At 45.2% G+C, this 72,089-nt stretch overlaps 1 pseudogene; it reads left to right on the plus strand.

The window, feature by feature from the left end:
• Positions 1 to 8,656: 8,656 nt before the first annotated feature.
• LOC117723702 (WW domain-containing adapter protein with coiled-coil-like) lies at positions 8,657 to 56,720 on the plus strand (annotated as a pseudogene).
• The last annotated feature ends 15,369 nt before the right edge of the window (positions 56,721 to 72,089 follow it).

A 72,089-nucleotide genomic window follows, 5' to 3' on the forward strand; every position in this document is an offset into this window, starting at 1 on the left:
ATCACAGCAATGGTAACCCTAAGTAGGACCATCCCAAATTTTCAGCTTAAAGTGTTGCACTGTTTACAAACTCAGGGTCAGCTTGCAGAAATTTATGGATGTCGGCTGAAGGCATGAAACTCCTGGTCAGAAAAGGAGACTTTCCTGTGCAGATAATAATAATTGCCAGAGAATGTGTGTGTGTGTGTGTGTGTGTGTGTGTGTGTGTATATATATATATATATATATATATATATATATATATATATATTTCTTTTTTGCAAACGCAAGTCCCAATTTTCACAAGGCAGTGTGTTCAGATTAGGGAGCCTGAACCCAACATCTCTTGATAATGGGAAGTAGGACAAGCATTCTTTGGTGTGGATGGAGACAATGGTCTCAGGCCTCCAAGGCATCTCATTCTTCCGGGGAGGAAACCCAGAGTTGAGGCACTTTGGTGTGGCTCTGTTTCCTTTGGAGATCTGCCAGTGGATCATATACCCTGGGATCTTCAGAATACTGGGAAAGACAAGATAGCACGGGGGAGGTGGAGAAGCTGGGAGATATATCCAGCTTCTTGAGTCTGTTTCTTGTTCCCAGACCTCATTGAAGTGTTCCTGTGACATGGCCGACATGTCTTCCTCCTTACAAGATGGCTGTGCTCAGTAGCAGGGGTAAGGCAGACACTTAAATGATGCTGTGGAAAGTATTATTGGTCTCTTTGGACAATTGCTACTTTGCAGGTTTGTCTTTGGGAAAGAACAGCTTCCATTGTACTTGCATGGCTGGCAATGTCATCTATTTATATTCTTAGAAAGTAGTGTAAGCATTTGCATGTCCCAGCATTCCTTTAAAGCATTCTCAAGGCCTGATTTTTCCTCATAGAGGAGCTGTGGACACATTTCTACCAGAATTCTGGCTTTGCAGCAATTTCCCGCTCCTGGCACATTCTTCCTTTAACTGGCCTGAGTGTCCCCCCAAACACAAGTGCCATCCAACATACACACTTCTTTTTCCATGTCACATATGAAGAAGGCAGGTGGGCAGCATTCTGCACACAGCCCAGCCATGACCTCCTGCAATTGGCACACACGTGACACAGCCCCACGACCACTACCTCTGACCCCGCTTCACTGCGGCAGTGGAACAGCATCTCCCTTTTGTGTTTTCTTTCCATTCAAAGTCAGCCCCCAGCATCAAGACTGAGGAGCAGCCCCAAATTAGATGCTGCTGTTTCTCTTGTATTTGTGTTAAAAATAGCTGCGTTGCACCCTCCTGCAGTCCCCCAGGGGCTGTTTGCAGCAAATGTTTGTGACACAGAGAGACATCTGCTAATTTGATGCCTGTTGAAGGGTAGATCTCTCTTCTGCTGCAGAGGGACCCAGGGTGGTGGTGGTGTTTCCCTCGCACTTTTGAAGGTTTGAGCTGTTACAGAAAAACATCTATTGGAAAGGGACATACATCAACAGGACTCTTAAAAACGCCAATTAAACAGCCCGTAGCGGGACAGGAGGCATGATACTGCCCACCTGGCGAATGAGATACAAAGGAAACCACTAAGCTTTCCATTCAGGCAGCCTGGACTCCATAGAGTTGAGCCACCTTGCAGATCGGTAGCTGCCCTCCAGAGGCCCTGGGTTTGTTCTCAGTGCTGGTTCCAACCTTTGGTGTGATGCCTAAGCAATGAGTGTCATTTGGATTTAGGGCTTCCCTTCATTCCTGTGCTGTGTTGGTGAAACGGGAGATATTTAGAAATCGGCGCTCTCGGTTTGGCTTGTTCCCGGGCAACCGCCATGTTCCCGTGGCTCACTCTCAGACTGTGGCTCCGGCTACGTAGAAACGCTGGCCCTGGCACCTACGAGATGCCAGCATGGTGGTTGGCTCTGCCAATCCGCCACGCTGCCCCCACAAAGCTCGGCTGAGCCCCTGATAATATCTGCCCTACTCACGGTATCCGGTAGAATGAAGACTCTTAATGCTTAAAGATATCCAATGGATTTATATATCTGGAAATGCTCAGTTAACAAGATGCTCACACAATTGGAATTGTTACCCAGTTATCTAACCTAGATATTATAACTACCTAAGACTGCTAGAGATGTGTACATCCTCGGCCATCTTGTCTCCTCCTCCTCTTTCTCTTCCTTTTCTCCTCCCTCTCCTCTCCTCTCCTCCTAACTCCTCACTCCGCCTACCTCTCATACTGCCCAATCACTGAGCTTTACTGCAGATACAATGTGTGTGTGTGTGTGTGTGTGTACCCTGCTACGTGTTGGTACCACCTATTGGCTGTACCCATGTGTGAAAGCTGTCCCTTCTGAGGGTCCTCTGTCCTCTCTGGTGCTGTCCTGTCTTCTCTTCATTCTCTCTGCTTCTGCATCCCCTAAGTCAAGCTGCTGGAGGAGAGGCCAGGGCTGGTGCTGGTCATAGTGGCTCCACATAGGTTATCACTGTTTTGGTAATAAGGACATAAAACTCTTCTAGGTGAAATACCAGAGTTGGACTATTTAAAGGTCAGCTTTCCAGGAGTGGAGTGTGAAGCCACCTTTCTCTTCCAGGCAGTGTGAATACGGAAATGTAGATGGAGTAGCTTGTATTATAATCTCAAAAAATGGCGTTTGGATCCCAGGGCCAGCTGTGATAGGAGCCAGCTGGCACTGATAGTCAACTTGAACTCAGACTGTGCACAACATCAGAGAGGAGTGGACAGAGCTCGTTTCTTAAAGGCATTGGCAACATATCTTGTCACAGAGGAGTCTCTCAAAATCTCTTTCTCATTCGGTGATGGGATTATCTTTTGGAAGCTGTGTTAGCATTCTCTGGAGAGACATAAATGATAAATTAGATATACATCACAGAGGGGAATTACTAGATTGCTTATATGATACGAGGTGGTGTAGTCCAAAGATGGCTGTCTGCACATTGGAGAGGATGAGATTGGGTGACTCAGGAGGAGGGTTCCTGGAGAGGTGGTACAGGTCTTCAGTGCCTACTGGAAGGCTGAGGAAACTAGGTTCAGTGTCAGTGGAGGATGGCAGCAGCAGAGCTATGACAAGGTAAATGCACTCATCAGCAGCAGGCAAAGGCAAACAGGCAAACTCAACAGTTTTCTCTTGGACCACCTTTATCTGTGCTGTCAGCTTTGGGGAGGTCTTTCCTTCTCAGTGAACCTTTCCAGAAGATACCTTTACAGACCTGCCTACAGAAGTATGTGTCTTAGTTGATTTCAGATTTGACCAAGGTAATAATTAGGATCAGTGAAATGTGTTCCAGGCATGGAGAGCCATAGACACAGCAACATGGACGCCATATTTAAGAATGGGTATGGGCTGGGGATGTGGCTCAGCGGTAGAGCGATTGACTAGCATATGTACGGACACACACACACACACACACACACACACACACACAAGCATGCGAGAGAGACAGAGGCAGAGAGAGACAGAGAGACAGAGAGAGGGAAAGAGAGGGAAGGAGGGAGATACAGAGAGGAAGAGAGAGAGAGAGAGAGAGAGAGAGAGAGAGAGACCAGTCAATTGATCAGAAGCAGCACATTGCTCTTCTCTGAATAGTAGTAGTGGCTGGGTGATGATGCTATGCAGATGTGTTTAGCAGTTTCGGTGAAGGGTCAGGAGACCCCTGCTGGTGGCAATAGTACACGGAGGGAAAAAAGTACTGCACATACTGGACACGTGATCCCGGGAGGGTTCACAAGGACCCTTCATTGTCCTGAAATTCTTACTAATGTTTGTACAAGATGTCCTGTGATTTATTTCACCAGCAATGGTTTGTTGGGTCTTGGTTAAGCAACAGCAAGGGAGAGTAAGGGAAAGCAAAATCAAGCAGAAGTGGAGTGGGAGAGAGAGACTGGATGGTCAGGAAACTGGACAAGATGCTCTTTTGTTTTTTGGTGCAGAGAAAAGGGAAGAACCAGGGAGGAAAGATGCTAGATGTTTCTGCTTCACAGAGGAAACATAAATGTCCTGTTCTGCGACCTCCCAGGTCCTCGTAACAAAAGATGCATTGGATCAAGGCATATATTAGATCCAAGAATTGAATGTGGGGGTAATAGTAACTAATTTTCTATTGCAGTAACAAAATCCCTGAGGCTGAGTAATGTTAAAGAAAGGAGGTTTATTCAGCTCATGGTTTTTATAACAGTTCCTCGGAAGTAACTGGGGTTTTGGGAGAACTGTATCAATCACTGAATAGGGCGCCCCAAAAGCTCAGCAGTTCCATCTGGGGCTGAGCCTTGCCAGATAATCTTCTGTCTACCTCTACAACCAAGCAGGCAGCTCTGCTGCAAATGTTTCCTGGAGTCAACCCTGAGTTTGCTTCCAAGGTCCTTTGTCTTTATTTTCAGTAAAAAGCCATTTAGCAGATCGTCTCCTCCCAACTCTTCGTGCATCTTGATCTTTTCCTTAAGAAAGATTTGTTTTGTAAGTGACAGGGTGACAGCAGGCTCATCCTCCATTACGTTTAATTCGGGACTGTCCCAGTTTTCAGGGCTTCCTGCAAAGTATTCCGATTTCATTTCCCTCTGTGCTCCCTTGGGAGTTTTATAGCTCCCTGATTTACACTAAGGTCAAGACAAGGTTTGCAAGCTGCTGCAGGACATAACTCACAGAACTCCTGACATAATGGTGGGGTCGCAAGAGCGCGGTGGAATACATTAAGAGAGGGGTAGATTAACATGCCGTTAATGCTGATTTATTCCTCACAGGTGCTGCTTGAAGGCTCCCTCTCTTTCTCCTCATCAGACCCGAGGCTGCTGTGGCTTGTCTTCTCCATATTCATCAGAGCTCTGCTGTGTCAGGCACAAGGGGTGGGGGAGTTGGGGAGAAGCTGAGTTGTGAGAAGCAACTCATTGCTGGTGGGAATAATTCAGGAGATAAAATGAGTTGGGAGGCTGTGTGTGTTCTTTTCATCCCAGGGATGCAGTTATCAGCAGCTCAGAGCATGTGTTTTGTTAGCTCTCCTTGGCATACATCCTAGGGCCTGGGGAGATGTCTGGGTCTCCAGAGACTGCATCCTGCTGGGAGAGGAGAGTTGCAAATGTTCTTAAATGCAATCCAGGGCTGATGGCCTCCTAGAGAGAAAAAGGCTCTGTCTGCCAGAGTTTTTTGGTAGATGGGTCTTCAGCAGTCCTTGAGGGAAGAGGCCTCTGAGGGTGGTTGGGAAGGACTGGGGAAAATATAGGAAAGGAAACTGCAGGTACGAAGTGTAGATTGTATGTGCAGCCATTAGGAGAGTGGGCTGAGTACCCTGGAGAAGCGTTCCAGGGAGGCAGTGGGCATGGGTGTATCAGGCAGACTTGCTGAACACTATGGGTTTAGTCAGGACCTCCTTGCTTTAGTTTGCCAAAGGTAATCTCCATGGGGGATCTGGGATCCTCAGTGCTATCTCTGTCCCTCCCTTCTGAGCTGGCGCTACCACACTGAGGCCTTGGGATTCTAGAGTGACATGTGCTAATAATGTCCCTAGTCTCTGACATCATGGGTGAACGTGGTATCATGAGCCCAGCCGCACCTTTGGCTATTACTGCTATCAGTAGCTTTCACCCGGGCTTGTTGGGTCTCAGGTGGTGAGCTGTGCATAGAGATCGAGAGAGGCTTAATGCTTGTAAAGTTGGTGAAGATGCTGGTCCAGAGGGAAAGTGGCATGGCCACCGTGTCAGAATAAATATCAAATAACTACTGGGAAGGAAAGGTGGTTGAGCCAGAGTCCCGGTAAAGCCGGCAGCCAGCAGAAGTCAAGGACCAGTAGGGTTTTTGGTTCTCCTGTTGAGTCCAGGAGTCAAGTTACAGCAGACACAGAAGAATCAAGGCCCAGGGGGATTGCTTCTGTTTTGTTTGAGTCAGAGCCTTGCTATCCAAAAGCCTTGGTTAGGCCAGAGGGATGGATCAGAGTGTAAAATGATTGCCATAAAAACCTGATGACCTGAGGAGAAAACTAGTTCCACAAGGTGTTCTCTGTGGACTAGAAAGATGGACCAGCCATTACAGGCTAGGCTAACAACCCCAAAGAGAAAGTTATCCTCTGACCTGCAAACATGAGCTACAGTGAATTGTTTGTGCTACACACACATACACACACACACACACACACACACACACAAACACACAGACAAACCTACAGAATATACATACAATACACACAACACACACATACACAGACACACACACAGATACACACATACAACACACACGAATACACACAACACAGACAACACATGCACACAGGCACACATATACATACACACACAGACAGACACATTTATAGGCACACACACATGCACACACAATGTGGTGGTTTGAATATGCTTGGCCCAGGGATATTAGGTCTTAGGGTTTTACTGCTGTGAACAAACACCATGACTAAGGCAAAGTCTTATAAATGACAACATTTAATTGGGACTGGCTTACAAGTTCAGAATTCAGTCCATTATCATCAAGATGGGAGCATGGTAGCATCTAGGCAGGCATGGTGCAGGAGGAGCTGAGAGTTCTACATCTTCATCTGAAGGCTGCTAGCAGAATACTGGTTTCCAGGCAGCTAGAGGTAAGGTCTAAAAGCCCACACCCACAGTGACACACCCACTCCAACAAGGCCACACCCACTTCAACAAGGCCATACCTTCAAATTGTGCCACTCCTTGGGCCAAGCATATACAAACCATCACAGGGGCATTATTTGGAGTAGGTGTGGCCTTGTTGGAGTAGGTGTGTCACTGTGAGCGTGGGTTCTAAGACCCTTATCAGACGATGTGTTGGTATGATGTTTTAAAATTTTAATTTAATTTTTATTTATGTGTATGTTTCTGAATGTATGAATACCATGTGGCAGTTCCTGTGGGGGCCAGAAGAGGGTGTATGCTCTAGCCCCTTGCTCTGTGTTATACAGGATGACGTCATGCCTGTGTCTCCCTTTAAGGAGGGAGTCGTACAGTTCACCAGTATGCTCTCGGGTCCTTTTAGACAGGGTGCTTTTAGACAGGGTGCTTTTAGACAGGGTGCTAGCTATGTTCCTCATCGCTGTGGGAAAATACTCACAGGGTGGCATTTTAGAAGGCAGAGTTTTGCTTGACAGGAGGAACTGAGGTACTGGGTAGGGAACAGAGATGAATCTTGGTATTCAGTTAGGACCCCGACCTGTGGGACGGTATCAGCCACATGTAGGATCAGTAGACCCTCAGGAAACATGCTCTCACAGATGCACTCAGAGGAGTGCCTCCTGTGTTATCTTAAGTCCAATCAGACTGACAGCTAAGATTAACGATCACAGACAGCTGTGACAGAGAGGAGGCTGCATTGCTTGAACGATAGATGCTGGTTTCCCACCATCCTGGGACCCGAGAAGTCCAGGCACCAGCAGATCTGGTGTGTGGTAATGCTCCCTTTCTGGGTCGTCAGACTGTCTTCTTGTGTCCACATGGCAGGGCATAGTGAGAGATGAACCCAGCTCTAGCCTGGTGGTGCTAACTTGATTCCTAGTCTCTACTCCTTATACCTAATTATTTATTCACCCAAGACCATCACATGAGGAATGCAGGCTTCAACATCTGAATGAAAGGACACAGATATTAAATTCTTTTGAAATGACCTAAGCGAAAAGTCCCATTGGCATTTTTCCAGACCAAGTGAAAATGAATGGCCCTTTCCTCTCCTTCACCCTGCACTGTCCTGTCCTCCACCCTAGGTCCCACACGTAGACCAGCATTCCTTCCAGAGATGAGTTCTGTGAGCCCCCAGACTCCCCACTTCTGTTTCTTTGTATATGCTCTACAAATATTTTGCCTGGAGTCATCTTTTATAGCAAGCAAGCAATTGGTCCCAATTTTGCTAATCTCTGAGAAAGGAACTTGCAGAAGAAAGCTCAAGTAACTGAAGATGTGTGGTGTTTTACTTAGACCCGAGCTCTGAGACCTTCCATCTATCTCCCAGATCCATCTTAAACAGCAGATATTCAATCTTATACTCAATCTTATTCAGCGCCTCTCCTTCTTTGAGCCAGATCCGTGCACAGCCTAATCACACCGCACCAGCTTAAACAGGCTGAGAAAGCGCCAGCTTTTCCACTTAGTGATCTGTTTTATTGGCTTGGCATGGTGCCAGCTGGGAGGAACTGCTGCTGACGCCAGCACAAACCATCCCAGGGGACACACAAACATCCCATCAGGTCGCCAGCCATAGTGGAGGCTGCACCAGCTCCTGCTAGCTCAAGGCTTCTATCTTTTTGATTTGTGGTCAGCTTTCATACAGGAACTGATAAAACACCCAACTGATAAAGGCTCAAAGAGCCTTGGGCTTGTGGTCACATCTGCAGATGTGCTTAGCAGAGGTGAGCAGAGCCCTTTTACTGCAGTGGGAAGCAGGGAAGCAAAGGGGTATTTCAGTGGACACTGGGCGCAGAGCTGCTGAGTGGAGGAATGGATTGTGAGAGGGGTGTCTGCCTCTTCTTTGGATTTTCTTTGGTCCCACAGAAGCCTGCTGTTATTGGGGTGTTACACAGTGGGCCCTCAGATTCTTCCCTCATCAGCCCACCTCCTCCGAGCATCTGGTTCCAACAATTATTAAACATCATTAATTAGCTGATGTTCATACAGCCAGTGTTGAGCTCTCCGGTTTAACCCAGGTGACCCTCAGTGATTGTGGAGTTTCCGAGCCTGTCATGCATGATGCCCATGAGGCGTCTGCAACATGGAGAGGCAGAAGGCTTTCCTGAGGAGCTACAAAGTGACAACGTCATTCCTGTGCCAGGTGGGTGACTCCAAGCTCCCGGTCACTAGCGAGGTGCCTGGGATGAGCTGTGTAGGCACATTAGCTTCTGTCCCACTTGTGAATAGGTATGAATATGAAGGTCACAGATGGCATTCACACTCCTGCTCCTGGTTAAAGTGACCTTGAAGCCTTTTCCCTTTGGAGTCTGATAGGATAAAGAGAAAAACACACACACACACACACACACACACACACACACACACACACACACGTTCCATATATGTATATATGTTCCATATATATATATATATATATTCCATATATGTATGTTCCCTATCTATCTATCTATCTATCTATCTATCTATCTATCTATCTATCTATCTATCTGCATCCCCTGTTGAGTCTTCATATATTTAGTGTTGCTTAATGCATAGAAAGCCTTTAAGACAAGAAGTAAAGCCCCATAAGCACAAAGCTCACTGTAAACACAGGACTGGCATTGATCGTGGGCAGTGGGCTTTAGAGTCATGAGGCTGATGGCCTCCTCAACCTCCCTGGCTCTCAGTTGTCTCCACCATGGGAAGGGTATGATAGTCTCTACCCACAGGGTGGTTGATCAAGCACACACATAAGTGCAGTGCCCTTGTTGCAGAGTCAGCACCCAGTTAGTGCCACACAGTGCTTGCTGCCTAAATAAGGCTCACTGTGCAGTCCCACCTAGAGTCTTAATTGAGGTTCTCCACAGCTAAATTCCATTTTTGATGGAAATATATTGTTCAAACTACTCTCACCAGGAAGTTGTCCTGAACCTGGACCCTGGATGTGGTGTCTGCAGCAGCTGCTGAGAAGCAACAGGGGTCACCTGATGTAGGGTTACGAGTTCCAAGGACTCACATGACTGTGAGAGACTGAAGAAGGGGTAACTATATAGAAAGCTCATTTGTTGCCTAAATCTCTGAAGGTCTTTGGAGAGAGAAGGCCATGTTGGTATTTGCTGCCAAGAATCACTTCTGGTTTCTTTTCAAGAATTTGTGTCTTGGCCCTTAAATACCTTCATGCAATTTTTTTTAGGTCAAAAAAACTTTTTTTGTTTTTTAAAACTTTATTCATTTTTAAAAGACTTATTTTATTTATATGAGTTCCTGGTGGTCTTCAGGCACACCAGAAGAGGGCATCAGATCCCATTACAGATGGTTGTGAGCCACCATGTGGCTGCTGGGAATTGCAGCCAGGACCTCTGGAAGAGCAGTCAGTGCTCTTAACCATGGAGCCATCTCTCCAGCCCAGGTTAAACAAACAAACAAACAAACACCCCGCCCCCCTCCAAAAAAACCAAAACTTAAGTGTAATCCATTTAAATGTTCTTTCCTTATTCGGCCTAACAACATCAATGAAATAACCTTCCAAAGAAATACAAACAAACAAAAGCACCTACCTTGCTTCTCTCAGTTACTGTATCCTCTGTCAATTTATCTGTCTTATCTATCATCTATCAACCCATCTGTCATCTGTCTATTATCTATCTCTACCATTTATCTCTCAATCATCTACCTATCTATCACATCTATCTTTACTATCTATCTGTCTATCTATCTATCTATCTATCTATCTATCTATCTATCTATCTACCATCTGTCTACCAAACATCGATCATCTGTCTGTCATAGATTTATCAATCATCTGTCTGTCACCTGTCTCTCTGTTACATGTCTATCATTTAACTATGTAATGTGTTGTCCATTGCAGCATCTTCTGTGCTTACATCCGTTACTTATCACCATTTGCTAATTAGGGTGTGGCTACTTGCTGCTTTTCTAGAACCTCAAGATGCATTATTAAATTATTTATTTGAGAACTCTCTAGATGTTAGCACAAGTCCTTCTATCTGTAACTTCTCTTAAAATTGCCTTAGCTGTATTCTAGTCCTAGTAGGTTGTGCTCTCATTTTTATTTTATTTTAGGAATTTAAAAATTTATCTCCTGACTTTTACAGTGACCCACAGTTTATCCAAAATTGTATGATCCAGTTTCCAAGACTTTGTGCAATTCTGGGGTTCCTACTGATGCTGACTTCTAGATCTATTCTACTTCTACGATCTGATGAAACACAGGATTATTTCAGTTCTTCTTGTATTGTTAAATGGCTGCCTTTCGCCCTGCCATGTGACCAGCTTTAGAGAGGGCTCTGTGGGCCGCTGAAGAGAGTTGTGTGCACTGTGTCTGTTGGATGGAGTATTCTGAAGCTATGTTATATCCAATCAATCTATGGTAGAGTACAGTTGTAAAATTTCCTTATTTCTAGTTTAGTAGGCTCATCTGAAGATGGGAATGGGTACAAATGTCCTCACTGTCATTGTGTCAGGAGCCATCCGACCTTCCTTCCAGAGTCTATAAAACAGGGACTCCTACATTTGGCAAATAAGCATTCGCATCTTTATATGCTCTTGGTGACTTCTTCACTTCATGAATATGCAGTGAGTTTCACCATCTCTTCAGACTAGTGTTGGTTTGAATTCTACTTTATCAGATGGAAGACTGGTGGCCCAGCTTGCTTTTGGTGTCCGTTTGTTTGATAGGTTGATTTTATTTTCACCTTTTGACTCCCAGTCTGTGGATGTTTCTGCCAATGAGGCATATTCTTTATAGATGGTGGATTTAGATCCTATTTTTCAAATCTAGTAGTCTTGATCTTTTAAATGGTGTAAGGAGGCTATTTACATTTAGTGTATCTTGAGAGGACTTTACTCCTCATGGCTGTGTTGGTGGTTCTGACTCAATGGACTGTGGCTAGTTCTTTTCTCCTTTATTAGCATTAGGGGATTTCTGGTTTGCTGTGTCAGCCATGAAGAATTAATTCTGAGTCATTGCTTATTAATCAACTTATAAAATTTGTTTTCTGTACTCCCAGTGATACAACTTTCTTCTTCCTTCATTTATATTATTTCCCTAGGTATTTTCCTAATTGCTGGCTTAGGTGTCCTGAGTTGCCTTAATTGTCTTGAAATGTTATTATTTCTCTGTCCATTTAAAGAGATAGCTTTGTTGGGTCAGGACTTGAAATATAACATTGCTTCTTGGCTTTGTGGGATATTGATGAGATCTGATCGTTTTTTGTTTGTTTGTTTGACAATTTTTGCCTTTGTATGTGACTTATAATCTTCTCCTTGAAATTTTCAGTATTCTTTCCCCTCTATATGTTAATACATAAGTACATTGATAGACAATAATTAAATAAAATTATTACAAAATTCATTCTTAGAAAATTTCACATTCGTTCACAATGCATGTTGACTACTCTGACCCGCATTGCCAAACCATCCCAGTTCATGTTCCCTCCTCCCCACAGTTCACTTTCCCTCCTCCGCACACTTCACTTTCCCTCCTCCCCACACTTCACTTTCCCTCCTCTATACAGTTCACTTTTTCTCCTCCATACAGTTCACTTTCCCTCTTCCCCACACTTCACTGTCCCTCTTCCCCATACTTCACTTTCCCTCCTCCCCACACTTCACTTTCCCTCCTCCCCACATTTCCCTTTCCCTCCTCCCCACACTTCACGTTCCCTCCTCCCCACACTTCACTTTCCCTCCTCCCCACACTTCACTTTCCCTCCTCCCCACACTTCACTTTCCCTCCTCCCCACACTTCACTTTTCCTCTTCCCCACACTTCACTTTCCCTCCTTCCCACACTTCACTTTCCCTCCTCCCCACACTTCACTTTCCCTCCTCCCCACACTTCACTTTCCCTCCTCCCCACACTTCACTTTCCCTCCTCCCCACACTTTACTTTCCCTCCTCCCCACAAATCTTTCTCTCATGTTCACATCTATTCATTTTGTTTTGTGACCCACTGAGATTACGCAGGGCTATCTGTGTGGCCATGGTTTTGAAGCAATCTGTGGGAGCCTGTGTGTGGGCTCAGCAATGGGTACAGAGTTGAAGATGTTGACTCCACCTCTCAAAAACTATCAGTGGACAGTACTTCAGAGGTAAAGAGCTGGCTTCCATAAACTTCTCTTTCCTTGACTGACAGTTGATAGGGATGGTCTTGTGCAGGCTCAGTGTGGGAACCTATGGTTGCAATTTCAGGATGTGATGGCCACACTCATCAAGAGGAGGACATTGTGTAACCCTTCACCCTATCTCCAACTCATTCGTAATTTCTGCAGTGTTCCTTGAGAGTTATAGGAGGTGGCATACGTGACTCATTTAGGCCAGGGACCACAATGGTCACTTGTTCTTAGAATCTTGGGTAGCAACTGAGTGTATATATTTACATAGTTTATTGTAGAAGAGGCTTTTCTGGTTAAAGATGAGAGAATCTTTCATGTATGAGTATATGCATAGGAATTTAGAAGGTAGTTTGTTGTGATGGCAGTTTAGCTATAAATATCAGCACTAAGCTCCCTGCCTGGCATACTACCTTGCTAGACCATACTACCTTGCTAGACCTGGGTTCTGAGTCAGTTTACAGTACCAACCCTGAGCATACCTTTCCCTGGTAGTGTTTCTCAAACCTAATCAGAAGACAACAGTCAAGCAGCTATTGCACCAGAACTAGAGGCTTCACTTGGTGATGAGAGATGTCTAGTTGGGGCTTTGTCTCCCCCATTGTTTGGTGATTCCATGTGTTTATGGAATTTCATCTCCCTAGGAAGAGAAAATAGAGTATAGTTATGGATAGACTGAGTGGGTTGGAATGAGACAATCAAACAGAAAAAGGAAGGAAGCTAGAGGGTAAGAGAGGGACTACAGGCAAGAACAGCCACACACACACACATGTTCATATATGTATATATATATATATATATATATATATATATATATATATACATATATGTGTGTACTTATATATATAATGATATATTCAATATATCTTATATACTTATGTGATGCTATATCTAATATATATACCTAATACAGTAGAACACACACACCTATAGTAGACATATACCTAATATATTAGAATAATTATATATTATTGATATATATGGAAGATACATATATAGAATTTATACTATATATAGAACATACACAGAATGATAAATATATGTGTATATATACATACATACATACATACATACATACATACATACACATTGTTTTATTGTATTAGGTTTCCATATGCAATGGTTGGTTTTGTGTGTCAATTTGACACAAACTAGAGTCATCAAAGAGGAAGAGGACTAGAGTCTCAGTTGAGAAAATGCCTCCATAAGACCCAGATGAAAGGCACTTTCTTAATTAGTGATCAACCAGGGAGGGCCCATCCCACTGTGGGGGGTACCATCCCTAGGCTGGCAGTCCTGGGTTCTATAAGAAAGCAAGTCTTAATAGCCTTAGTAGAGACTGAGGGTTTGGGGGAAGAGGGAATTCAGCCTGCAGATGCTGTCAACTGTAGCTGTAGCATCCTTGGGTCCTCTGGGGGAGCTGTATGCCTACTTAGAGATCACATAAATCACCACCCCCACCAAAGCTTCTGTCAGTTATTCCTGGGATATCTGCTCTGGGAATGACCCCTCAGACACCTGTTGCCCTGACAGGAGGATAGGGGACACAGAGAAGCCACAGAAGACTCTGTTCCTGTTGAGGCTGTCCTTCAGGTCATACTTGGAGTAACATCCAAGAAAAAAAAAAAAAAAAGATCTGTGGGTGACTGAGGCCCTGATCTCAAGTTATTCCTGGCCTTTGGATCTTTCTAGCTGAGTCTCCAGATGCCAACGACAAAGTAGGTGGGGGGTGGGGGCAAGGGCCTTGTTCCTCTCCAGTCCACTCAAATGATAGACACATGGAATGCCCAGCAGTTGGGGAATGACTGCTGCTTCTCTGTGCTTGGCCTCAGGGTACAGTCAACTCTCTGATTGTAACTCAATCTTTCCATCCACAAAGAACCATGCAACTGAATCACAAAATCAATCAATCAATCATAGTAACCAAAGATTTCCTAATATTTTAAGTAAGTGTATGCTATTTTATTGGCCCACAATCACAAGAGGCCTTACCTTCTTCCCAAAGTTCATTATTAGGTGACTCCAGTGTTGTTTGTGCAAATCCTAATTTTAAATTATTGAGCCTAAAAGTTGGCTTTCTTGTCAAACTGATAAAATGCAGCCCTAGTTTATGGTGCTCAAAACTGGCGAGAGGAGATTCGTTAATCCACACATAAATGATGTTGGGCCGTGTGACAATCCGGACTTTGTATAATGCATGTTCTCGACAAGCACATATTTCTGAATGAATTGTGTGCTTGTTTTATAAACATTCATTGTCAGGTGATTTGTGATAGGAACAACTTACTAAAGTAGACTCAAGCTGCTAGCCGGAAAGAGGTACGGGTGCTAGGAGCCATAAAAGAACAGGATCCTCACCCTCTTGAGACAGGCTTATCATGAAGACCAGGCTGCAGGAGAACTGCAGATTTCTCCAACTCTTACTTCAGACCATGATACCCCCGAGGGATCCAGTTGTATTTTCTCATTTTCTTGGGTAATCCTCTGAGCCCTTCAACTCTATAAATTCCTACTTGCTTCATAACAAGGGACTGTAGCGGGATATTTTCCTACTACATTTTTATAAAGCTCAGTAATTGGGCTGTATGAGAGGTAGGCAGAGTGAGGAGTTGGGAGGAGAGGAAGAGGAGAAAGAAGAGGAAGAGCTAGGAGGAGGAGGAGAGGTGTAGGAGTCATGGAGAACCACAGGTCTATAACAGCCCTGGGTAACGTTTTATATCATAAAGTTAGATATTGGGAAACACCTCTAATTGTGTGGGCAAATTGATAATTGAACATTACCAAATATATTAAGCTATTGGATAATCTTTAAACATTAGAGTCTCATTTCTACCGGGTACCGCATAGATGGCGGGATGGTCTGGGCTCAGCCAAGCATTGTGGAGACAGTGTGGTAGATTGGCAAAGCCATCTCCCACGCTGGTGTCTCATGGGTGCCAGGGCTGGTGCTTCTGGTTGGCCTGAGCTGTGGCTGTAGCTCGTGGCCTCAGCCCTTGCCTAGTCCAGAACATGGTGGCCCCATAACAACAAACCAGTTTGGGTGCTGCAGATTTTAATATTAACTGTATGTAACAAGGAACCTGCGTCTCCAGCCAAGAAGGGTAGCACATACTTATAGTTCTAACAGTCAGGGAATGGAAGCAGGAAGAGTAGGAGTTTAAGGCTAGTTTAGTTTACATTGTGAATTTGAGGTAGCCTGGGATACATTTGGGGGTAGCCTGAGCTACACGAGACTGTATCTTAAAACACACAAACATATATAAACCAAAATCCCCTATGGTAGTTAGTGGTAACTTGACAGATCTAGAATCACTAGGTTTTCTGGGCATGCCTGGGGATTTTTGTGGTTAGTTGGTGCACAAAGATCCATCTAAGCTATGAGTGGGATTTTGGACTGTATAAAACAGGGAAAATGAATTGAGTACTGTGTTGGGGGCCGACTTTTAGCAGAAAGCGGCTATCAGCTTTGCAGCCATCTTGAGCCATATACCCTGACATGTGACTTGGATTACAATAGCCTACAACAGCTGAGCACACTCCGATAATCTTGGTTTAGATACCTTGAGATTAAAGGTGTGTGAGATTAAAGGTGTGTGACTTAAGAGTATGACTTAGAAGTGTAGAGATCAGAATTAGAGACAAGACCTAAGGGCATGATTAAAGGTGTGACCAAAAGGCGTGGCTTAGAAGTGAGACATATAAAAGGCAGAGGCAGACAGTAGAGAATCAGACAGAACCAGACATTAGGCGAACCAGACATTAGGCGAACCAGACACATCAGACATTAGGTAGAAGACACTTGGCTCTAGAGAGAATCAGACACATCAGACATTAGGGAGACATAGCAGAGAGAAGACAGAGAATCAGACACTTCCGAGAGTACAACTTGGAGTACAACTTGGAGTAGGAATTAGGCATTAAGTAGCAGGCACTTGGGAGAGAACTCGGAAGAACTAGGTAGTAGGCATTAGGCATAAGTGCTAAGGCACTTGGAACTTGGAGGCAGTAGGGACTAGGAACTAGGGACTAAGAAGTAGGGACTAGGAACTCAAGACTTAGGACTTAGACTGAAGAATAAACGGGATTGAATTACACTCTGTCTGGTCTACATTCTTCGAGTCCGTCCTCTCTCTCTTTTGCTGAACCCCGACTGGAGCAGCAGCTTGGGCCGAGATAGAGTGGCCGCCCAAACGTGGGTCGGCCCGGGCCTCAACATTTTGCTTGGCCGAGACATTTTTTTGGCTGCCCCAAAGTGGGGCTAGTGTGGACCCAACATTTTTTGGCGCCCAACGTGGGCAGCCTAGGCCCCAACATTTTTGGCGCCCGAACAGGGACCAGCTCCCTGTTCTCCGGGGCAGCCTGAGGCCCCGGGGCCCCGCCTCACGCAGGCTCCTGAGCACGACTACCCCTAAAGTGGAACGGGAGTGGCCGGATTTGAGTGTGAGTAAAAGCAGCGACCAGAGGGCTTGACAAGTCGCGGGCTAGGAGCCCAGGCCTCGGAGAAAGAGGAGGCAGGAGCAAGCCGAGCTGTCACGACTGGAGGGGGGACTTTAGCCTTTCCAGGCACTTAAGTATTTGTCAAAGAGTCACCCCATAGTGGTGATCACAGACATGAAAAGATGCGAGACACCGCAGATCCTTCACCACCAAACAAATGTTGTGGAGATCTAATAGTCCTGAGAACAAATACAGTGACAGCACAGATCACAATAAGCCAAAAATTGCACACTCAGAGAGCTAGAGAGAGGGAAGTTGGGACAGTTACTCTCCACAAGAAATTCACATAACCACAGTGCTCGTCATAGTTTCAAATTCACATTCTTCTAATCCAAGCAATAATCCAAGCAAAACTTCAGATACACCTTATGATTCTGCAGATGATTGGTCTGAGCACATTAGTTTCATCTGGAAAAAAAAATACTACTACATTGTCGCACAGAAGTTTCACAGTGGGAGAACCAAAAGAGTGGCTTGAAGAGAACAGAGACAAAAAAGAAGCAATCAGTTGGCAGTTAATAGTTTTCCCAAGACAGGGATTACAGAAGAGAGGTGATGCAAGCAGCAGCCACTAGTGGGTTCAGCAGTGGAAAATCTGCTCCAGGAGACAAGTCAGTATCACATTCTTGTACAACTCTTTCCACATCTTCAGCCTCTGGCCTGAACCCTACATCTGCGCCTCCAGCATCTGCTTCAACAGTACTGTTTCTCCCGTTCCACAATCAACAATACCTCCGTTACTTCAGGACCCAAATCTTTTTAGACAGTTGCTTCCTGCTTTGCAAGCACACTACAGCTTAATAATTCTAATGTGGACATATCGAAAATAAATGAAGTTCTTACAGCAGCTGTAACACAAGCTTTCCCTGCAGTCTGTCATCCACAAGTGGAGGGAGGGCAGGAAGGGAAGGTGATGTATTTCTATTTCATTTAAAACATAAAAGAATAGTAGTCTAGCAAGCCTGGAGAAGCATACACCAGGAAGTAGGATTCCTGATTGTCTCGCTCTTTTTCTGACTCCGTGTCCTGTCCTGGCTTCCTCTAGTGGTAAAACTGTGAATTGGAAGTATGAGCGAAAATACTTTCTTCAGTCCTGTTGGGAGTAGATGTCCCAGGGTAGGGTGTACCAAGTGGAGGGGGAAGTGGAAGGGAGAGGGGCAATGGGGGGGATTTGCATGGGTGGGAAGAGAGGAAGGAATGGGGCTGTGATTGGGATGTAAACTGAATAAAAAAAGGTAAATTATTGAAAAAAGGAAAAAAAGCCTTTCTTACACAAGGTGCTTTTGTCATGGCATTTATCAGAGCAAAGCAGGCCGAGAGCTTTGAGAATCCTCTGGAGAAATACCAAGAGGAGGTAGTTTACAATGGCACTGTAAGCATTTGTCACCCACCTACAGTGACACAGGCTCCGAGTCTTCTGTCCCTGTCCCAGCTGTTCGCAGCATCTGCCTCTGGCCTGTGATATATGATCCTGACCTAGGGCCCCTGCTGACTTATCAGAGCCAGACAGCAGCACTAACTAGATTCCCTCCAGAAAGAGTCTGTGATTTTGACTGAGGAGCTCAGGGAATTGGATGCCCTGGGGCTGAGAGCGGAATCAAGATCAGGGCAGGTCACCCGTTGGCTAGTGGGGCTCTCCCAGGCAGCTCTATGAGTTCACAGAAAGCATTTCTTGAATTCAGGTTTAAGGAACGCTAGAGATCTTGTAATGGGTGAGCACAGCCAGAGGGCAAACTCGAGATCTGGGCTTTCATTGAGCTCTGCTCTGCAACAGAGTGAATTAGGCTGCTTCCGGCCTTGACATACCTACGGAGATGTTCTTATTGCCAGAGAACTGTGGAAGCTGGAGCTCAGTGTTGTCTTTTCCCAGCATGCTTTGCAATCTCCTTCACACTGGGCTGAGCATATACAAAGGATCACACACTCTCCTTCCATACTGACACCTTGACTATAGAGGGGTAGGGGCTGCCCCGCCCATCCTCTGGAAGCCATGGGCTGTATCACCTGGGTGAGCAGATTCCTGATTTTATGGATCCTTTCTCAGAGAGTTTGTTTCTCTGTCAGTGTGGGTGGGTCAGTGTGGGTGTGTCACGTGCTGATTGGAGCCTGCAGTGGCACCTCAGGGGAAGGTTTGGCTGCAGGAGGCAATCAAGTGGCAGCGGCTTAATCAGGAATTTTAAAGTTCCCGTGCACCATGCAGCTCAGAGAAAGGAGCGAGAGCGCTCGATCCAGGCTCACAGTACCATGCTCAACTCTGCTCTCTTCTCGCTTTATGTTTGGGAGTGAAGGTCTTCCCCTTGGCCTTGGGATGCTGTTAGAGCCATGATTGAGGTAGAGATGAGGGGAAAAAGTTTTCCTTGTTAAACAGTCATTCAGTGGCACCTGTCTCCTCCACGGAAATGTGAGCAACCTGAAGGCACAGAATGAGTCCAGCCCAAACTTCCGACATCTGTCTCAGAATCACAGGGACATTGTTTGGAAGCTCATCATCTGCTGATTCTTTCTTTCGGGGTCAAGAGGGACTACATAGTCTGGCATTTGAGAAGCACTGCAGCAAATACATGCACATGAGGATAAGCTTCAGACTGAGCCTGTGATTGCGCATGTGCTTGGGTGCATGTGTGAATGTGTATTGCCCAGTCCTACCTGTATGTGGACATGGGTGCCTAGGCATGCATGCATATGAGCGTCTGCACATCTCAGTACATGTGCATGCGTTTGTGCACTTGAAAGCATATGTGCAAGTCTGCACATGGGTGTGTACTTGTGTGTGCTTACGAGTAGGTGACTGAGTGTGCTTAGGTACATGTGATCATGCTGTGTATCAGTGTGCATGTGTGCACATGTCTGAACACGTGTGTTCATGAGTGAGTGAATGTATGTGGTCAGGCTTTGATTCCAAGTGAATGATGAAAGCCACATAAGCCGTATTTTTTTTTTTTGCAACTTACAAGAAGCTCACTCAGGGTCTGGTAGACAATGAGGTGGGCTTTTTTCCCCCTCCAGCTTTATCTTGTGGTGCAGAGTTGGATGCTAGATTGTGCATGCTCTGCAGGAAGCAATGTGAGGCATGGCTTGGCTTTGGGAGGCTGCCTGCTGAGATCTCTCTGTGCCCACCCTTCATCCCAGCAGGTTCTGAGGCCAGCAGATAATCCACATGGCTAGCAGATGTCCCTTGCCCAAATCTGCCAAACATGGCCAGGCAGCTGAACCCATGGGTACGGACCTCTTTGAGGCTGTTCTTTGTCTGCATGGTGGTTGGCAGAGCATTTCTGCATGAGCTGAGATGACCCAGTTTTGACGACTGAACAACCATAGATCTAGGCTGGTTTATCTCATCTCTTGCTTCAGTCACACGGCCTGCTTGCCTCTGCCTTTTGTCTAGCAGCTTAAGAGTGGCTGCCATGGGAGTGCCTTGTTCCTGTAAGCTTAGCAAGATGGCCCCAGTCAAACAGAAGGGCTGTGCATTATTGTTTTATTTCTGCTGTGGTGTGGGGTGTGGCCAGTTCCCCACTTAGACTCCTTGGGCCCATAGTTCAGGGAAGGGGCTGTTTCCCTACAATCATGGTCACATGCCCCAGCCTTACAGTCATGGTCATGTGCCCCAGTCCTACAGTCATGGTCACGTGCCCCAGCCTTACAATCATGGTCACGTGCCCCAGCCCTACAGTCATGGTCACGTGCCCCAGCCCTACAGTCATGGTCACGAGCCCCAGCCCTACAGTCATGGTCACGTGCCCCAGCCCTACAATCATGGTCACGTGCCCCAGCCCTACAATCATGGTCAAGTGCCCCAGCCCTACAATCATGGTCACGTGCCCCAGCCCTACAGTCGTGGTCACATGCCCCAGCCCTGATTGAGGTGCTGCAATGTTGCAGGCTATGGGCTGGCTATGGGTAAGAATCTTTGAGTATTTCAGGAAAGACTGAGAGAAGAACTTTCCAGGGCCCAGTGAGAGATGTGGTGGACTGTGATGGGAGATGACAGATAAGAGCTGGTGTCACCAAGGTCTGGATTAATCAGATGGATCCAGATAAGCAGCTACTCATTTCACCCAGGCCTGGAAGAGGCCTTTGCCCATTGGTTCTTGTAATGCACTGACTTTATTTCTATCTTGCTTTGATCTCAGTCACTGTCAAGTTTGTACCTAATACAAAGGGATTTTTGCCTTGAATTAGACAATGAATTACTTCCTTTTGGCATCTCTCTCTGTTTGCATGTGTTTCATTACATATGAGTAGATGTGCATGTACACACGGAAGGACTTGAGATCGTGGCTCGGCATCACCCTTGATCATTCTTTACATTATTCATCAAGGCAGGTTTTCTCAGCTGGACCCAGGGCTTGCCAATATGACTTGTGTCCTAGCCAGTGCTCCTAGGCTGGAATTACAGGCCAGCCACCTCATGTCACCTGTCACCTGATGTCTATGTGGGTCCTAGGAATCCAAACTTTGGTCTTTATGCTTGCAGAGATATGAAAGCCCTGTCAGCACTGATGTCCCCAGGCCGTGCTATATATGCACATGTGTGTACCTACCCCAGGCCATGCAACACACAGGCACACCAACCCTCAGGCTAAATTAAACACTTGTGTGTACACCTACCCCAGGCTGTGATACACATGCATGTGCACACCTATTCCAAGGCTGCCACACATGCATGCACATATGTATGTGAATGTGTGTGTATGTGCATGTGTTGTGCATGCATTGTGTATGTGCATGTGTATGCATGTATGTTCATGTGTGTATATATATATGCATGTATGTGCATGTGTGTTTATGTATGTGCATGTATGAGTATGTATGTGCATATGTGTGTATGTATGTGTGCATATATGTGTTTGCACTCAGCCAGAGGTCAAGGTCATCGATGTGTTCCTTGGTCACTCATCATCTTATCTTTTGAGACATGATCTTTCAGGTGACCTGACAGTGGTCATCATTCAGATAAGTGTACTACACTGTGAATTTCCCCAGAGCTGCATCCCTTGGTGTTATTAGAATGCCATGCATTGCTCTGTATTTGACATGTGACTTGCCTGCCACATCAGTCTGTTGGGTAACAGAAGCAAGGAGGCCTGTGGGTACTTCGGCTGATGTAGTAATTGTACTGCAGGCCATTTACATCTGATCCAAGATCTCTGATGGTGTGGGAGGGCCAAGCCCCTGCCTCCTTCACAGCCGCTGATGAAACATGAGCTGTAGTGAGGCTAAACTTTGCTGTGATAACTGATTTCCCCATCTCTAATTCTATTCAAAACAAGCCTGAAAGTACTTCTTGTTCCAAACCCCTAGCACAGGGGGCACCGTTTCTGTAGGTGTGAGAAATACGCTAAAAAATGTTATATACATTTAAAGGCAGCCCACGTATACAGTAAACTGATGTGTCTTTATATATATGTTGTATCAACAGCCAAATATTTTCTCTAATTACCCAACACAGAACCCCATGCAGGTGTCAGCTTTCCTGTCGTCCTGACAGAAACAAAGCAGGATTTATCTTGACTTGTTCTCTCAGAGGTTATATCCACGGTCCTTTGCCCATGTTGCTTCTGGGACACAGTGAAGTAGAAGACTGTAGGGAGAAGTGTGCAAAGGTGTCTTCCACACCATCAGGGGTCTCGGATCAGATGCAAATGACCTACTGTGTACAATACTACTTCAACTGAAGCTACTAGAGGCTGATTTCTAGCCCTTACAGTGATTTTAGATCATCCTGTCATCTAGAATGTAGGCTATTAATAGAAAATTTTGAGCATTGGTCAGGCTAATCAGTCAGGAGCCAACTGTCAAGGTGAACACTGAAAAGGTGAAAGGTGAAAAGGTGCCCAGTTTCCCAATGGCAAATGTCTTGGTTAGGGTTTCCATTGCTGTGAAGAGACATCATAAACGTGGCAGCTCTTACAAAGGAAACATTTAATTGGGTCTAGCTTAGAGGCTTAGTCCATTATAGAAATGGTGGGAAGCATGGCAGCATGCAAGCAGACCTGGTGCTGAAGAAGGAGCTAAGAGGATTGGCAGGCAGCAGGAAGGGGGAGGGGGAGGGGAGGGGAGGGGAGGGGGAGGGGGAGGGGGAGGGGGAGGGGGAAGGGGAGTGGAGGGGGAGGGGGAAGGGGAGGGGAGGGGAAGGGGGGAGGGGAGGGGGAGGGGAGGGGGAGGGGGAAGGGGAGTGGAGGGGGAGGGGGAAGGGGAGGGGAGGGGAGGGGGAAGGGAGGGGGAGGGGGAGGGGAGGGGGAGGGGAGTGGGGAGGGGAGGGGGGAGGGGGAGGGGGAGGGGGGGGAGGGTGGAGGGGGGAGGGGGAGGAGAGAGTCTGGGCCTGGCTTGAGCTTCTGAATCCTCAAAGCCCACCCTCAGTGACAAGGCCACACCCTACTCTAACAAGGGCATACCTCTTAATAGTGGCACTCTGTATTGACCTACGGTGGCCATTTTCATTCAGACTACCACAGAGAGGGCAGGCCACATCACACAGGGAGGAGTGTGAGTGTTGATCAGGAGATTAAAAGGAGGAGCGAGCCATGGACAGGAGCATCAATGTGGATTCCATGGACAGGAGTGGAAGTTGAGTGTGAGCCAGACAGCATGGGTGAGCTTGAGCCATTTCTGCAAGTTTTCAGCCATAGGGACATCTGGTACGTGGATGAGTAAGGCAGGTGCTTGGTGGCCTGGAGCGTCAATAAAAGATGTGTTTGAGGTGTCAGATCTGAACTGACTGGTATGCACTTGGAACTCGTGCTCCAGCAAGCATCTTAAGAACTAGTTAGTCCTGCAGGCCAGTCCCTCTGGGACCAGTGCAGTCCCAGATCTGTGACACTGGAAAACAGCACAGAAATGAAATGATAGGATAGTGCAATCCCCTCTGCTTTCAAACTCATCCGCCATTCACGAATCCTTCTCTTACCACGTGCCACAGAAGGTGCTTTGGTGTCCAGAATTCCTCTGACTAGGGTGGACCCACTGCATGATGTCCTGCCAGAGCAACTCAAAGTGAACTGGTCACTGTGACAGTTTGTATATGCTCGGCCCAGAGAGTGGCACTATTAAGAGGTGTGGCCCTGTTGGAGTAGGTGTGGTCTCGGAGTGGGCGTGGCTTTGTTGGAGGAGGTGTGGCCTTGTTGGAATAGGTGTGTCACTATAGGTGCAGGCTTTAATGCCCTCATTCATCCTTGCTGCCTGGAAGCCAGTCTTCTGCTAGCAGCCTGCAGATGAAGATGTAGAACTCTCAGCTCCTCCTGCACCATGTCTGCCTGGATGCTGCCATGTTCCCACCTTGATGATAATGGACTGAACCTCTGAACCAGTAAGCCAGCCCCAATTAAATGTTGTTTTTATAAGATTGCCTTAGTCATGGTGTCTGTTCACAGCAGTAAAACCTTAACCAAGACAGTCACTAATCTTAATTCCACCTGCAATATCCCTCTGGTCACGTGTGCAGTTGCAGAGCAGCTACCGTTCTGGGTTGGAAATCCTGGTGGATGAGCTTAGATTTCTCCCATTTGGGTAGGAGAGTGAAGTCACGTTTGTTCATTCTGACTGAATGGGTACAAAACACAGAAGACCACAGAGGAAAATAAGAATTACTCACAATTTTATCCCTAGTAATATGTTTCACATGTGGTTTTATTATCCGTGCTTTTTTCACAGCTAAAGAATGTGTTCATAGCTGTACATTCTTTTGAATTTCATAAAAATCCCCCATGACATTATCTCTGCAGTAATAATTGCCAGCAGCTGCATGGTGAGCCAGAGCCGATCCTTTAATATTGGCAGTGTAAGAGATTTCAAAGCCCTGCTAAGAATTATGATTGTTTTCTTATGAGATTTTGCTAGGAATGGCTACAAGAATCCAAAATGGTTTTATTATTTGTACCCACAAGAGCAGAAATGTCACCGCTGTCCTCCTTCCCTGATTCTTTCGTTCCTTCCTCCCTGTGTTTCTGTTTTCCTCTTCAGTATCTCAGTTTTAAGTAGTAGAATATGAAGGTGAAACATAGCCTGGCTATTGTTATATTATTATCTTCTTCTCCTCCTCCTCTTCTTCCACCACCTCCTCCTCCTCTTCTTCCACCACCTTCTTCTCCTCCTTTCTCTTCCTCCTCCTCTTCTTCCTCCTCCTCTTCCTCCTCCTCCTCTTCCTCCTTTTCCTCCTCCTCCTGCTTCTCCTTCTCTTCCTGCTCCTCCTCCTCTTCCTCCTTCTCCTCCTGCTCCTCCTCCTCTTCCTCCTCCTTCCCCCTCCTCCTTACTATTATTACTATTCAACTTGACACAGACTGGAGTTATTTGGGAAGAGAAATCTTGAAAAAAAATGCCTCCATAACATTGGCAAGATCGTAGGCAAGATCGTGGGAACATTTTCTTAAGGAATGATGGGTGAGTTGGTCCAGTTCACTGTAAGTGGGATCACTGCTGGGTAGGTGATCCTGGGTGAGCATAGTGAGCAAGCCACAGGGAGCAAGCCAGTAAGCAACACCCTTCCATGGCCTCTGCATTAGCTCCTGCCTCCTAGTTCCTGCTTGACTTCCTGCCCTGACTTTCTTTAAGATGAACTATAAGCTATTATCTGCAATAAACATTTTATTTTCCAAGTTGGTCTTGGTATTTTTATCACAGAAACAGAATCCAAAACCAATGTAGGAAATGTCTCTGCCTTTCCCCTTCTTTTCTTATAAGGAAGGGGACTAACCTTTTCAATATTGTTCAGATTTCATTTCTGTGCTGTGACAAAAAGCAACACAGATGAGGCAAAGGTGTATCTGCTTTCTGATTCCAGGTCGCACCCCATCATTTGGGGATGTTAAGGTAGGAACTCAAGCAGCTAGTCACATTTCATCTGCAGGAAAGAGCAGAGGGAGAATGCATATGTGCTTGTTTGCTGGTGCTACTGTTCTTTGCTCTAATATTCTTCAGGACTCCCTGAATAGGGAATGGTGCCACCCACAGTGGTTGGGTCTTCCATTCTTCGTTACTGTAGTCTTTCACAGACAGAACCACAGATGATGAATCTGATCCAGGCACTTCCTTGTTTCAGTCTTTCTTCCCAGGTTGTTCTAGGCTGTGGTCGGTTGACATTTTAAACGAACCATCATGGCAATCTTTATGAAGCCCAGTTCCAATGTTTCTCACCAGAAACCCATCTTGTTACTTATAAACATTGGGATTTGATGGAAGGAGTACATTGAGTAATGGGTTGCCTCAAAACCCCACTCATCATCCTAACATCCTTCATCTGGATCATAGTGTTCCCTACTAATCTCTGTACACCCTGGATGTGGCAAAGGGATCTCAGCAGCCTGTTCTATAACCGATGTGCCCATATGGGTCCAATCTCTTTTCTCCATTCATTTCCCATCGGCTTCTGTTTTTCCAGATGCTCGTTGGAAGGCTTAGGATTGTCTTATAGGAGTAGGTTACAGGATAAGGGCTGTTTTGTTTGCCCCACCATAGAAGCACTCAGTTATCGGAGTCTTGTCTTCAAGGCAGAGACTTACCTGCCCATGACAGATTCTGATGTTTGCTGTCAGCTCTGTTGGAGACTGGGATGTAATTGGTAGTCATTTCAGTCAGTGGTTGCTAATTGGCAGACAGACTCCTAAGTAGTGAGGCATGTAGTGAACTAGCCCACATGTTCTTTGATCATCCTGAAAACATGAGTCTTATTGCTGCCAGAGTTACAGGGATTTGGTACTTAATTTGGTTTTAATGTTTAGACAGGAAACTTGATATTCATCCATGGCAACTAACAAACGGTAGGCAAAGTTTTATTACTTACTAAAATCTTACTAATCTTTGTGTTTTCTGAAGAATACATAGGGAGATGAGCACTGGGTTCCTATAGAGGATGAAGGTTGAGACCGCAATGCGTAAATTCCTCTCTATGTAGATTAGCCTGAGACACTGTAGAGAAAGATACCAGGAAACATCCCTGCTACACAGAAGGCAAAGCCTGATGTTACACTGAGGCCACACTGTGCATAGATAGAGACAGACTGTGATCCAAGCCTAGGGCTTTAGTGATACAGCTGTTTCATTGTTTGATTCATTAGTTGATGGGTATTTCAGTCATCAGCTGTTTATGTGTCTGTTCCAGGAGCTTCCATGGTTCATCCTCCCAGTCTTCTCAGTGAGAGGCAATGCTCTAAACGCACCAACTTTGTCCGAATGACAGTGATTTTTTTCTTTTATATCTCTAATTGGCATTTGGCCTCATTAATATTTCAGAATCATTGGCAGTTCTCGTTAAGGCCCAAACCATTATTTATGCTAAAACTGATCACAGTTTTAAAACAGAAGGACAGAGTGACTGTGGACTTCATCCTTTCCATTTAAATTATGCTACGGTGATTTAATTTGGCTTGAAGTTTTAGGAAACAGTAATGAAAATCTGTTCATTTTTGCCTAGCTAGGAGTCAGTTGGGACCCAGGCAGCTGGAGACCAGGCTTTTATTATTAGGATGCCTTTGGAGGTGTGATGGTGCAATGCAATTAGATCTAGGGGCTCACATACTCACCTCTATTCTCCTGACATCCACTCTATTCACCTCATCCTGAGAATAAATCTTCCTCTACCCAGAAGCCTCTTCCAGTTGATACAGAATACATACCGAATAGAAGGGTCATGTATTCTGTGAAGGTAAAACATCAAGTCAGGTGAGAGAAGGGGTTTCTCAGGACACAGGCCTGTAATGCTCCAGAATTCACCTGAGAGAAAAGCCACTTCCTCATACTCTGTATGGACAGAGTAGGGGATGGTCAAATCTCAGATGCATTGTGTCAGGATCCTCTCTGTCTGCAAACGCTCCTTCCAGGCCTGACAAGGTCTCTGTGAAGGCCTTGGAGAGCACCCAGCTGGTCACTGATGTGTTTTTGAGAGCAGTTTGGGCAGCTTTTGTTAACACACAAGCTTTCTCTGCCTCGGACTTCATTCATCCAGTCTGTGGCTCCTCTAATCCTCCTTTTCCTCTTGGTCTTTTGGCCTCACAGCTGTATTCCACTCCTTCCCGCCCCCATGGACACTTGGTAGAATATAGCAGGGTTTTCTGCAACAACTCTGTGCTTTAATCTGCTCCCAGGATCAGCAATAGATAGAGCTGAGGAGGCCGCAGGAGAGGCGGCAGGCAGGGGCTGCACTCGTTGACCCTCTTCCTCCCCTCACTGCTCTTCTCTGGCTCTAAGGCCAAAACTGGGTTTGAATCATCACATGAGTTGGACAAGGTGATTCTTGAGTCACGACTGAGAAAATCAACAGAGACCAACAGGTGATGTCATGGGGGGAAGGGAATAGAGGTCCTGAGAAAGCTCAGAAGGAAGCATGACTCTTGGCTGAGTGAAGATGTTGGTTGGTGGGTGTGATGGTTTGTGTATGCTCGGCCCAGGGAGTGACACTGTTAGAGGTGTGGCCCTGTTGGAGGAGGTGTGACCTTGTTGGAGGAGGAGTGGCCTTGTTGGAGGAGGAGTGGCCTTGTTGGAGGAGGTGTGGCCTGTTGGAGGAGGAGTGGCCTTGTTGGAGGAGGTGTGGCCTGTTGGAGTAGGTGTGGCCTTGCTGGAGGAGGTGTGTCATTGTGGGCTTTAAAACCCTCACCCTAGCTGCCTGAAAATCAGTCTTTCCATTAGCAGCCTTCAGATGAAGATGTAGAACTCTCAGCTCTGCTTATACCATGCCTGCCTGAATGCTGCCATGCTCCTACCTTGATGATAAAGGACTGAACCTCTGAACTTGGAAGCCAGCCCCAATTAAATGTTGTCCTCTATAAGAGTTGCCTTGGTCATGGTGTCTGTTCACAGCAGTGAAACCCTAACGAAGACAATGGGGGTAGGGAAAATTGAGGAACTTTCTGGATAGAATAGAGAGGGAAAGCATTTTAGCACCAGAGATATGGAGTAACAAAGTGGGGTGCAAGGATAGTGACAGGTTATGAGGATGGGCAGGCTGACAGGAGAAGGGGTGATTCATGTCCTTCACAATGGACTTGGGACCCTACTTTCCACATCTCTGCCTTTCCCAGTGTTAGTGTGGCCACTGAGTGTGGGACATCCAGAAACTACAGAGAAGAAAGTGAGCATGCTGCATGAGAGCAGCCACGATAAACAGGCCTCTGTTTAAAACTGGGAAAGGTCTTGAGTCTCTGGTTCATTCAGGGTCACAGGCAATTGGCAGGAGCTGCTGTGGAAGGGTGGCTTCCAGACAGCTATCCCAGTTGAGTGACTCAGTCATCCTCCACAATTTATTTCTCCTCATCTTTTAGCATCTTCTGATTTATCCTGCTTCAGATCTCACTACCTGACCCTCGGTGGGCCTTTCTCTCTGCCTGTGTTAGTTCAGTGACTCTGAACTCTGCACTCCCTTTAACCATTTCTTAGCCATTCTGTAATTGTGTGAAGTATAATGTATGACCCGGGAGTCAGATCGGCATAAAGGAAATTGTGATTGCCAGTTGGCCGAGTTATTGGCAAAATCAGAACGAGTTGGCAGATTGCAGCCAGAGAAGCTGCTATAACTTGTAAATTTGTCATTTAACAAATCCCACTGTGGAAACATGGCCATGTGTAGGGCTGTGAAAGGGGTTTGATTGAAGCGCTGGCTGGAAATAGCCTGGAGACCCAACAGGTGTACATTGCCTATGAGGGAAGGGCGTCTATTCCACCGTGCTTCCATAATCCAGGCTCCTAACACGTGGCATGGAACTCCATTGACCTACACTGTTCAGTCACGTTTAGGGCAATGTAGCCCCACCCAAAGAGCACAGGTAGAGGGCGTGACTACAGGCCTCAGGCCCTAGAGAGATTTATATACTAATGAGATACTTGAAGGCCAGAGGGTGGAGTCAATTAAACATTTTTCCTCAGCCCCTCCCCCCTTTCTTCCTCCCTATTTAACTCAGGTCTGCCCTGAGTTTCACGGGCGGGGGAGGAGGTGTGTGTGCGCCCAGACCATCTACATTCACCGTGAACAATAAACTCTTGGAAACCCATGGACGCCCTCATGTCTATTGGGGCCTGTCGTGGAGGACCTCCCTGCGACCCAGCTGCCGGTCCACTGCGACCTTTTCCTACAGCCATGTATATTTCCTTTTAAAAATTATTTTATTATTGTGTGAGTGTGCTTCTGTGTGTATGATGTGTGTATAATGTGTGTGAGGGTGTATACATGCCACAGTTTGTGGAAGGCAGAAGGCAACTTCGTGGAACCAGTCTTCTACCTTTATAGGAGTTTAGAGACATGTAATCAAGTCAGTAGGCTTGTGTGGAAACTGTTTTTACCCACTGGCCATCTTGCTGGCCCTGGACGCTTATATCTTTGACACAAGTTCACCACAAGACCCAGTAGTAGAACAAGAATGTGTCTGGTTTACTTCTGGGGCCTTTCTTAGCTGGTGCCCTGGACACTCGGCCACCTGTCTAGGATTCTCTCACCAGCTCCAGGGAAGCTGATCCCGGAAGCCAAGTGCAGTCAGAACAGGTCCTGTGGATTTATTTAATACAAGCTGAGGGTATGTTGCTAGGCCATCCTCTAGGGAGGGCTTACTTCTGAGGATCTGTGCACATACCATCCACCATGCTGCTTCCAGGCCTTCTACCACAGTGCAGAGACAGCCTGGACAACCTTGAAGGATGATCAGGGTCTCCCATCTTTCCTCCCCTGAGAGATGAGCAGGGAACATCTCAGAACATGCCTCTTGTCTTTCACAATTAACTCCATTCAAACACCAGAAATAATGTGGCATACAGCTGAGAGAAGTTGTATAGATACTTTGGAAGAGATCTGGAGTCAATACTCTGATCTTTTATGACCAGGACGTGAAAGAAGAAACAAATGGAAAAAAAATCTTTTGTCATGCTGAGACACAACTGATAACACCTGGAACCCAACACTTAAGAGGCCAATCACTCTGGGCTACTTAACTCCAGGACAGTCTGTGTGTGATCCCATGAGGTCTCTTACCACACAAAGAGACTGGGAGATGGGTCAGTAGCTATGATGCTTGATGTGCGTGAGGATCAGAGTTTGATCTATGTAGAAAGCAGACACACAGCATGTGCCTGTAAACTCAGTGCTCGGGATATAGAGACAAGGTGGAGATAACGGGGCTATCTGGCCATCCAGGTTAGCCAGCCAGTGAACTCTAGGTTCAGTGAGATATGCTGTGTTACAAAACAAGGTAGCCAGTTGTGGCAGAACCTCCTCAAGGCACTTTTATTATACCTTAGTTTTATATTATTGTAGTATTATAAGGTAACAGATGTGAAACCACACTGTACATTGTATGTGCTGTATTTATATCTATGGCGTACACTACATGAGTATTTGGTTTATTATGTGACTATAAATGATATGTCATGCATAGATATAAATACAGCACATACAATACACAGTGTGGTTTCACATCTGTTACCTTATAATATTATAATAATATCATAACACTAAGATATAATAAAAGTGCCTTTAGGCACTTTTATTTTAGATCATGTCCTGAGGTCATAGTGGATGCAAAGCTTGGATTTCCTTAAGCATGAGGCACCGAGGAGTGGTTCAGAGCATGTCATTGTCAGCATCGGTGGCCTCCACATCCTCTTCTCCACTGAGTGGCTGCATGACCTTGAGAGGTAGCATGACCAGGCCATCGTGTGTGAAGTGTCAGATGTAGCGTTGTCTGTCAGGACTGGTGTGAGGAGCTCATGAGTTAAAACACATGAGTTGTGTTTGTCAAAGTCTGCTCTGCCAATGGCCAGGCATAGGTGACACTGTGTTTTACCTGTCCAGGGCCCCCTGCCTACACTCAGGATAGGGCTTCATGGAGGGTCTGCCTCCTTAAAGCACATCTCTGCTTTACATCCTGGTGGGCTGTGCAATTGCATTTGGATTATGTGATGAGATTTACTGACTTCATAGCCATGAATTGAGAAGGGACAACACACTATGGAGAGCTCTTGTATATTCTTATGTGGGGAGGATGTTCTGGACTTATTAGAAGCTATTGCAATTGGTAATGGAGGCAGGGAGGCTCAAGCCTCTTTATACATTGTGCATCTTTCGGACCTGGTAAGACTGGGCTTGAAGGTTCGAGAATAAAGTATCTGTTTAACTGGCAATAAAATTTGGAGCAATTTAATAGGACCAATTCTTGCTGCTGCTGTTTCTTCTTTTCTTTTCCAAAAATAAAATATTATGTACAGCTGGCTTTGTAGCCATCTGTTCGGGGCCAGTTTGTCTGCAGAAGAGCTAATTAAAGGAAAAAAAAGATTTGTCATCTTAAGGAATGCTGACAACTCTTTACGGCTCTCAGGGGAGCAGAGTCTTGTTAGAAAAATCGCCTTGTTTTGTTGTTTGTATTGCTGTTTATTTGATGTCTAATTTACATTCGTTCTGATGTGCAATCAGCATAGATGACTGTTATCAAATAGTGTGTGCACCTTCCTTAGCGGGTCAGATTTTCAATTATTATGAACGTCCTCTTATTCATATGGCCTAGGATTTATTTCTTAGTATATTTTAATCAATAAATTAATTTGTGTGTGTGTGTGCGTGTGTGTTTGAACATGTGTGTGTAGGTCAGAAGACCATTTTGGGAGTTAGTCTTCTCCTTTGAGCTTGTGGGATGTGCAAATTGAAGTCAGATTGTCAGGTTCTGTTCACTGAGCCATCTTGCTGTCTTGACATTTCTTTCTTTCTTTCTTTCTTTCTTTCTTTCTTTCTTTCTTTCTTTCCTTCTTTCTTATACTGGCAGATATACATCATATATTGATTGCATCTAACATAAAATTTGCCATTATAACCATGCTCAAGCGTGCATGTCACTGGCATTAGAGCCATTCATAATTTTATACAACCATCACTTTTATCTGTTGGCAACACATTTTTATCACGCAGCTACCAAGGACTACTTCTGTTAGGCAAACATCAGGCAGCTGAACACTAGGGTCCTCAGGATGCTGATCTCCTGGAGTGGCAGAACCACTTTTGTTCCTCGAGGGTGGCAGGGACAGGGTAGGAGGGCAGACATTCCTCAGAATTTTCCTCCCATTTGCAAGGGACTTTGGAATGGTCACCAGGGATGGACAAATTTTCTTCAACATAAATGCTATATTTTCTCAGAACATAGTGTGCTCCTCTGCTAATTTTGGGGCGTGAGGATTAGGTAAAAATTTTAATTTATGCACCACTGCACCACTTTCCCATTCACACACACACACACACACACACACACACACACACACACACACACACACACATTTTTTTTTAGCCATCAGGCATCTAAGAATACATAGTTGCTTGTTGGTTTTGGAGAAAGGTAGTGAAAGAGGCAGGCAGGTGGTGAACTCTGCTCCCCTGTATCCTTTGGTTTCTGAAGTCCTCTTCAGGTGGGGGTCTCTTATCAGCAACCCCCTGTGTGTTTTGGGGTGTCATTGAGGCTGACAAGAGGCCTTTAAGACCAATTGCTTCCTTCTGATACAAATGTATCATTGTATTCTCATTGGTTCCCCGAGAAGCTTCTAACACAAGCTGCAGGACTCCGTCTGCTCCATATTTCATCAGCAAAAAGCCCATTAGATGTGCACACCTCTTCCTCCAGCCTACAGACTTGGAAAGGAACCCTGAGTACTTGAAAGTCTCAGTTCCTTAAAAATAGCTAACCTTGTTTGTTCCATTAGATTCATTTAACAAGGCATCAATTAATTATTTGGACATGGTTTATACTCCACTGTGCTAAGTTCATACGATACCTGCAAGAGTGGAACCTTTATCTTACTAGAGGTTTTTTTTGTTGTTCCAGAAATGGTAGCACCCTCCTGTGATGTATCAATATTTACTAAGTGCTGAGAACTTAACACAATATTGAAAATTTTATTAGAATGCATTTTGTAATAGAATAGCTAAGATAATTTTTTTTTGCTCTTGGAGAACATATTTCTGTGGCATATTAATTATGAGGTAATATATATACCAAGACCTTAGGAAGAAACTAATCAAGGTTTGCATAAGTCTACAGAAGGAAATGTTGGAGGGCAGTTGTTGAGTTTTGAATTTGCCCAGTGTATGAAGCTTCATATGGACTTTAGAATGATACACTATGGGGAGAAGAAAGGTACGTGAGAGTCTTAGGAATTCATATTGTCTCTTGCTGGTTAGTCCACCTCATTCATGGCTTTGTGGTCTCAGTTATCCACAGTCAGTAAGAAGCAAGGTGAGTACCAAACATTAAGACATTTGGAGGGATGAAGCAGGGAAAGAGAAAGAATAGCCACACAGTTGCCTTGCCTAATTTAGAAGTTAATTTTTATCACAGATATGAATGTGTAGCAAGAAAACAGAGCATATGAGGGTTGGTACTTTTTACTGTTGTGATGGATTAATGCCATCGAACTATGGCCCCCAACCCTTCATCCTTAAGTTATTATGCTGGGTGTTTTGTTTCAGTGGCAGGCTAAATAACAGGTTAAATACAAAGAAGAACTGGCGGGTGCTTTAACTTCTTTCCCCTCTCACCAGGGAGGATTAACATGGGGTTATGAAAACATACTTTGGGCTCAGGGGTTTAGAGTTCTGAAAACATAAGGAGAAAGACAAGAACAAAGAGGAACAGGGTTCTTAGAGACCTGGCAGACCTGGGTGGGACCAAAAAAGGTCAGGACAGGCTGGCTCTGCCATGCAGATTCCAGTGTGATGTCAGCCTCTAAGATGCCCAGGTTAAGCACGTCCCTCTTCTGTGCCACCTTGTTGGGTTATGCAAGCTTCTTCTCTGTCTGATTCTTATTGCTAAGACTTGTCTAGTGTCAGGCTCAGACGTGGGGTGAATCCAGTTGAGCTTTGCTTTTGGCTCTCGTGGAGCAGACACTGCAAACTATAGCAGAAACATGTGTATTAACTGCTGAAGATGCCAAGCAAGAATGAACTCAGCCTCAGCAGCACAATCCTGTTCGCTACAGTGTCTGGGCATTGCTGTTTCCTTCTACGGTACAGCAGCAGCAGCAGGGGAGAGACAGAGGGAGAGAGAGAGAGAGAGAGAGAGAGAGAGAGAGAGAGAGAGGAGAAGGAGGAGAAGGAGAAAAGGAGGAGAAGAAAAGAAGAAGGAGAAGGAGAAGAAGAAGAAGAAGAAGAAGAAGAAGAAGAAGAAGAAGAAGAAGAAGAAGAAGGAGAAAGAGAGGGAGAGAGCGAGACAGACAGAGGCAGAGAGAGTTGAATCACATATTTGTAACAAAGGAAGAAACATATTTATACTTAGAACTGGGTTTCTTTTGCATACACCCACTTCAACAACATCACACAGAAAACATTGTTACAATGTACGGATCGTCACTAGGAACTAAAAACTAAATCACTGAGATTTTTTTTTTTTTATCTTTGAGGGAGATCAGTGGCGTTTTCTATAACTCATGCCGTGTCTTTTGTTTGTTTGCTTTTCAAGACAGGGTCTCTTCATGTAGTCTTGGCTGTCCTGGAACTCACACAGATCTGTAGCTGTCTTTTGCTCCTTTGTGGGTTCTTCTTTCTCCTTCCTTTCCCTACCCCTTCCTTCCAACCTTTCAGCTCTCTAACACTAGATGAGAAAGAAAAAATGATAGAGAGGAAAGGAGAGAGATCCCTGAATAAAGTCAGGGGTTGGACAGGGGGCGATGTTATTGTTAGACTACTTCCTGCTGGTTGGGGGTGTTGAGTTCCTTGGGGGTGAGTTTGAACTTCTGTCAGGACATCTAATTTCTTCTTGTTGTTTTTTCTTTGCACACAACTACTTAATAAACTGTGACCAACAGCAACCAACCAACCACCCACCTATTGGCGCTACCAAATACCCTCTGAAAAGTTCCCAGAATTCCAAACATCACATAATCACAGAAACTATCCCAAATACCCTCTGAAAAGTTCCCAGAATTCCAAACATCACATAACCACAGAAACTATCTGCAGCTGCAAAATCATGCCTCTACTAGAGCACGAGGCAAATCATAGTCAGCTGGTGTGAAGTGGCTCTATATCCCACACCTGGGATTAAAATGAAAGCACATTCTTACAATATTTCTGTGATATTTAAAGAGACCAAATTTCCCAAATTTTCACCATACAGATCCACCTGCCACCGTGTCTCAAACACTGGGATTAAAGGCGTGCACCACCATTTCCAACTATATTACTTTTATCATGATATATATAATTCGATATAAGTAAAGGTGTTGGTATTTTACAAAGTCATTTAAGTTTGAAAAACATATACCCACAGACATAACACATAACACATTTTATCTAATTAGTATGGTTCATCTCTTTGAAGAAATAGTACGTTTTTACCTTTCTATATTTTGAAATATCTTACATCCCTGAAATATCACTTATTAGCTGAAGTTAATTTCTCTATTTAAAGGGTAATTTGTGTTTATTATAAAATATCATAACAAAAATATTTCCATTTGCTGTAGTGTTTGAAGTCAATCTATAATGAGCTAGAGTCTACTTAATTTCTGATATGAAAGACAACCTCTAGAATTCTGAAATCTCATTCTATGCCATGAGCTGTGGGGAATCAGCAACGTCCACCGTCCACCAGCACCACATCCGAGCGCCGACTCTTCAGACGACACCAGCCTGGGCGCTCTCCACACTTTGTGATGATGCTCAATGTTTTGTTTTCTTTAAAAAAATGTATTGATCTCTTCTATCTTGGATAACTCATTGACTCCAGTTTGTACTGTCTGATATGCCTGGTTGTGGGGCCATCAACTGTGGTTGTCTTACCAAGAGCCAGAAGTCTAAGGAAAACCAAGTTGACTCCCTCAGAAGCTCAGTTAGAGATTTGAGCATCTGGGCCTTTTGACCCCATGACGGGATATTGACTGGCTTGATCCTATGCATGTCGGGCAATCACAGTTGCTGTGGGTTCCTGAGTAGAGTCCTGTCATGTCCAGAAGATACAATTTCACTCTGGTCCTCCCTGGCCTTCGGCTCTTCCAATCTTTCCAGCCCTTTTTACTTTGCTAGGGTCCTTGAGGCTTAGGGGTGGGGGTGGGGGTGGGGGATTGTGATGTCGATGTCCCTCCCCTTTGTAGCTGAGCACTGCACTGAAATATTCTCTGTATGTTGATCAGTTTCACGTTTCTGCATTAGCTGGCGTCCACTGAACAAAGCAACTTCTCAGAGTGTGATAGGGAAGTCCACTGAGACCTGTGGGCTAGGCTGCTGGGTGTATTCAAATGCTTAGCAGAGGGTCGGGCTGCTGGCAACGAATGGGCCTATGGCTAGGAAGAGAAGCCAGGTGTATGCCAGTGTGTTAGTGTGAACCATCGAGATCCACACCTAGAAATTCCGCGGGGCTTTCCAGCTCTCATTAGCTAATGAGAACCTAGAATCCCATGGAATTTTGTGAAATACAACTAAGTCCTTACATGGGAACACAGGTCCTCAGATGATAACATGTAAGAAACCATCTAGGTCCTGGTATGCTGTTTGGGGGTCACTTTGAACCATTCAATTATCCCCCAGCCTTGATATAATTAAGTATTAAGATGACCACCCAGGATCAGGCTTGTATTTGAAGTGAGTGACAGAGTAAGCCATGATAATAGGGTAGTGGAGTGACCTTTTAGTTTGAGGTCATGCTGTTGTGGGCCAACAGGATGCTAGGGCAGGCGTGTGTCTTCTTCTGGGTGAGGCTACCTTAGGCTGTCTTGGAAAAATAAAGAAGAGGCCATGTCTCTGTACCTGACGCTTGGGAAGAGTATCACAGGGACAACTATCTCTAAGGACAGGAGAGTCCTGCCTCAGTGTTAGAGGCTGACACCATAGACACAGGCTCTGGATAGAGGGGCGTGCTGGGAATGGGAGGTGGGAGAGTCTGGGCTTTCTGGCTGAGATTCTGAGGTCTGTCAGGGAGTGATGAGTGCTCTAGACTTGTCAGCACAGAAAGGATAGTGACCTGTTCTAGATACAACACCAGGGGCTGTGACTATCTGGTACCATACATGCTATTTGACACAGCCCAGACACTCCCAAATTTCTCAAAAGGGTTTTCTCACAGCTCAGATCCTCAGGTCTCTCCAGGTTCCACAACATTCTGCTTTTCTTTAGATTACACAGATCCCTGGGTCTTTCCAGTTTCCACAACTTTCTGTTTTTCTTCCATCCAAGGACAGTTAGAGATAAAAAAAAAAAAAAATGTGATCTTTAAAAAGTTCAGAATGGGAGACACACAGTGTCTTTCCCGATCCATTAGCATTCTCGGCTTCTCAGACTCCGCCTCCCTTTGTCTTTGAGATGAAATGCTCTGCCCATGCAATCCCAACACAGTGTCCTTGTTAACACACTATGGAAATTGGCAAGAGACCTCCTTCTGGTTGCCGCAGAAGTAAAAACCTCATTTCACTATAGAAGACCAAATTGAAGTGTGTGGGTTCTATGGCTTGAAATATTTGGGCGGGTTTTTCAGCAGCTGCGCGAGTGTGTACTGGACACTGAATAGTTCTGCTGAGAAATTATTCCCCTAAACTTGAAAATTTACTCTATGTGGGCAGAGCTAAAATTATTAACTAAGCCTTTAAGGGCGTACACAAAATGGGGATGTGCCGGCATGGAGAACAGCCTCAGCCCCAACTGTGTAATCATTTGTTAAAAAAAAAAAAAAAAAAACCTATTTCAACAACAGTACACTTAGCAAACATGAGGTCAGCACTTCATAACCAAGAGTGTTGATTTTATCGGCCTTGTTTCTTGAAACAGACACTGTAACTTGATAGGACTTAGTAGTTCTGATTTGAAAACCATGATGAAGAAGATGAAGAAGAGATGAAGTTGGGTGAGATGTTGGGACTGAGGTGGGGGGAGGGTCTGGGTTCAGGATGTAAAGTGAGTAAATAAATCAATGACAAATAACGAAATGAACTCTAAATACAGAGCCTGCATCTCTCTTCTTTCAGCCTCTCTCTTGGTCCCCTGGTGACCGTGTCATGTCTGAGATGACATCACAGGTTTGGGGAACCTGAGGCTGCAGAGCTGGCGATGTGCTTGTGCCTCATGCTGATGGGTCACATCTCATGAGGCCTGGCGTTATGACTACCTGATGGCTTCTGGTAACCTGGGAAACCGAATAAGGACCCCCAGTGACTTACTGAGAGTGATAGCTGCAGGTTAGCCCACTCATCCAACCACACAGAGGCTTTCACCGACTGTCCTAGTAGCCATCTGTCCAGGTCTTTAGAACTCAGCTTCCAGCGGTGTTTTTTTGTTTCCGGAACGAGGCAGGGATGAGTCGCAGGTGTTTTACCTACCGTGGAGTTTGCTCTTGATCTCTGGGGAGGTGTATCTTTCTTATGTGATCTACAAAATGTCACCTGACAAGTCCAGACAAGGTTGTTGTGGGCTTGTTCAAAGTCTCCAGGCAGATGCACAGTAAGTCTCTTGTGGGAGAAATGACAGACGGTACCATCACAATTCCATCCAGCCCATGTCCCAGAGGACACAGCTTGTTGATGTGTTGGGTAGTACTGTGAAATCAGAGCAGGAGGCTCCAAAGAGCAGCAGAGGGGGAGGGGAAGGGGGGGAGATGGAGGGGGAGGGGGGAGGGGGAGGGGGGAGGGGGGAGGGGGAGGGGGAGGAGTCTTGTTCAAGGAGCATTTGGTGATGTCTGAAGTTACAGCTGCTTCAGACTCTGCTTACTCTCTGAGTGCCAGGTACATCCCAAACAGGGTGGGGCATTGAATCTGGTCAGAGAGGTTGGCCTCTCCTCAAACCTTGTGGTTCCATGTTCTAAAGTGTTCTGGTTGGTTTATGGTCTCTTGCTGGTCATGCTGCCAGTGGGTTACTTGGAAATGGACTCTCAGGCTCCCTGGATATCTGAGACTAGTCAGTCTGCCCAGCTGAGAGGACCACAAGGGAGCCACGGACTCCTCTCCATTTTGCTGTAAAGAGTGGGATGGAGGCAGCTCATCATTCTGAGAACAGCATGGTGCTTGGTGGAGAACAGACAGCACAGATGCTCAGCGAACTTCATGCAATTCCCTGTCACATCTTTGCTCCTGTTGGGAATCCTCACTTAAGACCATTTCCAAACTGCACAGTTTCTTCTCTTATAGGAGACTGTAGGAGACTGCTTTAAGTGGAGACACTTGGTTGGATGTTCCTGGAGAGAGAGAGAGAGAGAGAGAGAGAGAGAGAGAGAGAGAGAGAGAGAGACGGAGGAGGAGGAGGAGGAGGAGGAGGAGGAGGAGGAGGAGGAGGAGGAAGGGAGAACAAAAGAGTAATTTTTTCTTCCCGATTAACCACCTCTGCTTCCACGCTGCTCTTCAACAGGAAGTGCATTTTTCTTGCTGCAGTGTCACTTTGGCGTGTCTGCCTCTTCCAGTGCAACGAGTCATTTCATTTGTGGATGTCTCCGGTGTGATGTAATGATGCATGCCTCCTGTCCTTAAGTGGAGCGTTGAGCCCATCACCAGCTCACACACTATGAGGTGTGAACTCTGCTTCATGCCGGAGGAGCAGTGTGCATTCTGCCACGTCGAGGAGGTTTCAGTCCTCTCTTGTCGTCCAGGTTCCTCATAGTTGGCTTTGCTATGTTTGCTCTCCCTTGGTGCCGAGAGATCAAAACTGAAGCAATTGTGACCATCGGTCCTTTGAATCAGGTTTCTGTGAATCCAGCTGCACGTGGGTTCTCATCTTGGCTCTGGAGTTATCATCCTCCAAGGGGGCCATTTGACCTTTGACATCACTGGAAGATATCATCCTTATATGTGCAAGGCAAGGCAGAAGAATGCTTTGAGCAACATGGTGGAAGTGACTTGTACGAGGCCCACCTTAGAACCATCTTTCCCATGCCGTCCCCCGAGGGAAATGATGACTCCTCTAATATACACACTGGGAGCTTGCTACCGCATGAGGTAGTTGATACCAAGTGATAAGGAGGATGGACTGTGTACCCATCAGCCCTCTTCATCATGCAGAAAGTGTACTTCTTGCAGAAGGACAGTTTCATGGGTTCCTGTGAGATCATTCTATGCTGTTTCACATGCTGCTTCAATCCTGCCTTTTTTATATTCGCATTATTTTGGGGTTTGGGAGGACGGTTAACTTCTTTTTTTCTAAACCCTCTTACATATCCCTCTTAGCTCCCTTTCAAATTCATGGCCTTTTTTTTTTTTTTTTTAATTGACTGCTGTTACATGCACATACACATATATTCATAATTACATAAATATAAACTGTTTGGTCTCTGTCTTACTTAGGGTTTCTATTCCTGCACAAAACATCATGACCAAGAAGCAAATTGGGGAGAAAAGGGTTTATTCAGCTTACACTTCCACATTGCTGTTCATCACCAAAGGACATCAAAACTGGAACTCACACAGGGCAGGAACTTGGAGGCAGGAGCTGATGCATGTTGGGAGCCACTTGTAACAGGTAACATTTAGAAAATGGTGCCAGGTCCGGCTTGTTCCTGGGCAGGTGCCATGTTCCCACTGCCCCTTGGCTGTGACCAGGGCTCCAGCTATCTAGAAACACTGGCCCTGGCACCCACGAGATGCCAGCATGGGGGATGGTCCTGCCAATTCCCCAGACTGTCTCCAAAAAGCTCGGCTGAACCCCAGACAATACCCACCATCCTCATGATACCTGGTAGAAATGAGACTCTTAAAGCTTAATAATTAACCAAGGAATTTATGTATTTGGAAATGCTCAAATAACAAGATGCCCACACAATTAGAATTGTTACCCAAAATTTAACCTTTTTTTAAGCTGTTAACCAGGACTGCTCTCGAACCATTCGTGGTTTTTCATCACTGCTAGCCTCCTCCCTTTCCTGTCTCCTCCCCTTCCTCTCCTCTTCCTCCCAACTCCTCACTCTGCCTACCTTTCATACAGCCCGATCACTGAGCCTTATTGCAAATGTAGTGGGGAAAATATCCCGCTACAATGGAGGGATGCTGCTTACTGGATTGCTCCCCTGGCTTGCTCAGCTTGCTTTCTTACAGAACCCAGGACTACCAGCCCAGTGATGGCACCACCCACAATGGGCTTTCCTCCTTGACCACTAATTGAAAAAATGCCTTAGAACTGGATCTCATGGAGGCATTTCCTCAAGGGAGGCTCCTTTCTCTGTGTTAACTTGACTAGCTTGTGTCAAGTGGACACACAAAACCAGCCAGTACAGTAAGTGACCCTTTCCTCCCCAACTTGCTTCTTAGTCATGATGTTCTGTGCAGGAATACAAACCTGACTAAGACACAGACTGAGAAGTTTATATTTATGTATTTATGAATGTGTGTGTGCGTGTGTGTGTGCGTGTGTGTGTGTGTGTGTGTGTGTAACAGCAATCAATAAAAAAAGAGGCTACAAATTTGAAAGAGAACTAAGAATATATAGGAGGATTTGGAGCGAGGAAAGGGAAAAGGCAAATGCTGTAATTATACTCTCGAAAAATGAAGTTAACCCTCCTCCCAAACCCCCAAATAATATGAATATAATTAAAAAGTAAGTGAAAGACATCCTGAAATAAGCCCATGGCCTCCACATACACTTGTACTGAGAAACACACCTACACACATGTACTACACATACACACACATCCATAAATACATAAATATAAGCTGCTCAGTCTGTGTAATGTTACTTGCATGTATGGCTTGAGGGTTGACCTATTGGTACTGGAGAACTGTGTTCTTCCCTGAGGAGACTGCTTCTCCCATTCACAGGTTCCTTGGTTGTTTGCAGTTCTCTGTGTGGGGTTGAAGCTCTATGATCTTTTCCTGTCCACTTTGGCATGTCTGTTGTCCTTGTTCAGCTCATGTTCAGACAGCCGTGGTGAGACTTCATGGGCATGGCTTCCGACGTTCCTAGGAGGAAGTCTCACAGCAAACTCCTGGTCCTCTGGATCTTTAAGTTTTCTGACCCCTCTTCCACAATGTTCCCCAAGCCTTAGGTGCAGAAGTGTTTTGTAGATATATCCATTGGGACTAGGTTCCACAAGTCTGTATTTTAATTAATTTTTTTTTTTTTTTTTTTGTAAACTTCTCGCTCTGTTGGAAAGAGAAATTTCCTCGAGGAGGGGTGAGAATGTCATTTATGTGTGGGTTTAGAGATAAATATTTAAAAAGTAATTAGGGATTATGCTGGTTACTGAAGTGGCAGTTGTAAGTTCTCCACCAAGACCATGCTTGACTCCTCGAACCCTGGGTAGTTGAGTAAGCTTCTAATTAAGCAGTGTTTCCCTCTTGTTAAGCAGGTCTTAAATCCAGTTAGAGAGCTATTATTTGCCAACAAGGTATGCATAGCTTTATTGCACTGTAAGGTTACTGTGCCATGCTGTGGTTACTGTGGCTTATAGGCACTAGAGCTGGGTAGGATTGTTGGTTGCTTCCCTCCTCTGGAAGCATTTTAGTCCTCAGAGAAGAGGCATTCAGGTCCATTCTAGCTCAGGGGCCCTGCATCTGAAGCGCATGGTGTCTTCAGCAATAGAAAATTACCTTAAAATTCCAGGAGAAAACCAAGGGCAATGGGAATAGGCTATATGTCTTGTGAGTCTCTCAGACAGTTTTGGCAGCAACTCAATAGAGGGCTTCACATACCTGGTATTAGGGTTTTGTTAGATGGTCTTTGGCTGGAGCAGTGTCAGCTCAGATGAGAAAATCTCATTTAAATCATATGTGCATTTTTCTGGGTAGATGGTTAACAGTACCATTCTCTTTCAGGCATCCTTACTATTATTTTGCCCAAGGAGGGTTATCTTTTGAGAGGGAGGGTTATCTTTTGTGCCTGCCTATGGTATTTTTTGGTTGGTCACTTTGCTCTGATCAAATTTTCCAGCTTCCTTCACTCAAAGGCATAACTCAGATTAGAAAGTCTTTCTGTGAGCTTCCAGAATGAGCTACCACATCACGCTGAACATAGAATCATCTGCTCTCAGGAGAACGGGCTTATTAAATTGATATACAATGGGAAAGACATGATGTGTGAGATTGGCGGAGAGAAGGTATGGCACCGGGCACTTGTTGGTTGCTCAACCTTATAAGCCCAAAGTAAACTTTTCACTTGCTCATTGTAGACAGTATCATCAGTTAGGATAGGTGCTTTGGCTACTTGTGACACATGGACCATGCACTGTGCCACCCTCGCATCCTTCTGTCAAAGCAACAACAGATGTGATCACCACTGTCTCCTCAGCAAGTTCATGTTGTCCATCGTGACTGTGACAGACACCTTGTTGGGGACTAACCAGTGTCTAGAATTATCTTCGAACTCTCTTTTGAAGTCAAAGACCTGGTTAGTTATATGAAACTTGTGGCTCTGAGAAGGCTCTGAGGGGGCAGGCTCTACCACACGGTCTTCTTCTGGAAAGTATCCGATTCCACTGCAACACATGCTGTTCTCAGAGCAGGCAATGACCAGAGTACGGAAACATTGTCTGGTTTTTAAGATTTGTGTTAGAGGGTATAGAGAGATGGCTCAGTCATTAAGAATGTTGCTCCTCTTTTAGAGGACCCCTGACTGGGTCCCAGCACTCACACTGGGTGCCTGACAACTGGCTGCAACTCTAGCATTAAGGGATCTGGCACCCTTTTCTGGCCTCGTCAGGGAGTTGCACATACACAATACTCTTTCACACAGGCATGCACATACATACCTATATACGTACATACAAATAAATGTAATGAAAACAAATATTAAAAAAGACTCATGTTAGAAGCTGAAGCATGCTGACATGACTGAGCAGGTGATGACTTTCGTGGGACGAGTGAAAATGTTTGTTTGAAGGTACAGAGCTCAGGAAAAGACGAGCTTGCTATTGCTTCACTTAAGAGTCTCTTGGCTTAATTCGTTAAATAAATAAATATGTAAATATTTATTAAGCGTCTCTTATTTGCCACATATAATGCCAAACTCTGGAGTTTAAATACCATCCACTTTGAAAGGCGTTTTTAGAGTGACAGGAGACATCATGTAGTTGGCAGAGTGCTTGCCTACCACGTACATAAATTCCTGCGTTTTATCCACACCATTGCCATAAACTGAGTATGGTGGTCCATAGCTATGATTGGTGCACCTATCGGGTCTAGTGCCAGGAGCATCAAGGGTTCAAAGTCATGCTTAGCTACTTATCAAGGTTAAAGCTGGTATGGCTTACACGAGACCCTGTGTTAACAACAGTGTTCTCTGTGGTGAAGGTGATGGTCATCACCATATAAGGAATAAGCTGGGAGACACCATGGGGCTGAGGTGAGAGCTGGAGACACCAGGTACCACACGGCACACTGTGACTGAGGCCGTTGAGCTGTGCCTCTACAGGAGGACAGACAGATGGACAATGGAGACAAGCAGGTTTTACTGAGTAATACAGATTACAAGTGGCCTCCCAGGAACAGCAGCAATGGAAGGTTTAGGAGCCAGAAAGTGGCCTGGTGTTTCAGGTTAAGATCTGTGCTTAGATAGCCAGGAGGGATCACCAGGGTCAAGGTGGCCACTCAGGTGCCACATGTCTGCTTCACCAGGACCTGTCTTGTGTTAGGACTTCTACTCACCCTCACTGCTTTCTTCTTCTTCTTTTTTTTTTTTCTGGAAAAAGAATCCTGCTGTAGACAGACAGTGCAATACAAGGATGAGCTGACATTTCTTCATTGCTACTGTGACAGAGATTTCCTTCTACCCCAAAAGAACAAGTTCTGTAATAACCCCTGATTAATGATGACATGTAATTTTCTTGCCATTTCATGCTAATAGGTCAGAGTAGGAATTTTTGTGATGCGGTTTTAAATTTCTGAAAGGCCCCAATCCCCAAATCTCTCCTGCAGAAATACTTGATGTTTAATAATACAGTGATAACCAAGATGATTGCCAACATGCAGTCCTTGTCAGGTTAATATCATCAGTTCTGATGCTACTTAGTGAGTAATGCAATCTTGGAAATGACCCAAGGATGGGGATTGTGTTGCCCTCATCTGTTATGGAAGCTGATACTCCAAGGGTCACTCATTTCCGGAAGTGACAGAACTAATGTCAGCAGAGATGGATCCTGAACCATGGTGGTGTCCTTCAGAGCCCATGCCTTCCGGAGGGTGAGAAACATTAGCAGCCCCTCGTCTTCTTGGCCTGTGGTCACAGCTTCTGGATTGGGGGTGTAGCTATGTGCTTTCATTAATTTGTCAAACGTTAAAGCTAACTAACGGATTGTTCTGATGAATTGCCAACGAACCCATTTCTCTGTCCGTTCCTCTAGCAGAGTAAACAAGTCTTTATAAAAGAAAATGGAGTGTTTTGAACAAAAACTGACTCAGGGATTAAGCTAAGAAAACAGAGAAAAATAATACCAGGAAGTGATCCATGTAATTCTGCTGAAACGGTAAAATCAAAACATCAACCAAAATAAGGGAGTAGAGAGTGAGACATGGTGTGGGTTTGAGAGACCATAGAATGCAGTGAGAAAGGCGATTTTGAAATCCAAGGGTGGGAAAACACTGACGTAATAGCTCAGGGGGAAAGACTGCAGAACGCTGCTTCTGCCATTGTGCTCACTGCCACGACCACCACAGCTTGCTGCCACGACTCTGCAGCAATGAAAGGAGTGTTCCATTATTGTCACTATTATTGTGTTCACTCCATAAACACTTGCAACAGCAGTAGCATAAGAAGTGGTTAACACATTCTCCACCCTGCTTCTCAGAGAAGCCCAGAAACCCATGAGAGTAGCAAGCAGACTTTGCAGAGAGAAAGCAGATGGAACATCCCTAGGCTTGGTATGACCCTCAGCAAGGGCTGGGTGTTTCTGCGCTATCAACTCATATTTTTTTTCTCTACATTGTATTATATTTTGGAGACATGCTCTCACTGTGTAGACAGACCTTGCTGGCTTCATACTCACAGAGATCATCCTGCCCTGGCCCCCTGAGCGATGGGATTGAAGGTTTGTGCCCACTTCCCCCTCATTTTATAAGATTTGACTGCCTGAAACTCTTAGTGAAGGGTTGAGGCCCCAGGAGATTTCTACCTTTCACCTCAGCAGGTCTATTGGTTCCTTTCAGCTCAGGGCCTCTTTAGGCCGCCATGATGATGAGAATTCATGGGTATGTCTTCTCAGACATTTCCAGGAGACATAATTTTACAGCAAACTTCTTGTTCCTCTGGCTCTTCCCACCTTTCTGTCCACTCTCTCACCATGAATGATCCCTGAGCCTTAGGTGCACTGGTGTTGTACATACATCAGATGGGCTCTGACGTCATATTCACATACGTAAATAACATTGTATGAACCGAGCAGGATGTGCTTAGGAACATCCCCTCTCTACCTCATACACACACTTAGCATTCTGTCTAAACCCCACCCCCACAGTTACTTGGCAACAGCCAGGTATGCTCCACCTCGCAGTTACCTGGCAACAGCCATGTAGGCCTGGCCCATTATAGAAGGTGCTGCTTGCCCCCTCCTCTCTCTCTTGATCTCCTGCTCTCTTGCCTTCTTGCTTCCTCTCTGTCCCATTGCCTCTTTCCCCTCCCCTCCCCCCCCTGTGCTCATGGTTGGCCTCTACTTCTCCTCTCTCTCTCTCTCTCTCTCTCTCTCTCTCTCTCTCTCTCTCTCTCTCTCTGCCTCTACTAGCCTCTTAATTTCCCTCCCCAGGTCCTGAATAAACTCTATTCTATACTATACCATCTTGTGGCTGGTATCATCATCATGTGGTAAGCATCAGGGGAAGAGATGCTTCAGCATGGGCCCGCTGAGACATCCCCTTCCCCCACACTTCACCACACACCCATAGAACATATTCTATATCTCTTTATCTTTTAATAAACACATCACATACACTTGGACTTGGGGCCATGCATGGGTCAGGTTGGTGGAAGAAAATGAGAGAGAGAGGAGGAGGATGTTATATATATTACTTTCAAAAGAAGTATTTTTTAAAAAAAAATTTGAAGAGAGAAAGAAAACACGTTGATGGTAGAATTATGAAAATGATGAAACCCACTGCTGTAATCTTTACATTCATACTCTTTCGGTGATACCACTCCACCCGGCACCTCACTCTGATGATGCCTGGGAAGCAAATACAGAGGCATCCACTCTCAGAAATTCCATTGTGGCTGCCCTCACACTCTGGTTGCCAAGGCACATCACCAGTGTTTAGTAAATGGATGTGTTAATGCTTAAACAAACCAACTCATTTGTCTCCCAGATTAACTCTGTGGGTATTATATTTACCAGCCACATAAGGTTATTTTTTGGCCATGAAAATCAATATTTACTCAGTGTTCCGGGGTTTCTTTATTTATGTTAACTGTGGATAGAGACTGGTAACAAACCATTAGTCACTGACTTCCTTTCAGATATACATTTTAGCCGCCAAAGAATAAAAGAGACAAAAGAGGCTGCAAGAACACTAAGCTCAGCTGAGAAAATGAAATAAAATGTATCAGAAACCCGAGAAGACAAAGTGTTTGTTCTCCGTATGAGGAAGAGATCGTGCTAGGGACAATAGATTACATTCTTTCAGGTGAGACTAAGCCCCTTCTCTTCCCTACAAGACTGGGCGAGGGTGAGGCTGGAGCTGTAATACTACCTAGGGGATAGTCTACTTTTAACTTGCAGACTTAGTAGGTAGTCTGTATAGGTTGGTAACCAAACCGCTTGCCCACAGGTCTGCACTGATTTCCTTGTACTGCCCAGAAGGCATGCTAGCTATTTTTATGGTGGTGGGGTAGGAAAGTAATCATGCTAGCTGAAGGGAGAAAGTAATGATCAAGCGGGGACCCAGGGTGAGGAGCCATCACAGTAAGTGGAGATGGAGGGGAACAGACCTGTGTGTATCTGTTTCTTGTGTACTTCTGTTTTGCTTTACAAGATCATCCTGAGACTTGGCAAGGGAGATTGCCAGTATTCATGTCTGAGGGGAGAATAGTGCTAGGGACCAGAACCATTTGGGGCTTTGTGGGTCAGATATATAAACTGTTTCCTGTCACGAGGGATGCTCAGATATGGCTGCTACCACCCAAGCTTCTGCATAAAAGCCAAAGTGTTTGGCCAGTCTGTGACATGCTTCCACCCCGGGGAGTGAACATTTAAAACAAACATGACAGAAATGCTCATGGAGATGAGACGGAAGGCTGGCAAACCAAACACAATTAGGTGCTCGCAAAGAGGATGAAAATGGGAATATTTTATAATAAAAGTAGTAAAACAAAAGTAGAGCACACACACAATGAACTGATTCTGTAGTCGTGGTCAAATGAAGTCCTGGCATTGGGCTGGGTGAGCGGGAGCCAATGCCAGGGCCAGGAGAGAGGTGTGAGCAGCATGTATGAAAGATTCTATCCTGGAAGAAAAGAGAAGGAAGCAGAATGCTGGAAGTCACAATAGCCCAGGATTCTCAAGAAGCCGAGTGACAGACAACAACCAATAACGTCACAGAGAATCCAATGCAAGAAGGGACAATAAACCCAGCCCACACATCCTTATGCATATTGCTGTGGAAATTAGCATCAAGACAGAAGGATAACCATATCTTCTATAAAAACATAAAAAAAGCAGAGTTGTTCTCAAAATGACAGTAGTGTGGATGGATGCATAAAAAAAAATGGAATAAAAGATTCCCACGTTGAATGAAAAGAACCAAGTTGTCATTTAAATTACCGGGACAATACTGTCTAAAGTATTTTGGGCATATGAAAACTCATACAGTATATTTCCATGAGTCAATTACAAAAAATAGTTTAGAAGAACCATGTTAGTAAGAATGGAAATAAACCAAGATGAAAGTAACCACATTAAAGGAAAAGAGGGAGACACACACGAGAAGATTCTCAGTGAATGGTACCATTGCCTAGATAAGCACCGAGTTCAAGGAGTCATGCACACCCTCACACCTATGTACCCTAGCATCTGCACTCCCTAGCACCTGCACGCCCTAGCTCCTGCACGCCCTCACACCTGCACGCCCTCACACCTGCACGCCCTCACACCTGCACACCCTCACACCTGCACGCCCTCACACCTGCACACCCTCACACCTGCATACCCTCACACCTGCACACCCTCACACCTGCACGCCCTCATACCTGCACACCCTCACACCTGCACGCCCTCACACCTGCACGCCCTCACACCTGCACACCCTCACACCTGCATACCCTCACACTTGCAGCTGTATAGAGCAGTGCTAACCAGGGTAGTGAGCAAGACACCTGGCAGAGATGTGTGGTCTTCAAACTTCCCATTATAAAGGAGAAAGTGACTTTGGTGGGCTTGGCCGTCTGTGTGGGGGACAAGAAAAGTATGGCTTCAGTTATGTAGATACAAAAACAATAAAAAATGACACACATTTAAAATAAGAAGTAGAAGAGGGGCTGGAGAGATGGCTGAGGCCTTAAGAGCACTGTCTGTTCTTCCAGAGGTCCTGAGTTCAATTCCCAGCAACTGCATGGTGGCTCACAACCATCTATAGAGTAATCTGCTGCCCTCTTCTGGCATGCAGGTGTACATGCAGATAGAACACTCATAAATAAAAAACAACAACAAATAATAAATAAATAAATAACAACAAAAGCAGAAGAGTGCTTTTTGTGTCAGAAGGAGGATAAGAATAGAAAACAAGAGGGCAATTTCAAGAGACCTCATCCCCAACCCCACATAAACTGGTAACTAAGGAGCGTGAGGGGTGGGAGGAAGCCCTTCTCAGGAACGAGCAAGCTCCCAGTTATTCAGTACCCAGTGTCAGCTCTGAGATCACATGCCTATAAGCAATACCAAATGGACAAAATACGCTGCATTTACATCTGTAGGAGTGCATATGTGCATGTAACAGCAACAGATAAAAAGAGGCCATGATTTTGAGGGGTCAGAAGGGGAAAATACGGGAGGGGTAACAAGGAGGAAAGGGAAGGGGGAAGAAGATGTAATGTTTAATTAAAACTAAAATTAGAAGACACAGAATAAAGATGGAAAGTAGAAAGCATAAAATCATGAAAATAAATCTTAGAACGGGAAGGTGGTCTGCTGAGCCAAACTGCTTGCCTAGCAAGCCCAGTGACCTTGGTTCAAATCCCCACATCCTCAGAACCCTGGGAGAGCTGGGTGTGTAGAACACATCAGTAATGTCAGCTGCTCCTCTGGTGAGGTGGGAGTGGAGACAGGAGGATCTTTAGAAACTCATGAGGCGGCTTACACTCTACACTCTGTCTCAGATGCAGTGACGAGGCAAGGGAGGATGAAAATTTGAAGGTTGTTCTGTGACCTCTATGCGTCTGCGTACTCATGTGCAAAAAAACCCTGTGCAGTGTTTTATTCAAATAGGTCACATCTAACAACTAACTTTTGTGAAGAATGAGGTCCCCTCCTGTGGTTTTTCACTTGTGAAACAAAGGTCTGGACTCAGATTCCTCCTGTGAACCTGAGAATGTAATCTTGGTAGTATTAAAGTCAGCCTATTTTTTTTTTTATTCTACCCCATGAAGTTTCTAGAGCATGTCAGTGCCCTGTTGCGTCTGCACCATTTCCATGTAATATAAAACACCACATCTCTGTGAGAGCAGAAGGCCTAGCAGCGCGAAAAAGATACTAGATTGTATCGAGGGTTTCTCTGAGTTCAGCGAGGTCTCTTCCAGGAATTTTCACACCTGGGTTCTGACATAGAGTCACTCCATGGGTTGACATCTCTGTGGAGGGGTGTGCCTAGCCATGTGGCCTTAACCCATCTTTAACCATGGACTTTCCTCACTGAGCTTCTAGACTGTGGTACATGAAAACAGGTCCCACTTAAGACCACCCTGCTCGCTGGGACCTGCTAAAATGGCACTTGCAGCAAATGATAAAGGAGTTAACCATAGGGGTTTCCCTCACACCCCCAACCAAAATGCTGACCTGTTGACTGGGTTCTTGACACAATGGCATATTTTTATGGACGTGAGTGGGGCAGGCTTTAATGGGAAGCTAGCATTTCTGAAATAAACGATCTTTATCTCCCTTTCTTTGACCCTTCTCTGCCCCCTCCTCTGTGTCTTGCTTTTCCTCCTTCCTCTCCCTTCTTCCCTTCTCTCCCCCTTCTTCCTTTCTTTGTTCCTTCTTTCTTGTCCCCCTTCCTCCTTTCTTCCCTTTGTCCCCATTTTCTTTCTGTTTTAACCGTACGTAAGAAACTCCTGCAAAGCAAGAGGCACCTCAGGTCCTGTTAGCCTATATTTTTCTGGAGGATATTTATTTGTTTGCCAAGAAAAGAGTTAAAAATTTAGAGCAGGATTATCACAGTGGGATTCTGGTGCAACCAAGGGGCACTTTCAGAATAAAGAAAGAGGCTGGTCTGTGGGCAGCTCCCTGCAGACCGTGGGGATTGCTTGCATGCACTTCTGTGTATGCTGCTTACTGGCCACGTGACCTTGTCCAAGTTAGTCACTTTTCCAAACTGATCACGTCTCATCTGTTTAGGGCTTCCTCCCCAGAGGAGTCAGGAGGCTTGAAAGTACGCAGAAGGCGGTTAGAACAGTGATTGTTATTCATTGATCAATTCATTAGTAGGAGCCTCCTTCATTTCTCAACATTGTGACTATGCTTTGCCAATAGATGCCTTCCATGCTGTGTCAGGGACCAGAGTCCAGGACATGGTAACTCAGCATCTATGCCACTCCCACTGATGGGAATCCCTTCTGACTTAGTACTTTATTTCTGAGCAATATTTCATAGAATGAGTGTACTGCTGTTTGTCTAAGTTAGCAGCTGAAGGTTATTCAAATTAAGTTTTCTGACTTAAATCATTGTTGCTCTTAGACAAGGTCCCACCCTGTAGCCCAGGCCGGCCTATAACTTAATATGTAGCCCCAGTTTGCTGGCTCCCAGTTTGCTTTTGCCTCAGCTTCCCAAGTGTTGAGATTTCAGGTGTGAGCTCCCGTGGTTGGGTTTAACTTTTTATTTGACAGTAAATGCACACAGAAAGTTACTGTGTGAGAATCTGCAGGCTGTCTATCATTCCCCCTAAGACTTAAATCTTTGATTGCTCTTGAACAATATCAAGACCGCTAACTTCATCCTGGGACACAGTGCATGGATAGCACTGTATCATCATACATGAGTAGATTCCTGTGACTACCACCACAGGGAAGACAAACTATCCCATCACCCAAAGGCCCCTGTATTCATTATCTCTTTCTGCTCTGGCCAAATACTTGACAAGAAGCAATATAGATATTCTACCTCTGGTGCCAATAGGCTCGAGATTTTTTTTTTTTTTTTTTTACGAAGTCTCATTGGCTGTCCTGGAACTTACTATGCAGAGTAGCCTGGCCTCAAATTCACAGAGATCTACCTGCCTCTGCCTCCTGAGTGTGGAATTAAGGACATGCACCACCACGCCTAGTTTCAAGTTTTCCTAAAGTCTCTTCTGGGACTCCCTTGGATCTTTTATTGTGAGCCCTTTCTTATTCTGCCTCCTACAGCTCGTATGTCTCTATCTTGGGCTGGCTTTGCTCTGCATCTGAAGCTCTTCCTGGAAGACATCCCACTGTACTGGCATCTCCAATACCATGGAGTCTCCACTGCTATTCAGATGTCACCTCCACAGCTTCATGCAATTAATGGGTTTTCAGCTTATCCTTACCGGGAGCTGGACCCTGCCACAGACTGCATAGCCTCAGTGGCCTTTTGAAACCTTGACAAAAGCCTCAAGGATCCTGTAATGTTTGCATTCTGCATATTGCAAAAGAAATATGTATGGTGCTGTCAAATTCTGCTACAAGCTCCGGATATAGCTGGGTTCCCTTCCAGCACAGATGTAGATGTTTCTGTATGTTTCCGTGGCTGAACCTGGAGAAATGTTTTCCCAGGTCATTGTTTTTAAGCAGAGGACAGTCATAGCTCTCAGTCCGGCCTCCTCCTACATGAGATTACATTTTAAAAATGAAGTTTCCAGAGGCGCTTGCTGCTCTCTTGCTAGAAACGTGAACAGGAGTAGTAATCAGCAACAGCCGGAATTAGCATCCTTCCCTGGAATCCCCCTCTCTAAACAATTTAGACCGTTACTTTTGAATTAAGCCTCATGAAAGTTCCCAGGACATAGGGAGAATGAAGCTGGATTGTCAGAATGCAGCATGGACAGCCTCCAACTCTCACTGCTTCTGAGACTTTGTGAATAGAGAAGTCATTGTTCTTTTGCCAGCACTGCAGTCTTCCACACTGATGCCACAGTGACCCAGTAAGCCAAGAACACATCAGTCTAGGGATCTCTGAGCCCATAGATTTCAGACTTTTCCACATTCTTCCCGCACACCAGTTTCAGAAGTCTACAGCATCAGTGTCGTTCCTAGGCACTGGCTTTTGGTATTAGTTACTTCTCTTTTTCATAGCTGTGACAAAATACTTCATAACGAGCAATGAAGGGGTATTTATTTTGGCTCACACTTTGTGGTTTGATGACAGGGCAGTGGGATGGCTGGTCACATTGCATCCAGTCAGGACACAGAGCAGTGGATGCTGATGTTCAAGTTATCTCCTGTTTTCTTTTCTTTCGTCTTGAGAAGGAACAGAAAATTTTAGTAAAAAATTTAGTACAGGCTGGCCTCAAACTTGTACTATCCCTGCCTCAGCCTCCCAAGTGCTGGGGTGCCAGCAAGCCCAGCATAGATTTAATTCTTTTAGGGGATTTGTTTAAAGGACCTGTGTATGGTATATGTATCCTGGGTGTTTGAAAATAACTTGTATTCTGAGCCCTTATGTAATGATGCTGAGAATGTAAATAGTATAACCACTATATGACTTAGAGCAGTTTCTTAATCTAGAAAGAGAACTACACTCGAGACATTCTACTCCTGGGTATGTACTGAAGGAATCTCAGTCATATCTAAGTATGTCACAGGGACACCTGAATGTCCATGTTTATTGCAACACTATTCATGATAGTCAAGGTGTCAAGCTGTACAGCCAGCTGAGATTACAAACAACAAACAGTGAGGTAAATGTATGGATATACAACGGAATTTTATTCACTTGTAAATAAGAGAAATGATGTTGTCTGCAAGAAAATGGCTGGAACTGGGGATCACTGTGTGACGTGAAATAAGCCAGAAAGCAGATGGCCATGTTTGTTCACGCATGAAATATGGATCTCTATTTCCATTTTATCTGCTTGTGTGTTTTTATGTACATATGCATATGTCTGTCTATTTATCATCCAGACAAATGTACAGAAGGGAGCTGTTTCCTGGGATGGAGGGGAATAAAAAGAGGGAGAGGGGAGATGAGAAGAGGTATGGCAAGATGGACTTGAGCAAAACACAGTAATAGACATTAATGAAAATGTCTTAATGAAAAACCCATTGCTTTGCATATATAAATTTAATAACAATGATTATAAATGCCAGATGTGTTTTCTGCTTAGTTAGGGTTTTATTGTTGTGAGAAGACACCATGACCAAGGCAAGTCTTATAAATGACAATATTTAATTGAGGCTGGCTTACAGGTTCAGAGGTTTAGTCCATTAACATTAGGGTAGTAACATGGCAGCATCCAGGCAGGCATGGGGCAGGAGGAGTTGAGAGTTCTACATCTTCATCTGAAGGCTGCTAGCAGAATATGGACTTCCAGGCAACTAGGATGAGGGTCTTCAAGACCACACCCACAGTGACACACTTACTCCAACAAGGCCACACCTACTTTAACAGGGCCGTACCTCCTAATAGTGCCACTCCCTGGACCAAGCATATACAAATCATCACACTGCTGTTACTGAATGTTCTCCAATGTCTCTCGCACTCTAGACAGTAGAGTTGGCAGAATCCATATCCTTGGTCCATTCCTTGAAGTGTGAAGAGTGTGCTGTAGAAGTCTCCAGGCAGACTCTGGGTCTGTCTCTTTCTTCAGTTCTAACAGTTCTGTTTCCACATCATGAAGTTATGCTCTGTGAAGCAGACACATGCAGAGTTGGTTTGCTGTCTCTTCTACCGAGTCACAATGCTTGTCTCCTTTCTGACAATTTGCATAGAAAAGTTTCAGTAGTTCGTTTGGCTTCCTCTGGTGACATCCTGGCAAGGCTAGTGTAAGTTCCACACGGATCACCCAGACTCCTGGGTAATGTAGAGGGGAGTGTTACCAACAGTCAGGGACGCGTTCCAGATTCCCCTAGAGATGTAGCTCTACTGGGTTGGGATCTCACCTTGATGAAACTTCAGACCATTAGCTGCGGCAAACTCATTGGGTTGGTCTTGCTTTGCTATGCAGGTATGGACCCTCACAGAAAGCAATATCCTCAGAGAGTGCTGCACATGGTTGGCAGACTTTCCACTCAACCAGTTTCTCAACCAGTATGGCTTCCAGGTCCAGAAAGCCTATTTGGAAGGGCTACAGCACATAGCTCTTCAGCCTGTGCCGTGTCCACAGCAGCTGACGTACCCTGCACAGCTGGGCACCGAGATCATAGCTGTGGAGGAACATGAGCAGTGTCGACTGCACAAGCCAGAATGGCTGTGGTGCATCCCAGCCCAGGGCATGCGGCTCTGGGGTCGGGAAACCGCACACTGGCTTGCTGTACATCGCAGAGGCTACAGCTGCCCCCAGAACTGGCTGAGTCACTGATTTTGTTTTCATTTCTCACCATTATATTTAAATCGATTCACTTAGTATGTTGACTAATGCTGATTATAATAAATGAGCTTACTCCATGAATAATGGAATTTCTCTGACACACACATATACACCCCAGAAGCTGGGTTTGAACTTGACCCGGACATAAACATTCCTCGGTTCTGTGTTCTCCATCTTGGTGTTAGTTTTTGGCAGCAGTATCATCTCTGTCTCTGATGACCCTCAGTCATGCTCTGAGAAGTACCTTTTGGGTAATTTAAGATGAGTCTCAGTTAGATAGCGCTTTATAGTTTCTTTATAACCTGACATGTAGAAATAAGGACACAGCAGAATGAATAATGCTGTAGCCTCATGAGGCTGCAAGTTTCCAGTTAATTATGAATACTTGCTGTGAAGTGTCTCATGTCTTTGCAAAGAAAAAAAAAAAGGTCAACACAGCATAGGCTATAGAGTGACTTTCACATTTTTCTTTATATAGCAAATTTAAAAATTCTTGAACATTCTGCTTTTGTAAGAAACATAAGAAACAGTCTTATGAGTATTATGGTATGTTTCTTTTCACACTTATTTTACACAGGAATGTTTTACACTGTCATCAGCATTGATGGACTTTCAGTGACAAGAACCATCTATTGAGTAGAGAACTGTCACCTTCCCTGGATGGGCTTAGAGTTTCTTTATCCTTATTAAATACGATCACCCTGAAGTACTGGAGTATTCTCCCTCATTTTCCTTGTTGCTTATATCATCAGCTTTTCAGTTTTTAAGGCTCAGTGGTTAGGTCAGTGCAACTGCAGTGTGGGTGTGTACTTGCTCGTGTATCTATGTCTTCAGTGGGATTTACTTTCAGAATGGGTTTATCCTCACAGGAACACAGCGAACAGGGCACAGACACCATTCGTGAGCTCCGTATCCTCTCCGTGTACTTCCCACCAGCGCCATTACCTGACACAAACACTTTGGAGCAGTGACAATGCCACGTTGTCCGGCTAAATCCACAATGGACACTGCACCATTTTGGTTGCACGTTATCACGGATTTGTACAAATGTACAAAGACTCTCCATTACTGTCAGACGCACTTCTGAGTCCACTCCGAAGCTCCTCTGTCCCAATTCACCCCTCGACCCACTTCCCTCATGCTTGGCCCCACAGATGTCTTTAAGATACCACAGTATTAGAACCATAGTGTTCATGATTGATTTTTTTCCCCCATTGGTAATATGCATTAGACTGTCTTTTTAATTTTTCTATCCTTTATTTCTTTCTGTTGTCTTATTGCTCTGTCTAAGATTTTAAAGACCATATTGAGTAAGAGTGGCAAGAATATTCTTGTGCCCTAGTTTTTAGGAAATGTCTTCACCTTGTATCTGTGCACAATGTATAGTGAAATTCTCCATTGTTTTTTTAAAAAATATTTACAGGGTGTCTTAGTCAGGATTTCTATTCCTACATAAAACATCATGACCAAGAAGCAAGATGGGGGAGGAAAGGGTTTATTCAGCTTACACTTCCACATTGCTGTTCATCACAAAAGGAAGTCAGGACTGGAACTCACACAGGGCAGGAACTTGGAGGCAGGAGCTGATGCAGAGGCCATGGAGGGATGTTACTTACTGACTTGCTTCCCCTGTCTTGCTCAGTTTGCTTTCTTATAGAACCCAAAGCTACCAGCCCAGGGATGGCATCACCCACAATGAGCCCTCCCACCCTTGATCACCAATTGAGAAAATGCCTTACAGCTGAATCTCATGGAGGCATTTCCTCAAGGGAGGCTCTTTTCTCTGTGATAACTCCAGCTGTGTCAAGTGGACACACAAAACCAGCCAGTACACAAGGTAGTTGTTAGGACTGGGGAGAAGGCTCACTGAGAAAGACCTCTTGTTCTTCAAGTGTGAGGATCTGAGTTCAAATTCCCAGCATCCATAGAGAATGCTAAGCACCGCTGTACATGCATCAGGAGACTAGGCATTGGGAAATTGAGACGGGTGGCTGAGAACTCGATGACTAGCTAGCCTGTGCTCCCCACTAGCTAGCCTGTGCTCCCCACTGTCCTGTGCTCCCCACTAGCTAGCCTGTGCTCCCCACTGTCCTGTGCTCCCCACTAGCTAGCCTGTGCTCCCCACTAGCTATCCTGTGCTCCCCACTAGCTATCCTGTGCTCCCACAAAACATCAAAAACATCAGCATCTTGCTCTTCTATCTTCAGAGTCAGTCAGCAGCCAGTGGAGAACCAGACCTGCACACACCCCCCTCCCCGCCCCTTGGAGTGACTATTCCTTTTCTGGTTCAGAAAGACTTTCTCCATCATTTGTGCTTCCAGTCTTCCAATAACTTGTTTTCAGTCATTCTTTCATACTTGGAGGTTAGGGGCACTTGAAGTCTGGACTCAGCACAGCACCTGTGCCAGAAGTCCACGTGTTCTTTACAGATCTCAAGGGCAAACTCAAACGCTATTTGAACATCCATGCATTTACAAGGGAGATGAATCAAAATGAATGAGAAAACGCAGAAGCCCGGTGTCATATTAAATCCCTGTTTTTAGAAGGTATTTTGAAGACAGAGAGTTTTCACAGTTCCTAGCAGGAAGAAGGAAGTCTGGAGGGATTAATATGGGAGAAGTATTCTTGGAAATCCATGGGTCTGGATTGCTTGCCAAGACCTCACATAGATTCAGGGAAACCTATACTGATTCATGTGTGTATTAAGAGGGAACTGCAACGGCTGTGGAGAGGTGGCAGGATTAATAGCTGACCATCTAACACGGCTTTATTAATCCATTTGTCCCAACCAGATTCACCGGTGTCGGTACCCAGAAGGGATGAAGATAAAGTAGCTACAAAGACATTTAAAGGACTTCTGAGACTCCTCCGTCTCTTCCTCTGAGAGAATTTATGTGAGGCCGTGCCTCTATAGAGTGTTCACTCATGAAACAGATACAGATGTGTCCAATGTATGCTGACTTAGGAGGCTCTAGGAAGCAGGAGGGAGGCTCAGCCATCTTTCTAGGCCATGGGCTTTTGCTCAGGCATCTTGTGTGTGGATGCCCGTCTGTTTCTCGGTTCAACCCCATGAACACACCTCAGGTTTGCTTTTCTATTCTTCCCTTCCCTCGCTTTCTTCTTCCTTCTCCTGTATCTCTTCATTTCCCTTTCCTTCCACCCATTTCGCTTCCCTTTCTGTTTCCACCTCTTGTTGCTTTTCCTCCCCAACCTTCCTCCCTTCCCCTTGTCTTTTCTCTCACTCTTTTCATGTTCTTTTATCTTCCATTTGTTTTCCTTTCCCTTCCACTCCTACCCTTTCCTATCCTCATTTCCATTCCTTTCTGTGATGTGGGATTCCTTCCTCTTGATGGCTGCTTCTCTGATGAATAATCTAAAGAATGTCCACTTGTCTACATTCAGGCTTCCTGAGTCTAAGGGACCAGAGGAAACATCTCAGCCTCTCCCATCCCATGTCTTAGTCATTAGGCGGCAAGACACTCTGAAGAAGATAAGCCTGGCACACAGAGATGAGGATGCAGAGGTGGGTGGAGGGATGCCTAGCACTCGTCGTCCAAAAAAGCTTTCATAATCAGCTCCTGGAGATCCAAGGCTTGACCTAAAATCCTCTTTAACACTCTATTCCACTGTTAGCTCCAGTTGCGGAAGTAGTCAGTGGATGGGGAGAGAGAGCGGGGTTGAAGTAGTGAGATGGTCTGCAAGGTTCTACAGTAGTCACAGGTGTGTCTGCAAGGGTCTACAGTAGTCACAGGTGTGTCTGCAAGGGTCTACAGTAGTCACAGGTGTGTCTGCAAGTGTCTACACTAGTCACAGGTGTGTCTGCAAGGGTCTGCAGTAGTCACAGGTGTGTCTGCAAGGGTCTACAGTAGTCACAGGTGTGTCTGCAAAGGTCTACAGTAGTCACAGGTGTGTCTGCAAGGGTCTACAGTAGTCACAGGTGTGTCTGCAAGGGTCTACAGTAGTCACAGGTGTGTCTGCAAGGGTCTACAGTGGTCACAGGTGTGTCTGCAAGGGTCTACAGTGGTCACAGGTGTGTCTGCAAGGGTCTACACTGGTCACAGGTGTGTCTGCAAGGGTCTGCAGTAGTCACAGGTGTGTCTGCAAGGGTCTGCAGTAGTCACAGGTGTGTCTGCAAGGGTCTACACTAGTCACAGGTGTGTCTGCAAGGGTCTGCAGTAATCAGAGCTGTGTCTGCAAGGGTCTACAGTACTCACAGGTGTGTCTGCAAGGGTCTACAGTAATCAGAGCTGTGTCTGCAAGGGTCTACAGTAGTCACAGGTGTGTCTGCAAGGGTCTACACTAGTCACAGGTGTGTCTGCAAGGGTCTGCAATAGTCACAGGTGTGTCTGCAAGGGTCTACACTAGTCACAGGTGTGTCTGCAAGGGTCTGCAGTAGTCACAGGTGTGTCTGCAAGGGTCTACAGTAGTCACAGGTGTGTCTGCAAGGGTCTACAGTAGTCACAGGTGTGTCTGCAAGGGTCTACACTAGTCACAGGTGTGTCTGCAAGGGTCTACACTAGTCACAGGTGTGTCTGCAAGGGTCTACACTAGTCACAGGTGTGTCTGCAAGGGTCTGCAGTAATCAGAGCTGTGTCTGCAAGGGTCTACAGTAGTCACAGGTGTGTCTGCAAGGGTCTGCAGTAGTCACAGGTGTGTCTGCAAGGGTCTACAGTAGTCACAGGTGTGTCTGCAAGGGTCTACAGTAGTCACAGGTGTGTCTGCAAGGGTCTACAGTGGTCACAGGTGTGTCTGCAAGGGTCTACAGTAGTCACAGGTGTGTCTGCAAGGGTCTGCAGTAATCAGAGCTGTGTCTGCAAGGGTCTGCAGTAATCAGAGCTGTGTCTGCAAGGGTCTACACTAGTCACAGGTGTGTCTGCAAGGGTCTGCAGTAATCAGAGCTGTGTCTGCAAGGGTCTACAGTAGTCACAGGTGTGTCTGCAAGGGTCTACAGTAGTCACAGGTGTGTCTGCAAGGGTCTACAGTGGTCACAGGTGTGTCTGCAAGGGTCTACAGTAGTCACAGGTGTGTCTGCAAGGGTCTACAGTAGTCACAGGTGTGTCTGCAAGGGTCTACAGTAGTCACAGGTGTGTCTGCAAGGGTCTGCCAGCAATCACAGGTGTGTCTGCAAGGGTCTACAGTAGTCACAGATGTGTCTGCAAGGGTCTGCAGTAGTCACAGGTGTGTCTGCAAGGGTCTACACTAGTCACAGGTGTGTCTGCAAGGGTCTGCAGTAATCAGAGCTGTGTCTGCAAGGGTCTGCAGTAGTCACAGGTGTGTCTGCAAGGGTCTACAGTAGTCACAGGTGTGTCTGCAAGGGTCTACAGTAGTCACAGGTGTGTCTGCAAGGGTCTACAGTGGTCACAGGTGTGTCTGCAAGGGTCTACAGTAGTCACAGGTGTGTCTGCAAGGGTCTGCAGTAATCAGAGCTGTGTCTGCAAGGGTCTACACTAGTCACAGGTGTGTCTGCAAGGGTCTGCAGTAATCAGAGCTGTGTCTGCAAGGGTCTACAGTAGTCACAGGTGTGTCTGCAAGGGTCTGCAGTAATCAGAGCTGTGTCTGCAAGGGTCTACACTAGTCACAGGTGTGTCTGCAAGGGTCTGCAGTAATCAGAGCTGTGTCTGCAAGGGTCTACAGTAGTCACAGGTGTGTCTGCAAGGGTCTACAGTAGTCACAGGTGTGTCTGCAAGGGTCTACAGTGGTCACAGGTGTGTCTGCAAGGGTCTACAGTAGTCACAGGTGTGTCTGCAAGGGTCTACAGTAGTCACAGGTGTGTCTGCAAGGGTCTACAGTAGTCACAGGTGTGTCTGCAAGGGTCTGCCAGCAATCACAGGTGTGTCTGCAAGGGTCTACAGTAGTCACAGATGTGTCTGCAAGGGTCTGCAGTAGTCACAGGTGTGTCTGCAAGGGTCTACAGTAGTCACAGGTGTGTCTGCAAGGGTCTGCAGTAGTCACAGGTGTGTCTGCAAGGGTCTGCAATAGTCACAGGTGTGTCTGCAAGGGTCTACAGTGGTCACAGGTGTGTCTGCAAGGGTCTGCAGTAGTCACAGGTGTGTCTGCAAGGGTCTACAGTGGTCACAGGTGTGTCTGCAAGGGTCTACAGTAGTCACAGGTGTGTCTGCAAGGGTCTACAGTAGTCACAGGTGTGTCTGCAAGGGTCTACAGTAGTCACAGGTGTGTCTGCAAGGGTCTACAGTAGTCACAGGTGTGTCTGCAAGGGTCTACAGTAGTCACAGGTGTGTCTGCAAGGGTCTACAGTAGTCACAGGTGTGTCTGCAAGGGTCTGCAGTAGTCACAGGTGTGTCTGCAAGGGTCTACACTAGTCACAGGAGTGTCTGCAAGGGTCTGCCAGTAGTCACAGCTGTGTCTGCAAGGGTATCCACTAGTCACTGGTGTGTCTGCAAGGGTCTACAGTAAGCACAGGTGTGACTGCAAGGGTCTGCCAATAGTCACAGGTATGTCTGCAAGGGTCTGCTAGTAGTCACAGGTGTGTCTGCACAGGTGTGTCTTCAGGGGTCTCCAGTAGTCACAGGTGTGTGAGAAGCTATTAACATCATTGATGAGCAGCCTGTAGATGTGAAGCCAGGGTGCTGACACTCAGAACCTTTGAGCCTCTGTACTCCATGGGATTCTCAAAGCCAGCCTGTTGACATGTACATGTTTCTTTGTCAGCCCAGTGGTGTAGGACTGGTAGCTCACAGCGCTGTGTACAGATGGGGACATGAAAATTTGCAGTGTGAAGATAGCCTGGCCATGGTGTTAGACTACACATGAGTGACAGTTGCACAGATGGCCTCAGGTCATAGGGAAAGGGGATCTTCATTCTCAATGATTCTTTATTCTGTGGGAAACAAGAGTTTTGGGCATCTTTCCTGTGAGATGCCTGTGAGGGTTGATTTGATTGTCAGCTTCTGGAGATCTATAGTCACCATGGAAACAAACCTCTGGGCATATCTGTGATGGAATTTCTATATTGAGCTAATCGAAACAGGAAGACCCACCTGAAATGCAGATGGCACAGTTTCCTGCTCAGGGGTCCTGGGCTGAGTAAATGGAGACTGACATTCATCTCTCTCTGACTGACACAGACTGACACATTCGCTGACTGACACAGCTCTGGCATATGTGTCCACTACCCAGACACAATCCCTGGCTGTATGCAGTGATGGCTCAGCTGTCTGTGCCATTACCCAGAGTTGTAGCCTTATAGGTTAGATGGATCACCTACCTTTCCTGTGAGGATGGACACATGAGGGGAGACTTCCTCACTTTTATTTTGGGATAACTCTCCATATTTATGGATACTCTGGGCTGCATGGTCGTGCGTACTGGGTTCATACAGCTGCTGGCCTCAGATAACCTCCTTCCCGATGCAATATAGCACATTTGTTTTCTCTGAATAAATGGGATCTAAAATTACCCAGCATCTGCAATGCTCGAGTTAACACCACACGGCCTCCTCTCCCTTGTCTTTCCCAGAATGAAATTAGTTTGCCGTTTGTGCCTTTTGAAATATCTATAGACATGCTTTTCCCTAGAGGGTCAGTCTCCTGCTTCGTAGCATTATATCCAAAAAGTATTTTATTTTTTTGATAGGTGTGACTGAACTCAATCCAGCTTAGCTGGGTACTGTGGAGCGCTTGCCTTTGAGGCTGAAGCATAAACAGTACGTACAGTCCTGGGCTTTGCTAGGGCTTCCAGGACCCTGCTTTATCCCTCTTCCTGCACAAACCCTATCTATCACCTCTAGCCATGGCATAATGGGAAGTCACAGGGTAAAATGTGGGGTGCTCTTTACAGAGTCTCAGGATCAGAGCTTTGCTTATACACTTTTGTTGAATTTCTATGAAACAGGTGAAAGTTTCCCTACCCCTAAATCTAGTTAACTTTATGGTGCTTTCAAATATACATAAATAACTATTAAGCAATGGTTTAGAATATATGAAAAAAACCTGATATTTTTGTTAAAATACCTATCTGACATGGATACAGTGGTAACAGCTTCACTAAACCTGTGAGTGTCCCTTCCTGGGCATTTGACTGGCGGGTCAGATATATACACAAATATATGTGTATATATAATTTCAGCCAGCTTTTCTCTCCCTATAAATTTTTAATTTTTATTGGTTATTTTATTTATTTACACTTCAAATGTTATCCCCCTTCCCAGTTTCCCCTCCATAATCCCCTATCCCCTCCTCCCTCCCCCTGCCTCTATGAGGGTGCTCCCCTACCTGCCTACCCACTCCTGCCTCAGTGCCCTAGCGTTCCCCTACCCTGGATCATCGAGAATCAAAACGACCCTGAGATTCCATCTTGCACCAGTCAGAATGGCTACGATCAAAAACTCAGGTGACAGCAGATGCTGGCGAGGATGTGGAGAAAGAGGAACACTCCTCCATTGCTGGTGGGATTGCAAGCTGGTACAACCAGTCTGGAAATCAGTCTGGCGGTTCCTCAGAAAATTGGAAATCGTTCTACCTGATTACCCAGCTATGCCACTCCTGTGCATATACCCAAAATATGCTCCAACATATAATAAGGACACATGCTCCAGTATGTTCATAGAAACTTTATTTATAATAGTCAAATTTTTTTGATTAGTACTTACAGTACACACATATTAGTAGAGTTCAGATTGGGAGCTTGGCCTTCCCCTCGCCCCATTTTTCCTGTAATTTGCAGCCTGAGAGCTCCTCTGAGCTCTCTTCCAGGTCCTCACCAAACTGTGACAGGATATTGAGAAATAGTCCATGGAATGCGAGAATTTGTAATTCTAAAGCGGACTGTATCCTACAGCCTATGATGGACTCTAAGTCTCATCCTTTTGAGAAGTGAAACCAAATTTTCTCTCTCTGCCTACGTAAACTAGACTCATTTACTTTCTTGTCTGACAGAACACATTGTAATAATGTCTCAAGACATTGGTCACTACAGGCTGAGTGGCTTCGTTTTCCATTATCACACGATGTTCACTCTAGGGACCTTTTCTTTGAGACTCTCTCTTCCAGGCTCCGAGAAACCTCAGAAACTTTCATGGAGAGGCTCGTGTGGAAAGCATTGAGGCTTCTGGCTAGCGGTCACCTGCTGAGTACTTGTTACGTGGGTCACGTGGGACACCGCAGTCACCCTATGGGCACATGCTATCTAAGAGCTCACTTGAACTGTGTTGACTCTCTGTGAGGGCAACCTAGTAGAATATTTCTTCAGCTTGTCGACTCAGCATAAGTACCCACAGACAGTGAGTGGCTAGGATCCTCAGGTTAAGTTCTGACTTTGGACTTGAGCTCTACCCACCTAACTCTGTAACTCGTCAGCTGCAGGGAGAAGAAAGGTTGGCCAAGGTTAAACAGGTCTCAGAGTTGCTGTATAGCGCTCCATTCTTGGGAGATCACATCATGGTGCAAGAAATAAAACAGGTTCCAGATAAGAGGTGGAATAGGAGTGGGGCTGGGAGCAGTCAGAGAGTTTTGGAAGTTACAGTGGACCCCGAGGGCAGAACTTCATGTTGGCTCTTAGAGGGTTCCTGTGAGCCCCAGCTCTGACTCTTAGCAACTGCTGACCGGAAGGAGTTCAGAAACAGGAAATGGCACTTGGTGCTTCTGAAGGACGAGAGCCTATCAAGTCCTTGTGTTCAGAGTCTACTGTGTTTGATTAGAGAAGACAGCTGAGGGTAGGACTGAGGCTCAGAAAAACATAGTGATGTCTGGTTTGTGTTAGTTATGAAAACCCCCAGGGTTCTGGGCTCTGTCCGTTCCATGGTCCTTTTCTTCCAGCCGATAGATTGTAGAAAGATGTAGGAGACAGGTATGCACCTCACCTTGGGCAGAAAGAAGGACACACTCTTTCTCCCACTTTGAATTGGTAAAGACCACTGACTGACAATCTATCTTCACAAGACATTTATACATAGGTTAGGAACTTTATTTAAATAGTTCTTCCTTCCTTCCTTCCTTCCTTCCTTCCTTCCTTCCTTCCTTTTTTGTTTTGTTTTGTTTTGACAGGGTTTCTCTGTGTAACATCCCTGACTTTCTTGGACTCAATTTGTAGACCAGGCTGGCCCTGACTTCCTCTGCCACCCTAGTCCTACGATTAAAGGCATACGTAACCACACCTGGCTAGAGACTCATTTCTTGGCCTTCTTCCTGCCTGTTGTTTATGATTGGCCACCACAAACGAAGCAGATTGTTCTACATACACACACATATAAGAAACACTAAATAGACTCAGGAGAATACATACATATATCTATAGTGTATGTGTGTATGTGGGATGACCACTTGGGATTAGGTAATTTAACAGGGAGCTTGTCCCTGGAGAAGACTGAGTCATCCTTTCTCAACAGACAGTAATTGCTAGCGCTTCATGTAGGAGTTGGGGCTCGTCTATTTCCCTCCTCTCTATGAAATCTTACTGGGTATGTCAGATGGTTCAGTTCTTGTATGGACAACCGTACTTTTGAGATTCCATGGGTGCAGCTTTCCACATGATATAAATACAGAAGACACTATCTTGTAGCAGGTGTCCCAGTCCTCTGGGTCTGACAATTTTTCTGTTCCCTCTTCCTGGATGTTCTGTGAGTCTTAGGTGTAGGGGTGCATTGTAGATACAGCAGTAGGAGTTGAGCACCACAGAAAGTGTTCTTTCCTCGTTGAACAGTTGTACATTTCTATAATGGTTCCCATGGGTACAAAAAGAAGATTCCTTGGTGACAGGAGAGAGCTACACTTAACTGTGTGTATAAGGGTAAGTGTTCAGTATAAGTTAAAGATAATTTCTGGTTTTAGAAAAAAGTTAGTGGTAGATTCTTCACTAAGACTCATGACGTCTCCAGCTACAGATAATTAGCTAGATTTTCAGTACTAGGCTTGAATTCCCTCCTACTGAGTGGAAGGTGGGTTGATCCTAACATGTATGTGTCACTATTGCGTCTTGGGGATATTTTGCTGTGCTGATTGTTGTGGTTCATGGGCTCTAAAGCTGGATAGAGCTATTGATTGCTTTTGCTTCTTTGCAGCTTGAGTAATGTCTTTGGATATTATGAGAGCTAGCACACATGGAAGAAGGTTCCAGGTTGGTCGGACCTCTACTCTGCCAAGTCTTGTGTCTAAAGTATGTAAGATCTTAAGCAATAGGGTTTTATTTCCAAGTTCAGGGAGGCAGCCACAGGCAACAGCAATTTCTTATATTGTTGTAGGAGTCTCTTTAATTTAGCTGACTGACAGCTTGAAGAGAGGTTTCCTATGCCTGTTGCAAGACTTAAGGCTTAGATAGCTGTATGGTGATACCAGAGAGGGTATGTTGTGGATACAGGCTCCTGTGTCATCTCTGTACAGGGACTCACGGAGTTTTGGTGTACAGAATCATCACCATTAGGGTTAGCCAAAGGAATTATCAGGATAGAGTTCATAGTAATCACCACTTAATAACTCCTTGACTTTCTTGGAATCATCCAGGAGTTTGATTAATATTTCCTTTGTTTTTTTTTTTTTTTCCTCTGCCAGAAGGAAGAGCGTTCCCACCTAAGGTCACCTTGGAAGCTAATGAAATGTTGATGGAAAAAGAGTGTGAAAAAAAATAATGTGAATGTCTTCCCATTAAATTATTTCATACTGTACCTTAAAGAGACTCCTCAGCTCCTTGCCCTAAGAGTGACTGAGAGGCTGGACCAGTGAACCAGAAATGTGGACCTCTCCTGTTCAGTTCCTGTGTCACAGTCTCACTGGCTGATGCCACTGAAGCATGTGGCCCACAGGGGCTGAGAAGACAGATCTGCCCCAGGAATTCATCTGTCCCCAGCACATGTGGTTCAATAGCTCTTTGGTTCTAGCCTTTGTGGCTGTAGTAGAGGCTCTTTTTCAAAGAGTATGATACACTGACTCTTTTTGGACTGACTACCAGGGATTGGGTAATCTATTAGGGGGCTTGTCTGGGAAGAGAAGGAGATTAGTTCTCCTTCTCTTAGTAGCCATTAATTATCTTCATCTATGTGGGAATTCTCCCGCCCACCTTGGCTTGTCAGCTGGTATCATCGTACAGCTTTTTTTAGGTGATCTTATTGTTGAGATATTATAGGTGCTGCTCAGTGTCATATACAGAAAGCACTGTCTCTTAGGCAGATATCCTGGATCTCTGGCTCTTACAATCTCTCCACCCTACCCCCATTTCCTCAGTGGTCCCTGAGCCTTCGGTGGGTTGGACTCTAGATGCATCAGTTGGGGCTGGGCTCCCGACAATCACTTTTTTTTTTTTTTTTTTTTTTACGTTAAAAATCAGTTGCGGGTTTCAAAGATGGTCTTTATGTGCTGCAATAAGAAGCTATTTTTTTCTAATTTTAGAATAGGGATGCTGAATGGACTTGGGAACTGTAGTGGTTTCAGAAAGTGGCAGTAATACATTCTCTTCTAGGTTCCATGGCCTTCCCAGCTATGGGCAGTTGGCTAGCTTCACAGTGCCTGCCTAAATTCCCCACTGTTAAGTGGGTCTTAAGTCCAGTATGGTGGCTCTTCATTTTTCTGGAGCTATAATTGCATTGTTTTCTTCTGGGGTATATCTTGATGTGCTGGCCACGAAGTGGTTCATAGGATTTGCTGCTGGGAATGGCAATTGACTACTTTTTTTTCCCTTAGAAGCTTGCATAGCACCTTCCAATGCTATGAGAGCCATTCCTTAGGGAAGAGGCTTCCAGGCCAGTTCTGGGTCAGTTCTATGTGACACCTGATGTTTAACTGTGGCTGTTGTAGCTTCCTTCTCCACAACTGATTTAAAAATTTATTTAATATTTATTAACTCCAGGAGTCAGCAAAGGCAGACGGTATCTCTGGTTGCAGATCCTCTTCTTGGAAGCAGTCTTGGGCGATACAGCATAGAGTACTATAGTATAGCTCCTGCACCCTGTACTATGAGCTCATTATCTTAGGTCCAATTAGATGTCTTTATCTTCCTGGTGAAAGCCATGTCAAGGACCCTGGGTCCCCAGAGCTTGGCCAACTGTCCTACCTAGAATGTAGTCTCAGCAGCTCCTGGTTGATGGAGTTTAGGATTGTACCCAGAACTGTTATTTCTTTGTTTCAAAATATATTTGGTGAATGACATGATTCAATTCCCCAGGAAAGTCTGAAGCATCTTAAGATTTTAAAATAAAGAGACATTTGAACCTGGAGAAGAATCAAAATGAAACCTCTAGGAATTAAAAACACAGGGGGACAAATAACGTGAAGTCCCCATAGCACTGGACAAGCAGGCTCGGAGTTACTGGTCTGCGGCACAGAGGAGATTAGAGTAAGGTTCCTAACCCTGTGACTTCTGTTTGTTTCTGTTTTTAAAGGAAAATCTCAATGCTTAGAGACAGACCTTCTGATACTGAGAAAGCAAGGTTTTCCCACCTGCTGTGGCTGGAATGAAGGTCAACAGAACTCTACAGATAGTGTTTCAGACAATTAATGTCTTAGAAAACTGGTCCCTTGAGGAGGGTTCAGACTGGAGCCATTGTCCTTGTGAAGACATTCCATCATGAAAGTTGGTCACTGAGAGAAAAATGCTACTGATTCACAGGTCTAGTGTGGCTTTCCCTACGCTAGTGAGTTCATTTGAATACCCACGGGACACCAGGCCATGTGGATGAATTTTTTACTGAGGCCTTCATGACAGGCTGCCTTTCAGGACCCAGGCAGACCCATGTTCATTGGCACAATGTTCCCACTGTGCCCAAGTCACCAGCATTCTCTAGACAGTGAACCCCATCATCCATCACCACCAGCATCTGCCAAGGGGAAGTCCAAATTCAGTTGCTAAATTAAGTTGCATTTTCACCAAACAATTCATATTTATCTAAACAGCACAGGGTGAGTTATCTAAAAGCCCACACACCAAGTGAGTCACAGTGCCTCCCAGAAGGTGATAAATGGGTCTTTGGAGGCTCAAGGAAACAAAACAACATTAAAGAAACAAACCCTTTCACTCCAGGCTTCAAACAGAATATAGGTATCTTTTAAATTTTTATGAACATAAAAGCTATCAATTAAGAGACCTGGCATGTTAGTGTTCTGCTTGAGCTAACAGAAGATAAAGACATTAATTAATTATGCATGACTCTTACTTAAACAGATGAGAATGGTCTTCACTTAATTTTGAACCTATCAAGGAATGATGTATAGCTTATACAGAAACATAGATGGCCCCGTGGCCAGGATGCTGTCATGGTTTCCAGAGATTTAGGCCCCAGCACAACACTCATTTCTCCTGATGCTGCCCTATTGTGTGTTTCCTTACTGATAACGAGACACATCAACAGATCTGCTTCCTAGGACTCAAAACCGTTGTGCACTGGTTGTTTTTTAAACAGAGCTAACATCTCTGGATATCAGTCCTAGGAATCACCCATCTGTCATTTATCTGTTCCTGTGCCCCGATTTAGCCCAGCCATCTATAGACCCGCTGGGCAGTAGGTAATATTGTGACAAACATTAAACCACAGGTGCTCAGTTCCATTCCTACACATCTGTTTACCACCGCAAAAACCATCGTGATCCTTTGTCAGCTGTAGAAGGTTCTAGAGAAAGACCAGATGGGAAGGAGGCAAGGCTCACTCCTCTCTGTCCAACCCAGCAGAGCATGATAAGATGGCAGTCTTCCCAATGAAAGAGCAAGTCATGACAGCTTCTTGTTTTCTCCGTTCTTGTGTGCGCCTTAGCAGAGATGGCAGTACCTTAAAGCTCTAGAATGTGGCTTGTGGATGCTTCCTCTGTGTTCCTAGGCACCCTCTCATCTGGAGCCATGGTTTCAGTCTCATGAGGCATTTCTTCCAAGCTTCCTGGTATATGAACACAGTGGACTATATTATTCAGGCATAAAGAAGAAAAAAATGCATTTTCATAAAAATAAATAAAAATTTCAACTTAAGTGAAATAAGGCCGAAAGACAAACACCACACACTTCCTTTCTCATGTGGTCTTATATAAAAAAGGGATACAAAGGTAAACGTTTATAAATAGAGAAGATGGAGAGGGGTGAAGGGGGATAAGCAAGGACAGTGCAGAGGGAGGGAATTCTCAGAGTGTATTATACATACAGAAGAAAATGTCCCAATAAAACACTTGGAACAACCAATGCGCTCTGACAATCAATACACAGTGCCTATGAGCACCGTGGACTGTCACGTGACCTGCCTGCCACCTGCAATGAGATAGACCCATGGAAAGACACCATGTCAGGCTCCCATGCTCCAATAATCCCAGACTGTACCCATCTCCCCTCAGCAAGGGGGGAGACAGCTGCTTTGCTTTAGGATACCATCTGTATTTTACTCTTCTGTAATATTCTCGGGTGTTACTTCTTATCCCTGACTGATATGGAAAATGTAAT

The sequence above is a fragment of the Arvicanthis niloticus genome, chromosome 19 (assembly GCF_011762505.2).
Source record: "Arvicanthis niloticus isolate mArvNil1 chromosome 19, mArvNil1.pat.X, whole genome shotgun sequence".
NCBI lineage: Eukaryota > Metazoa > Chordata > Mammalia > Rodentia > Muridae > Arvicanthis > Arvicanthis niloticus.